Source organism: Lycium ferocissimum, chromosome 3, assembly GCF_029784015.1.
Source record: "Lycium ferocissimum isolate CSIRO_LF1 chromosome 3, AGI_CSIRO_Lferr_CH_V1, whole genome shotgun sequence".
Taxonomy (NCBI): domain Eukaryota; kingdom Viridiplantae; phylum Streptophyta; class Magnoliopsida; order Solanales; family Solanaceae; genus Lycium; species Lycium ferocissimum.
Genome location: NC_081344.1, coordinates 28,279,371 through 28,343,902, shown reverse-complemented (window position 1 = coordinate 28,343,902; position 64,532 = coordinate 28,279,371). Strand labels below are relative to the sequence as shown.

General features: G+C 37.5%; 1 protein-coding gene across 3 annotated transcripts; it reads left to right on the top strand.

The window, feature by feature from the left end:
* The first annotated feature begins 21,992 nt into the window (after positions 1-21,992).
* Positions 21,993-29,413, top strand: LOC132050149 (lipase-like PAD4). 3 transcript variants are annotated; one of them, XM_059441226.1, is made up of 5 exons: positions 21,993-22,168; positions 22,256-22,322; positions 22,900-23,148; positions 27,401-28,057; positions 28,379-29,413. In XM_059441226.1, the coding sequence occupies exons 1-5, from the start codon at positions 22,149-22,151 to the stop codon at positions 29,180-29,182; spliced, it is 1,797 nt and encodes a 598-aa protein (XP_059297209.1). In that variant the 5' UTR covers positions 21,993-22,148; the 3' UTR covers positions 29,183-29,413. The 3 variants fall into 3 exon arrangements, with proteins under 3 accessions (XP_059297209.1, XP_059297210.1, XP_059297211.1); XM_059441227.1 differs by having other exon boundaries at positions 22,008-22,172; XM_059441228.1 differs by lacking the exons at positions 21,993-22,168; positions 22,256-22,322; positions 22,900-23,148 and adding an exon at positions 25,941-26,570.
* The last annotated feature ends 35,119 nt before the right edge of the window (positions 29,414-64,532 follow it).

Sequence of the window (64,532 nt, the reverse complement as noted above, 5' to 3'; positions counted from 1 at the left end):
CTATGAAATTTCAAAAAGTTTCCCCCCAAAAAAAGTTACCACCCCCCGAGAATCTAACTCAACAGATCAACAACAACCAAACCAACAAACATTATAACAATATCAATATTCAATCCCAAATGCATTCTAACATTAATAATCCCTTTCTACATACACCGCAATATTCATTTATATTCAATTCAACTTCATATCCAAACTAATATCAACAATCGCATGTTCAAATAACAATCCAAAACCTTTCAAACACATTTCAAGAACACTTGCAACAATCCGCACAATATTCCAACCAAGCCAATCCAATGCCCAACCTTACCCGAAATCATTTCAATCCAACAAGAATATCACCAACACAATTCTTTCTTCTTAGTTCATAACTATGTCAACAATACATTCGTTAGCAACTTCATTTTCATAGATTCAAGAAATCATATTAATATCACATCATCGTCCAATTCAGCCCGCACAATTATAACTACAACTTGGACCATTAAAACTTCATTTTTTTACATCATAGAATTCCGCAACGACGACAACCAAAATACTACATCACATTAGTCCCACATACTTGCCCCAAATCAGCCCATTTTTCTACCAACACAACACACACATTGCATAATTTTTCATCCATTTCCACATACTAAAAACAACATGCAATCATGCTAAACACACTTAATTCTTCACTACTACACAACCACACACACACGGCCTCAACACACTACACACGGCCCAACTTCAACCCAACATATTTCATGAGTTTTCATTCATTTCTACACACCACAACATAAACAAATCTTTCATAACATATAAAAGAGGATGAAATCTTACCTTTTCCTTCAACTTCCTTCACTTAACTCAAGTGTTGAATTGATGAAACAAGGACTCAATCTTTCCAAAACAACTACGCCAAGTCGTAAAGGGGCCTTGAATTAGTATGAATACCACAAGAAAAATTTTTGAAGAAAGATTTCAAAGGGACAAATTAGAGGACATGGCCGAATGCCATGTCCCCTTGGTTCTTCATCTTGTTTTCCTCTTCTTCTAATTTCTTGAAACTTCTACATGCTAAGCCTCTTATATAATTAATCACATGGAAAATTAAGTATCCACGCTTCAGCTATTGCATGGCCGGCCACCCCTCACTCTTTTGGGCCTCATTTTTCCTTTATTTTTTGAGCCCAATTGGCTAGAAATCTGTTTTGAAATTCCCAAAACTAATTTTCAAAAATCTAATTTTGCCCTCGGCCTTCTCACTATTTCACATTCATATTTTTCAAGAACAACAACATACATATTGACCAACATCAAAATATTGCCCCATTTTCTAACTAATCACAATTATTTCAAATTTTTCCGAATGTGCGAAACACGGGATATAACAGTTCTAACATGCATAAGGGTTTCATTATTTACACATTCAGTAGATATACAATATATATACATGCCAGGTATATATGAAGTAGAGAAGAGAAGAAAGTAAATTTTTAATTGATAGGCCTACCAAGCCCATTAGTGCCATTTTCACCAATGACTGGGCCTTCAACATATTAGCTTTCATTTCTCCTCCTTCGGACTCGATCAAGAAAGGGGATTGGGCCGCTGACCCAATAGGTTTAATGCAAGGGTGGCCCGAATGGCCCCAAGTTGAATTCCTAATGGACCACCAAAGGTTAAAGATTAGTATCTACTCTAAGTGCTCAAATAACATGTAACTAGATAAAATAAAACATATGAACCCAGCAAACATGTAGGTGAATAAGTGACATAAAACAAACAAGCTTCTTGTCACATAAAGCAAATCCAGGCCCAAATAAGCTATCAAAGGCTAAAACAAATAGATTAGGCCAAACACATGTCAGATTTAATGCGAAGGCCCAAACAAGTATAAGAGATGAATCAAGCTTTCAAAATAAGGAAAATACTCAGCAGCAGTCCATATTAATAAGGTGATATATGTCATGCACACCAAATATACTAACTCATACATACTGGGTGAATACAGAGTTGAATATACTCTGTATATTTAAGCATATCCCCTTTTGTATACCCAGAAATCCAATTATACAAATGAAGAGACTAAGGTATTCAACACTTGGAGAATTCCATGTAGGCATCAGCAAATAGGATCAGAGCAACAACAAACAATATACAAGCCTAATATGCATGATATACAGGTTTCTAAATTCAGTAGAAGTAGTTATATGGGACATTAACTTTAAACCAAATAAAGAAAGCTCAACATTCAATATACCAACTTCATTTGTTCATTTACTTATTTAGGAAGGTCTGATAAGACATGGATTCATATAAGGGAACACCAAAAACTTAGGGGGAGGGATTTGAACTGAGTTAGCTTGAAACTCCAAGTCCTTCTCCCTTCCCTTTGGTCCTAGGTAAGTCACACTCATGCTTATCCATCTCCTAAGGGACACCTCTCTAATCTAGTCTTTCAAACTTACAATGATATGCTAACTGTGCATCATACTTGGATCCATATTTTTTGCAACCAGTTTCTAGATGACAAACATACACATAGAGGAACAGATTCAAGGGTCACATATGAGGACATGGACAAGCACATAGAAAGCCTCAAGATCATTCTAAGATCATTTAAGATACACCTGTTCTTAACTGCTACAAATACAGACATGTATCACATAGGTCTTACTCTCAACATGACTTATAAGACACTTTTAGGTAAGGAAGCAGACAAGGTTCAGATAGGGATGACATAGCATGTATTTGGTACATTTTGTCAATCATTCAATGTGGACTTCATAGAATACCCACATGAGTCATAGATGTTGCAATCTGAGTTTCAAAATCCCTTAAAACTCCCTTTGGACACATTCTGAGACTTAGTGTACTAAATCAATCAAAGCACATAGCATAAACTCCACAATAGGGTGAATGGGGGGAGGGAGGGGGCATACAAAGGTCATGGTCATTTATCAAGCCAAGTGGTCTGTCATAGACCCAAGCACAGACCTTATATTCTTGAAACGGGATCATACAAGGACACATGAAATTTTAATCACTTTTCAAAAAAAAATGTCATTTTAATTTAACAGACTCAGTCTTAGATTTCATAGGCAATAGGGTTCCATCTTCATCATTCATGGAACATTGTGAGGACATGATTGAACTTAAACAACTTATCATAGTGGAGATAATCATGTTATATCAAAGTGGAGTTTCTAAATGACTTCAAACACATTTGAACAAAACACAAGCATGCTCTCAGTATCATATTAATATTTTATGCTAACACAAATCAGAACAGAGGTGTTTAGAGGTACTAGTCATGGTGTCAAATTAAAGGAAACTCATAGGATGCTCAATATGCATTTAGATCAGGCTGGACTATGGACAAACATTTAACACAGACAATCATAAAGTTATCCAACTATATGCAATTTGGTCAAATCATCATGCTAACGGGTTTTTAGACTAAAACAAGATACATTCATGTGGTCACATGTCACAAAAATGAACCAAGAAGGACAAAATTTAACAATATACAAGAGCCAAATATGATTCCTTAGGAACAGTGCATAGGATCAGATCACATAGGCATAGCATGAGCATGTCCTTATTAAACATTAACAATAGGGATTCAGCTAACAGGATAGGGAATAGCAGGTTAATAGTTTAAGCATGATCAGATCTAATAGAAACAGACAATATGAACCAAACAGGCTGAGTATTTTGTCATTTAGGCATTCAAACCCTTTCTAGTGTTATCTTTCATCTTACCACACTATAAGAACACATTTGACACAATAAATAAACCAACAATAACATAAATAGGACTATCTCACATGCTTGGGAAGAAAAATAGGAAGAAACTGTAAACATAGGCACAAACTGTACTAACATATACTTTATAGCATGATTTAAAGCTAATAACACCTATGATCCTACCACATAATGACTAGACTAACCAAAAACTTTACTAAGACAAAGACATTAGCATGCTTAACTAGAATAAACCAGGCTATGCAATACATAAAACACATTTAACCAAAACAGATGAAGCCAAGCTAATACATAACATCATGCTTAACTAAACAGACTAAACCATAAAACATACTTAACTAAACAGACTAGGCTAAGTTGACATACAAGATATGATTATCTAAAGAAACAAAGCTAAAACTAATACACAAAACATATTTAACTAGGCTAAACTAATACATAATCAAACACATAAATTAGAAAAAATTTACTAAAAATAAAAGGAGAGGGGATTACCTTTCTAATGCGCAGCCGAATCTCGAGAATGGACTTGGAGATTCGCTTTTCCTCCTTACATATATATACACGAATATACATGTGTATACATGTATATCCGTGTATATATGTGTATACACGAGAATTTGACACTTACTTAATAAATGACCATAATTAAGAAAATCAATTACTTTAAACCCTTAATCATGGTCAAGCATGACTAATTAACTAATTAAAGCTAACTTGCAAAAAATGACCTTAGTTAAACTTAAGCCATGAGTTAGGCTATTTCAATTAAGGCCACAATTGACATAATCAAACAAATCAGAGGCTAATGACCTTAGTTAACTTATGCCAATGAATTTGGCTATTTCAATTAAGGCCACAATTGAACTAACAATTAGTTATATCAATTGTAGCCATTATTTGCCACATAGTGAACAATTTATAGAAATAATCACAATTAAATACTCAATTAATTATGATAAAATTCTAATAAATTGAATATGTAAAAATTGAGAATTGAGGAGTAGAATGATTATTTCGTTTAATTAACCAAGTTCCTTGAATTAAACAGAGTAAAATACTTGCTAATTGACAATTTAATAATTTACACTATTAAATAATTGTTGTAAATTGCTTTTCTCTTGGTTAAATTCAGCAAATATATCATAATTATTGCAATAATATGTAAAAATATGTAAATTGATTCCTAAATGATTTATAATTTTATAGAAATTATTTTACCAAATAAGAATGGTAAAATATTATCTAAATAATTTTTATAAAATCATTTTGACTTCTAAAAATACATATTTCACTTTGTTTAATATCCAAGGACTCTGGGTAATTAAAATAAGTTATGAGAGGTCAAAAATTAGGTGTCAACAGTACCAGTACAAACACTATGTACCGGTAGGTTTCATAGACCGACAACAGTTAGCTAACATATATAAAGGAGGAAACTGAAGAATAGACATGGTCACAATCAGATACAAACACAACACAATCCAAGAACAATAACTCAAGAATAGTAATATCAGGTCATAGTCTAGGTGAAAGTCTCTGATCCTCGAGTCCATTAAGTCTCTAAGTAAACACTTCACGCAACAACTCAATGAATCATCAACCAAGAAATCAAGGGTAAATTTACCATACAATGATAAGAAATGCAATGCAAGTGAAATGTGATGATATGCAATGTACTGGCCAAATGTAATCTCCGTACATACATCGTTGCCAATACCTTCACATCTTCGTAGTCATCCCATCCGCGAAGTCCATGTACCGGTCACACAAATTGTGAATAACTCCACAACACCAACCACACCGCTAGCCATTCCGTACACAGCTCAGAGATGGCTACGCTATCAAATATGTCCCAAAAATCACGGATTTTTCCCTCTCACTTATCATCATCAACGCTAATCACAGGTAATATCAATGTATCATGGAAATAAGGATGAACGCAATGCAAAATAAGAATATCAAGTGTATCATATCAATCCCAATCGTGCCGCGCATGGGCGCGTAGTATCAAGTCATCATTTTCATCCATGATAATGTCAAGTTAAGTGAGAGACAACCGTATCATAATAACAATATGACAACTAAACTTACATGTCCAATATCACACACATGGCGACAAGCCAAAAAATCATAAAGAGGCGACAAGCCCACAAATCAGTCAACAATACCAAACCTAAGTAATCCATCCCAAATTCATCCGAAGGCCTAACATGCTTTTTTCGAGAATCGCTATCAAATATGTCCGCTAATCGTAGTCAACCGGATTTTTCCCTCTCACTTCAAACCTCATCATCAACGCTAATCACTAAGTTAATAATGAGAAGAAAATAATATTACTATACTGTATCATGGAAATAAGGTAAAACGGGCATGAACGCAATGGGTAACAAAATAAGTTCAATATCTAAATTAACTCAAGAATAGGTCATTTCATCATTTAAGTCAAAACCCCAGATCCCAACTTTCAATCTTTCAATTCATCAACTATAATAGAAAAGTCAAGCCTATTAGTCATTAAATTATCAAATTCCATGCTTAGATTAGTCAAATCTATCAACAAATCTCATATTGAAAGACTAAATATCAAATAATGAAGTAAGTGTCAAAACCCATCTTTTTCCTTTAAGTTTCTATAGATTTTCTATCATGAATTCATGCTTAAGAAAGGTAAATGAATGAGACAAGATTAGAGAACTTACCTTCAAGAGAAATCTGCTTAGAACCTCTTCAATTCACCTCAAAAACACTTAGGAACAATAAATACGGGGATAGGAAATGAATGGTTTTACTTAGCATTAAATAGGGTTTTGGTCCAAGTCACCCGCGACGATGGGCAGGTTCGCTATGTCGCAATATCACACTTACTACATTCCACACATCTCGCCATAAAGCCGACAAGCCAAGACCCCCAAAGGGCACCGAATAAAAAAATACTGACTAACTCGCCAAAATCCGACAATCACCCGAGGCCTCCCAGATACAAACCAGACATGCAACCATACATAAAAATGCACTACGGACTCCCTCGTGGTCTTGAAATTCCCAAGGAGGTCTATTTGACCGGATCAACACCCAATAGCCAAAGACCAACTTTTCAACCATTAACCCAAAATCGCTCCCAGTGCCGGGAACCGAGCGAATCCCAGCGACCACAACCTCTTGGAATCAACAATTTGTTTACCAAAAGTCCTAAGTAATCTCATTTCACCAAGTCTCATAAAATCCATTCGACTACCTCGAGAATCGTGTCACCCATCCCAGGTCAAAATGTCACAAGATGGCCTAGACATGTTTTTTTTTTTCAAATCTCTGAATCGAATAATCTCGAAATGCATAATGAAGCTTGTAAAGTCGAGAATCAAGATTTACTACATAACACAAATCAACATGCATATCATACCCGCGTATAATCGTAAAGTCTCTAACCGGAAGGTCATAGTCGACTCGGCGATAACCCACCGTACGTAACATCTTCTATAGTAACTTCGAGCTAGAGAGCCACTAACAATCAAACCTTTGCCTTGCCTTTCCGGAGAGCCTCCAAGTACTCAAAGTCTCTCCATTATCGAATTCTAAGTTAATAAAAAGAGAAGAAAATACCCATATTACTATACTATCGTTTTGAATCAAAAGCAAAATACGGCAACGCACGGGTTGTCACGGGGAGAAACGAGTCCACATATATCGGACGGAATGCGGAAACGGGCATTTCAAAGTTGGAATGGGTAACCCAACATTCTATGACATTGTTCAAAAACGTGTTACTTCGCAATTGCTAAATTAACTCGAAGAATAGGTCAATTTCATCATTTAAGTCAAAACCCCCGATGTCCGTACCTGCTGCGATATAAACCCTAACTTTCAACATCTTTCAATTCATCAACTATAATAGAAAAGTCAAGCCTATTAGTCATTAAATTATCAAATTCCATGCTTAGATTATATTAAGTCAAATCTATCAACAAATCGGACTCGATGAATACATTTCGGAGGCTCGAAAATTGACACTAAATATCAAATAATTTGAAATACGGAGTGTCAAAACCCATCTTTTCCTTTAAGTTTCTATAGATTTTCTATCATCCAAATAATTCATGCTTAAGAAAGGTAAATGATATCGAGACAAGATTAGATCGATACTTACCTATCAAGAGAAATTTATTCTCAAATACTTATACCGAACACTTGTATTAGAATATTTCCATCGGAATGTTTATATCAAATATTCAAGTCGGATCTCAAAAACACTTAGGAACAATAAATACTTATAACAAACTCGGAACATTAGCCAAAATTTTCCATTAATCATCGTACGAAATAAGGCTAATAGAACAATATACAAAGAATGGTCACGTTGGCGTACCCAATTTTACGTATTTTACATTCATAATATCATTCGTAATAGTTTTAAGATAGTCCTCGTTTGTTCAAGTTCTGGGTGTTTAGACATCTTTTCCAACCATTAGCAACATAAGTGATTCAATTCTACCGAAAGAAAAAGGTTTCGGACGTGGATTCAGAAGAGTAGAGTTGCCCGGGTCCAAATTCAAGCCTAGTATATCCGGACATGCCAAGAGAAAGAAAGGGTAAGCCTTACATGTTCCGCTTCTTAAGCTTTTCCAAATTCGAATTCGCGGTCAGTTTACCAAATGTTAATCTTTAAGAATTCAATCTTAATCTTTCAAATAAATCCACTTATATTCGCCATAAAGGATTTCGGTAAATGCACCATCCCCGAGATTCTATCTCGGCCAACAATAATTACAGAAAATCCGGGAACTCGACAACAAATCAACAACGACAATACCAACAATTATTCCAACAATACTTACAATATTCATAATGATCCCATACCACCCGAATCCTCCAACTTCAACAAACAATATCACTAACACATTTTTATCCTCCAAATTCATTTCAACAATACACACATTAGCAACATTATGCTCATAAATCAGAGACGACACTAACATTATATTCCCCAAATCAGCCTCAATTCCAACATCAATTTAAGCCATCAAATTCTCATTTGCATCATAAAATACATATCAACAACAATTAAATTATTACATAAAACTTGATTCATATTTCATACCACACACACACACATTCGGACTTTCCAACACCCACCAATTCGTCACCAAACTTCCAATTCCAATATAAATTCCATAACAACAACAACTAAAATGCTACATAAAAATTAACTAATCTTGCCTCCACACACATGCATACAACACCCTCCCATAGCAATCTCAAATTACGGGAACCAACTTTAGTACGAACCATTAACCACACGTGCAAGTTTCCATCCATTCCTTCATACTACAATATAAACAAGCTTTCATAACATCATAAAAAGAGATAAAATCTTACCTTTTCCTTCAACTTCCTCACTTGAATTGAATACGGAAACGACGAAACATGACCCATCTTCAACTAATTATCGACCATCGTAGAGGACCCTCGAATTAGTGGGAATACATGAAGAAAATAATTTTTGGGACAAGATTTCCCAATTTTTCTTCACCATGGCCGAATAGGCCTATGGTTTCTCCTCCTTCTTTCTCTTTTTTTTTTTTTTGCTTTGTCTTCAATTAAAAGATGAACAAATATATATACACATCCATATTGCATGTGAGTGGGCACATGCCCCTCTTTCTAGATTTTTCTTTCTTTTTCCTTTTCATTTTCTAGAGTTTTCTTTCTTTTATTCATTATTTTTTTAAAAGATGACTTATTATTTTAGTCATCCTTTTTCCATTCTTTTTCTTCACATGGCCAATATGGCCCTTTTTGGAGAATTCCCTGAAATGACCATTTTGCCCCTAGCCTTTTAAATATTTCCATGAACCATTTTGCGACCTTTTTCGCCCTCAACCTCTCACAATATTCCCATACTAATAATAGTCATAAATTATATTTATAACAACTCGACATCAAAATGATTTTTGAAAATGATCACCCATCCCAAACGCAGTCAAAATCACACTAATAGGGCTCAGGAATGAGTCAACGGGGTAAATGCGTCAAAAGCACTATAATGACCAAACGGATCGTTGCACTTAGCTTTTATACCCAAGTCTCCATCGCAAATGCAGATGACGCTCCGTAAAATGCAAGCCTTGCATGATCCTGAGCTTTTGCAGAAGCGGTCAGACATAAGCAAATGCGACTACCACAGTTGCGATGCTAGAGTCACAAAAGCGAACCCAACCCAACCAAGGGACTGCTAATGCAAACCCGGTGTCCGCATTTGCAGCGCACTAGGTTAGTTCTGCACCATCTATGACTTAAGCCCAAAAACATATCGGTATACCATGGAGCTCTCGGATTTCAATCCAAATCATACGAACAAGTTCCAAAATATACAAACAACTTATATAAGCCCTTAAAACATAAAATGTGATGCTAACACTCGAAACGAGAGGTTGGGTTGTTAGATTATTGCCTCTTAAACAAACGTTAGTCCTCCAGCAGATTTAAAAGTGTACAACAGTACTGCGGAGCTATCTCTTTTGCCTTAGCTTTCAGATATACATGTCCACAAAAGCTAACTCCTCATCCTCATAGTCAAGTTCTTGTACCATATCCGACTACACCATATGAGACTTATCTTCAATATACTTCTGACATGGATTTATGAAATATGAGATATACTCATGTCAAACCACCTCTCCAACTTGCTCCAAAACCTTAAATGACCAAATGAACCTTGGACTTTTCTTTCCCTTCTTGTTGATCAACCGCATCACACCCTTCATAGAGGATACCTTTAAAAGTACCTTATCACCCTCTATGGACACTAAATAATTACCAACTTTCCACCCAAAGATAACCTTTTTTCCTACTCTAAGTTGTACAAAGTTGCTCCTGAATCGTCTTGACCTTTTCCAACACATGCTTTACCATATCTATGCCCAATAACTTGCCCTCATTGAGCTTAACCCAACCAACGGGGGAGCGACACTTCCTACTATATAAAGCATCGTACGACTCCATTTGAATGTTGGATTGGGAACTATTATTATCAGCAAACTCTGCAAAAAGCCAAGAGTTAATCTCAATAACCTCCAAAGTTAGTAATATATTCCCTCAACATATCCTCAAAGATCTGAATAGCCTTCTTAGACTGACAATCAGTTTGTGGGTGAAAAGTTGTGGTAAACTCAACTTGTGTACCCAACTCTCGCTACACAGACCATTAGAAGTGAGCTGTGAACTATGTTTCCTTATCTGAAATGATAGAGATGGACACCCTGCGCAAGTGAGCTACCTCCTGGATATAAATCTAAGCAAGCTTCTCCAAAGAGTAAGTGGTCTGATCGAAATGAAGTGCGTTGACTTCTTCAACTTATCAACAATGACCCAGACTGTGTCAAACTTCCTCAAGGTACATGGTAAGTCTACCACTACGGATACGCTCCCACTTTCACTCGGGAATAACCATCTTCTGAGTCAAATCACTGGATTTCTGGTGTTTATTGTTGGCTCGTTGGTAATTCAAAGGCATCCGCCACAACATTGCCTTAATTGGATGATAAATGAATAGTGATGTCATGGTCTTTAAGGATCTCAAGCCACTTACATTTTATCAAATCAAGTACTTCTGATTAAATATGTACTATAAATTGTGATGGTCAGTATAAATCTCACAAGATACCCCATACAAGTAACGTCTCCAAATCTGAAGTGCAAATACCACCGCCGCCAACACTAATTCTCCCATTTTCTTCTTCTTCATCTTCCAACATATAAGTTCTCTCATATCCATCTCAATGACCGATATAATCAAGATGTTTCTCTAAAATAAAGAGTGAGTAGCGTTTGATTCGGACGTGTCACACCCTTAATCCGATAGGGTGTGATGGGCACCCGACCCTTACCTAGGGCCGAGTGAACTCGCTGACTCTCGTGACACTCATAATCATATTGGGCCCTCATAGCATAACATAAGTAAATAATGGAAGATTTTCAGAAAATAATATGCTTTTTACCTTTCTCGAATCAAATAAAATCTGTAACATATAAAACTTATAATACAATGTGTAATAATACATCGGCTTACATAGCCGTTTACATAATCGACATCTTATACTCACGACAACGTACGCAAAGTCTCTAACCGGAACATGAAACCATAACATAATACTCGACTCGGCAAAGCACTCGAGAAAATGGAGCTCGCCAATCCCGCTGGAACATCTTCTGCTAATATCCTCAACTCATCTGGGTGTACCTGCGCGGCATGAAACGCAGCCCCCGAAGAAAGGGGGTCAGTACGGAACATGTACTGAGTATGTAAAGCATGAAATGTAGTAAGCGGGATCACACTGAAGTAAAGAGTACAGAAAATCGGAAGACTTGCCTTTTGAAAACATATATCATGCATATCAATGTCATAAAATCATCGTAAAAACATATAGCGTGTCCCGGCCCTCTATTGAGGGACTCGGTGCGTAAAATCATAAGATACATATATAAAGTGTACATATAACGTGCCCCGGCCCTCTAATGAGGGACGCGGTAAGTAAAATCATATCATCATCATATATATATATATATATATATATATATATATATATATATATACGTACCCGGCCCTCTAGTGAGGGACTCGGTGAATAGGCGTGTCCCGCCCCGCTAGCAAGGGACTCGGTATGCCATCCCGGCCGCCATCCCCATCATCACATATATATATATATATATATAACGTATATATATATATATATATATATATATATATATATATATAACTAGTGAGGGACGCGGTGAATAATGCAATGGAATGTGCACGAATACATGCCTGCTCGGCCCGGACGCGGTGAAAGACATATTGAGGCCGGCACGAGCGTAGTAGTGAGAAACCAAATGCAATTAAAACATTTCAAAGACTCAATGAAGTAGTCTAAACGGAATCGTCATTTGAAAATCGGACAACAGTTATATCAAATATCTTTCGACGTTATTCGGAAACATAGCATACATCATAAACGTATTAACAAAACCATCACAGTCATATTCAAACCATAGGGACCATAGTCTTACGCCAAACCAATCCGAGTCCGCCTCGGAAAGGTTACAAACATTATTCACTTTAGAACTTCCACGAACATATCGAAGCGATCCGAGCCCTTTCCGTGAAAGTTACGACGTTCGTAGTTACGGAATCGTTTAAGAACAAAACTCTTTTGAAAACAAAACCTTTATGCAACTTTTGAAATTTAATTATACAAAAACATAAGGACCATGATTTGACCACATTAAGAATACGAATATCAAGAAACCAATAAGAATCATAAACATGCTCGGATTGCAAGAATAGAGTTACCTCGAAACTCGTGTCATAACTTACTTTCAACTAAGACATGCCAAAGAAAGAAAGGTTGAGCTTTACATACCTTAGCCGCCTCTTAAGCTAATCCGAACTTACGTCTCGACTTCTCACGATCTACAATAATGTCATTAGGTATCAACCATTAGCCATAACACTTAAGAATCCGATTCCAAATTAACACTTTGTCTACAAAAATTTCGGCAGCATTTCCCCTATAACTTCAACATCCCCGAGAATTCAACTCGCCAAATCAACAACAACCAAACCAACAACCATACTAACAATATCCATAAGTGATTCAAAACGCATTCTAACATTAATAATTCCTTTCTACACAATTCGACAACATTTCATTTATATTCAAATAAACTACATACGATCATTTCAATACCGATGCTCACATATTCGGTTACTAATCCGCAACCATCCACACATGATTTAAGAACATTCCAAGCAATCCATACAATATTCAAAACAACCCAAACAATAGGCCATTCCACCCGAAATCTTCCAACTACATTAGGAACATCGATAACACATTTTCTTCTTCCAAATTCATAAACTATATCAACAATTCCATACGTTAGCATTATCATTTTCATCAATACAAGAAATCATGTTACAATCACCTTAGCTTCCAAAACAGCCCACACGATTTACAACTCCATTTAAATCATTAAACCTTCATTTTACATCATAGAATCCATCACAACAACAACCAAAATACTAGGTAAATTTGATTCATTCTTCCTACACCAAAGCAACCCACTCACGGCCACACACCCACACACAACATTTCATGATTTTCATCCATTTCCATACGCTACAACACGTCCAAAACATCCATAAAACATGTAAAGGAGGATAGAACCTTACCTTCTTCCACTTGACTTCACAACTCTCTTTCTCGGCCAAGGTTCCTCTTGCAAGAACGGATGGTTTTCTTGTTCCAACAACTACTCCACGTTAACGAGGGCCTTCCAATTAGTAGAGAGACAAGAAGAAAATAATTTTTCTCATCCATTCCCAAGGGCATCCATTCGGCCAGCCATGGCCGAACGCTCTTCTCCTCTTTTGCCTCTCTCTTGAATTTTCTAGAGTTGTGGAAAAATGAAGAATGGTCTTGCCTTGTCCTTACTTATATATATATATATATATATATATATATATATATATAATTGCATGCACATGGCCGGTCATGTGCAAGCTTCTCCTCTTTTTTTTTCTCCAATTTTCTCAAATTTTCTAGATTTTTCTTTAAGTGGAAAAAGATGACTAATTCCTTGACTTGGTCATCCTTTGCCTACATATTTATATATCTTGCAATATAAGATGAACACATATCCCCTTTAATGGCTTGAATTAATTGGCCAACCATGGGTGGGACCCATGTCCACCTCACGGCCACATGGCCCCTTTGGCCACTTCATGAAATAATTTTTTTTCAACTCTTAGCCCTTAATTTCCTTATTCCAAATTTACCCTTAATGCTCCATACCAATAAAAATGAATATGCAACTTATGCGTTCTTAAAAAAAAAAATATAACCTTGTCCCTAACTTTCCGCCATTACTCGAAATATCCAAATGTACAAAATACGAGGATATAACATCCTTCCCCCTTTAGAACATTCGTCCTCGAATGTTCAACTAGTCTCGTAAGGTCTTCTAAGGATCTTGGGGGGGGGGGGTTCCCTTTATCACCGCGGCATACGATCTCATCTATCGATTACGTTCCTTCCTCATTCTTACTTAATCCCTTTATTGCCTGCAATGCACTTTTTCCACCTCTCAGCCCTCGAGTATTTGACCGGAATTTAGCTAGTATCTCCCTCTTATTCAAATCTTTATCTTCATTATTGTAGTCTTGGATATCCTTTCGTCAGTCCTTATTCCTTGTTAGCTTTCCGATGCAGACTTTTTATTATCATAGTTGGGTACAGCTTCACGTTGATGCTTCATGTGATTCCATAGCGTGTGCTCTCATGTTTAGATTACTAGTGGTCTATAAACCTCCTTCTAACACCCGGTGGACTCCTTTATTCCCATTCGTGGGGGCAGCATTCTCTCTTTCCCCCAAAATCTTTCCAACTACTAATCGTTGTTCTTTTACTACAACTGCCACTGTCATTCCAAGAGCCCTCTTGGGTTCGCTATCTTTGCTAGCACCCTTTTGTACCTTTAGCTCGAAGATCTCTCTCGCGCTTTACTCTCCTGTCACACATTGTGTTGCAATCTCCGTAAGAATATGCGAAGGTGTTCAGATTAGCCCAAGAAATACCTCGGCGCCGCTTTACTAATCCTCATGTCCTACCTTGTTTTCCCTTCTCTTATCTTACTTCTGGTATCGAGACAGATCCTTAGTTCAACCATAGCCGTGCCTCGTCCGTCCTCCGCACTAATGCTATTTTAGTGATTGGCTTAATCCATCGTTACATTTTTCTGTAGTGTCCCCGAAATATCACAACTGCATTGTCCTTGCTAAACCTTCGCTCTTCTTACCAAATACTTACTTAGTCTTATTCTTAGCATACCAATACTTACAGGTGGCATCACTGTCCTTGTACAACTTACATACGACGTTCAATCTTAGACATGGTTCTTTCGTCCTGCGCTGCATTTCTTGTTCATACTAATTCCCGCTCGTCCTATTTTGTCATATTTCTTTCCCTTCCTTTGGTCACTCTTAACTTCCTCACTTCCTACCGTAAGGGTTTCCTACTCCCTCTTCTTATCACTTACAAGTTGCAATAGCATTAGCGAACAACTTTATAGCCAACATCTTGGCCCTTAATCTAGTATGGCATCGCTATCCTTCATACTATCTCTTAAGTTATTCAATACCATCCTCTTGTCATACTCTTTCCCTCCTACACGTCCACTTCCTAGCGTCCTGTCATTCAAAGTCTCTGCAAAAACTTCTCACACTGCCTTAAATACCATCCTAACTTTCATCCACTTATTGCTGGTTTTCCGATCTCACTAACTTATTTCAGTAAGGGGGTCTCATTGTAGCTCAGACATCCGTATCAAACACATTACCGTGTCAATTATTCCTATTTCATCCTTGCATTTCCTCTCACCCGCTTCCCCCCTTTAGGGGTGTACTTATATCATTATCTAATTATACTTGCCTCATGTCCTTACTTCCGATCCCAATTAGGCAATACCCTTATTCCGACAATAAGTATCCAAAGGTCTCTCGGAATATTATCTTTATCCCGGCATACCTTGGTGCTTTCTTTGGCATCCCCTTGTCGTTTCTTCCGTTTATGTCTGTCTTTTATTCTACACACGAGGAATCTTATGCTATCTCTGTGTCTCTCAGAACACACTACTCCTGCATAATCCTTCTCTCACTTTCAAAACGTATTCTATTCACCCACGTTTATCCGTAACACGCCAGTCATTTTCGACATTTATTCTATCTTGTTTCTCATCTTCCTATAACTTGGCCTTCCGCCGTCCCGACACTTATGGCACTCGTATCCTCCGTTATACACGTTATAACCTATTACTACACTATTGTCTCGCTTCCTTCTTATTCCTTCCTTCCATTAACTCCCTCTTTTCACCGACCTAATCCACCCCGTCCTACTCGACCTCTTAAGGTTTCTGCCCACTCCGCAGACTCTAATTTTCCTTAGATTAATCTAGCTTCTCATTTGCCTCTTACGTCTGAATTTGTAAGACTTTCAAAAAACTTCCCAGGGGGGTCACCCATCCCAAAATTTCTCTCACTCCAGCACGCTTAACTTTAAAACTTTGATGAAATACGACGCTTTAACGCCTTATGATCGCGTCCACCTCACCGCATAACCTTCGTCACATAATCTAGGGTAATTGAGATCTTAACATATTCAAACGTCCTCACAACGCGTTTCCCCGTTGTTTTAGCCATACATTCCTATCCGTCACAATTCCTTTCCTTCATACTCTCGTCTTAATCGTATCATTATTTTCTTTAAATATAATCTCATCATATTTTTCTTCTACTTATCGACTCGCCGATGCCTTAACATATTACTCTATCCGAACCTAAATGATCTCTTCCAAGTCTTTTGGTATCCACATCCCCAATCCGTTCCAAATTCCTTGTTACCATATCTTCATCGACCTCCTATTTACTATTATCACAAATTTCGCGGTTAACTTATTCTTAAAGGCAGCCATACTTCACGGCTCAGTCAACTTCCATCAAAACATATTCCAAACTTACATCCCATTCTTATATTATTCCCAGAAAAATTTTGGCAGAGTTTCCTCTGTATTCCTTACTATCCCAAAACCTGCACGCAGGAAATACCAACAATGCCTCACAGGGCCATCACATATATGTATATATCATATCATATCACGGCCACACAGGGCTCCCAATATTCGCAATAGTATGAAGACAATTAACTTACCTCGTACGTCCAACTTCAACTACACCTGTTACACTTTCCTTCCTACTTCCCTTTTCACTTCCCAACCTTACATTTCAATCGCACGTCAATGCCTTACTCGGCATATATCTTTCGTACCCTTGCTTACCTGCGTGCTTTGTAACTTCCAATACCGTTAGTCGCCTTCTTCTGTCAACGCCATTCTTCTGCTAAAATCAAAAGTTAGTAACAAGAATCTCATCTCCTATGACTTGGCTCTATGGCACGATCTAAGAGGTGAAAGAAGAGTAACCACCCTAGATGCCCCGTAGCCTCCTGTTTATAAATGTGGCCGGCTTCACACCATAACTAGGACTCTACGGACACGACTTTTTGCATAACAACCCTAGGACGAACGCTCGATACCAATTTGTCACACCCTTAATCCGATAGGCGTGATGGGCACCCGACCCTTACCTAGGGCCGAGCGAACCCGCCGACTCTCGTGACACTCATAATCATATTGGCCCTCAAGATCATAACATAAATACATAATGAAAGATTTTTCAAAACAATATGCTTTTCATACTTTTTCAAATCAAAAAAATAATCGTATATATAAAACTTATAATAAATGCGTAATAATACATCGGCTTATAGCCGCTCATAACCGACATACTATACACACGACAACGTTCGCAAAGTCTCTAACATGGAACATGAAACCATAACATAATACTCGACTCGGCAAAGACTCCGAGAAAATGGAGCTCGCCAATCCCGCCGGAACATCTTCTACTAATATCTTCACTCATCGGGTGTACCGCGCTGCAAGATGAAAACGCGGCCCCGAAGAAAGGGGTTAGTACGGAATATGTACCGAGTATGTAAAGCATGAAATGTAGTAAGCGGGATCATACCGAAGTAAAGAGTACAAAAAATCATAAGACTTGCCTTTTGAAAACATATATCATGCATGTCAATGTCATAAAATCATCGTAAAAACATATAGCGTGTCCCGGCCTCTAACGAGGGACTCGGTGCGTAAAATCATGATATACATATATAAAGTGTACATATAACGTGCCCCGGCCCTCTAATGAGGGACGCGGTAAATAAAATCATATCATCATCATGCATATATATATATATATATATATATATATATATATATATATATATATATATATACCCCTCTAGTGAGGGACTCGGTGAATAGCGTGTCCCGGCCCCGCTAGCAAGGGACTCGGTATGCCATCCCGGCCGCCATCCCCATCATCATCATCATATATATATATAATATATATATATATATATATAACGTGCCCGGCCTCTAGTGAGGGACGCGGTGAATAATGCAATGGAATGTGCACGAATACGTGTCCCGGCCCGGACGCGGTGAAAGACATATTGAGGGCTTGCACGAGCAAGAGTAGTGAGAAACCATATGCAATTAAAACATCTCAAAGACTCAATGAAGTAGTCTAAACGAATATCATTTGAAAGTCGGACAATAGTTATATCAAATATCTTTCGGACGTTATTCGGAAACATAGCATACATCATAAACGTATTAACAAAACCAATCAGGATCATAGTCATATTCAAACCATAATCATGTTATCATAGTCTTACGCCAAACCAATCCGAGGGCCGCCTCGGAAGGTTACAAACATTATTCACTTTAGACTTTCCACGAACAAATCGAAGCGATCCGAGCCTTTCGTGAAAGTTACGACGTTCGTAGTTTCGGAATCATTTAAGAACAAAACTCTTTTGAAAACAAAACCTTTATACAACTTTTGAAATTTAATTATACAAAAACATAAGGACCATGGTTTGACCACATTAAGAATACGAATATCAAGAAATAAATAAGAATCATAAACATGCTCGGATCACCAGAATAGAATTACCTCGAGATTCGTGTCATAACTTACTTTCAACTAAGACATGCCAAAGAAAGAAAGGTTGAGCTTTACATACCTTAGCCGCCTCCTAAGCTAATCCGAACTTACGTCTCGACTTCTCACGATCTACAATAATGTCATTAGGTATCAACCATTAGTCATAACACTTAAGAATCCGATTCCAAATTAACACTTTGTCTACAAAAATTTCGGCGGATTTCCCCTATAACTTCAACATCCCCGAGAATTCAACTCGGCCAAATCAACAACAACCAAACCAACAACCATACTAACAATATCCATAAGTGATTCAAAACGCATTCTAACATTAATAATTCCTTTCTACACAATTCGACAACATTTCATTTATATTCAAATAAACTACATACGATCATTTCAATACCGATGCTCACATATTCGGTTACTAATCCGCAACCATCCACACATGATTTAAGAACATTCCAAGCAATCCATACAATATTCAAAACAACCCAAACAATAGGCCATTCCACCCGAAATCTTCCAACTACATTAGGAACATCGATAACACATTTTCTTCTTCCAAATTCATAAACTATATCAACAATTCCATACGTTAGCATTATCATTTTCATCAATACAAGAAATCATGTTACAATCACCTTAGCTTCCAAAACAGCCCACACGATTTACAACTCCATTTAAATCATTAAACCTTCATTTTACATCATAGAATCCATCACAACAACAACCAAAATACTAGGTAAATTTGATTCATTCTTCCTACACCAAAGCGACCACTCACGGCCACACACCCACACACAACATTTCATGATTTTCATCCGTTTCCATACGCTACAACACGTCCAAAACATCCATAAAACATGTAAAGGAGGATAGAACCTTACCTTCTTCCACTTGACTTCACAACTCTCTTTCTCGGCCAAGGTTCCTCTCTGCAAGAACGGATGGTTTTCTTGTTCCAACAACTACTCCACGTTAACGAGGGCCTTCCAATTAGTAGAGAGACAAGAAGAAAATAATTTTTCTCATCCATTCCCAAGGGCATCCATTCGGCCAGCCATGGCCGAATGCCTTCTCCCCTTTTGCCTCTCTCTTGAGTTTTCTAGAGTTGTGGAAAAATGAAGAATGGTCTTCCCTTGTCCTATTGCATGCACATGGCCGGTCATGTGCAAGCTTCTCCTCTTTTTTTTTTTTTTGCTCCAATTTTCTCAAATTTTCTAGATTTTTCTTTAAGTGGAAAAAGATGACTAATTCCTTGACTTGGTCATCCTTTGCCTACATATTTATATATCTTGCAATATAAGATGAACACATATCCCCTTTAATGGCTTGAATTAATTGGCCAACCATGGGTGGGACCCATGTCCACCTCACGGCCACATGGCCCCTTTGGCCACTTCATGAAATAATTTTTTCAACTCTTAGCCCTTAATTTCCTTATTCCAAATTTACCCTTAACGCTCCATACCAATAAAAGACGAACATGCAACTCATGCATTCTTAACAAACCGAAAAATATAACCTTGTCCTTAACTTTCCGCAATTAACTCGGAATATCCCAACGTACAAAATACGGGATATAACAGGACGAGGTGAAACAATAATTACTTTCTCAATTTTGATTCATGTAAACCTGTTTCCTTTTTATTCCACTTAAAAAGGAATGATCCTATTTAACATTTGGTAACAATTTAGTTCAAAATTCAAATTTTATTCTTAATGAATTTTTTTATAACAATATAAATACTATCACGTATTTGATACCGCAAATTTTAAAATACTTCATTTCTTTATTAGGTTTCGTGCACAATTAAATAAGTTCATATAAACTGAAACACATGAAATATACAAATAAGCTATTGGTAGATGTGACGAGGGGTGGCAAATGGGTCGTTTGGGCTAAAGTTGAGCGGGTTAAGATGGGCTAAATCAATAGATGGTCAATGCCCGACCCTGCCCAAGGCTTGCTTGGGCTAAGATGGGTTAGGTCAAGATGGACTAAATGATGGTTATAACCTAGCACGCCCAACTTAACCCACTTTTAAAACATTTTGAGAAACTAAAAATATTGATATTCTTTGATTGCAATTATTCTCTCGCTTATGTTTTTCCAAATAAACGGTGTTTTGAAAATCAAATCTAAATACTTTTTGGAAATAGTGAAATAAAAAAATTAAATTAAAAGAAAAAATAAAAATTATTAGAAAAAATAATTTTAAAAGAAAATTTTAATTTTTTCTTAAAAACTAAAAACAAAATTGTAAAAAAAAAGTTAATCATATTTTATAGCTTTTATACTTTTGAACGGAGGGTAGTTGATGGGTTAGTTTGGACTAATGATTTGTGAGGGAGTACAATATGAAATTTGAAGCTTAAATTCTTCAAAATCTTGAAATGTCATTTCAAACTCATTAAAGCTTGGATGGGTCAAATGCGTTTGGATTAGTTTTGTCACCCCTAAATGTGACTTGCTGAAGAGAATATTTATTTAATTAGAAAAAAAGAGTTATAATTTGAGAATAGTTTGCAAATAGGCCAAAGTTGATGCGTAACTTACACTTCAGGATGTCAAGTTAAAAGAATAATTCACTCATTTTCCCCCCTTCTCTTATGGTGGGACGTACTGATTGCGCGACAGCACGCGCAGAGTAATATATACGCACACATGTCAATTCTCAAAGGCTTATTAAACAGTAACTTTTACTTTTATTCCTCAAATCTTTTCAGTTAGCAACTTCTCCCTCAAACTCTTTTTCTCACAAAAACTTGGAAAACTATGGAATCGGAAGCTTCATCGTGAGTAAACACCAACTTTTCCACTAACCCCATAGCTTTATTAGAAGTTTTTTTCAAACAATTAAAGAGAACTTATGATGGGTGCAGGTTCGAGTCTAGCGAGACGTTGGCAGCTCTGGTGGCGTCGACACCATTGCTGGAGGAGTCGTGGAAGGTTTGTTAAAATAATTCTTTTAAACTGCGGTAGCTTTAGTTTTTTGAATAATTCCTAGTTAATTCTTCCTCCGTCTCAATTTATGTGATACTTTTCAATTGTCAAGATTCAAATTGTACGAGCTTTTACCAATATTTTTACGGTGTATATTTTTTCACCAAATTGGTATGACCAAATTGATATGAGAAAAGTTATAATTTACAGTATTTTTTTCATGTAATTTTCAAATATATAAATTTTAATCTTAAAATATTGAGTTTATCTAATTCAATTTAATTTCAAAGTTTAGTTAAATTTTGATTTTTGAAAAGCAAAAATATCACATTACTTGGGATAAATTTAGCTTCAAAATTTAGTCAAATTGACTATAGAAAAGCGAAAAGTGTCACATAAATTGGGATAGAGAGCGTAGTAGTTTGTTAGCTAGTTATCCCTAACTTCTTTTGATTTTTTAGTTGAAGATATGATTTTGTAGAGATTTTCTAAGATAGGATATGATTTGTGTGCATTGCAGTATAATTTTCTCTGAGTATTTTTCTCTGTTATTTTCCTAATTTCTTTGTTAAAAACCAACAAGGTTTGTGGCGTGGCTGATGCATCGGAGGTTAGCCACTTCGCCGTGATTCGAGTTGGTGGGACAGCATATGTGGGCTTCTCCGGCGTTAAATTGGCTGCCGGAGTTGATCAGAGTTGCCGGAATTTAGTGCCGCTTCCTAATGAACTTTTCTCTGCTTTGTGCCTGGATGGACCGGATCCGCCCATGGTCCATGCTCGATTGTTGCATCTTTTTCTTTCAGTCCACAAGGACAATGTGTTCCGTGATCAGGTTAGTTTACTTACTATTTTCATTGACGCATATTTCTACTCTACGTGGTCGTTTGGTGTATGGCCAAAATTATCCCGGGATTATAATCTCGGGATTAATTTATCCCGTATTTTGGGACTATTTTATACCATTTAGGAGATGGTATAAAATAATCCCAGGATAAGTGGTATAAGAAGGTATATCCCAGCTTATACCATGGGATACATTTTATACTTTGTTTGGTACAAGGTATAAATTTATGCGGGGATAAATTTATACCTTCTACCAAATATGGTATAAAAAATTAGTGTTGGGATATCCCAGCTTATACCATGCACCAAACGACGTAGTAATACAAAACTCTCCTTTGGTATTAAACTATTACTCCCTCCATTCCAATTTAAGTGTCTTTTACTTCCCTTTTTTGTTATACTCTTATATATTTAGTAAGTTGACAATTCAAACATCCTATATGATAAGTTTATAACTATAAAATTTAAATGACATTTTAGTACATTATATACATTCTTAATTTAGAATCACAAGATTCAAAAATTTATCTTTATTTTTAACTCCATGCATAGTTAAACTAATAAACTTAAATTGGGAAGGAGAGAGTATTAATAGTACAATTATGAAATCTTCAAAAAAAAAAAAAAATCTTCAATAAAGGAGCGTTTTATTCCCTGACCTCTTCACTCTCTGTTTATTCTGTCTCAAAATTGAACTCCATTAAAGAAAATAATTCCTACCACATAATGCTCACAAAAAGTTCGAAATATCTAACCATTTTCTACTTTATTCTCGAAAAGGAAAAAAAAAAAAGAATTATCATGTGACTCCGCATATTCCCCACAAATAAATTAACGCAAAACTTCGACCTTCCTTATATTTCCTTATATTATACGGTTCGTTTTGTTCATGGATAATGTGGGATATCTCATTATTAAGTTTGACATTAATTTAAATTTTGTTTGGTCGAAGATATAAGTTATAATTAATTTCAGAATAAATTTATACCTTGACCAAACAAATCATAAATTTAACCTCAAATTTAATCCTCAGCTATCCCCTTATCCCATCAAATTTGACGTTATTTTATCTCACTTGGAAGGTGAAACGTGCAATAATAAGTTCAAGAATTATATACCACGACTATAATTCAGGATAGCTTAGTCAGCGATTCAAACGACCCATAAAGGGTTGACAATGCCCCTGAACTATTTAAAATAAAGTAATTGTATCCTACTTTTAATTTTCTGGTACAAAATTGCTCTTATCATTATCCATGTGAGCAAATATACCCCTACTCTATTGAAGGTAAAACAATCATGTCATATATTTGTCTTTTGGCACAAAATTGCTCTTACGTTAGTCAAGTGGAGTAGATATGCCCTCTCTACTAGAATCATCAAATACTTTAACATATAATAATATTTCTTTTGCTAAGTTGAAAATCAGGCTGGAAAGAAATTCTCTCAATTACTATATAACACATTTAATGAATTAAATCAAAATAATTATCTGACAAATAATAAAACACAATTTGTCAATTAAAATTAAAATCATCCATAAGTGGATGTCTTATTCTGTTGCAATGAAGAAAATCAATTCAAAGTTTTAGTTTTTAGGATGAACTCGTTTAGATAGACAGAAGATCAATCCAAAATTTTAATTTTTCAGTTGAACTCTTTAATTCAAAGATCTAATTTTTCAACTCAACTTTTAGTTTTTAGGATGAACGCGTTTAGATAGACAGAAGATCAATCCAAAATTTTAATTTTTCAGTTGAACTCTTTAATTCAAAGATCTAATTTTTCAACTCAACCCATTGCAGTTAGTATTTTTTTTTCTTTTCTGATATTGTAACTTATTTCAACTAATTGTGTTATATTGTTACTGAGATTATTATTTTATAAATTGGATTTTCAACTCTGCAAAAAAAATTAAAAAAAAAAATCATGCTAAAAAACATTTTATGTCAAGTCTGTCAATAGAGAGGGGCATATTTGCTCCACTTAGCTAACAGTAACGTATTATGTGCCAAAAAAGCAAACAGAGAGCATAATTGCTCTATTTTCAATAGCTCGGGGGCAAATATGTTCCACTTGGCTAGCGATAAAAAATTTGTATTTCAACAAGAGTTGGAAATAATATGATCTCAGCATTCTCATATTTGTTCTTAATTACCTGTTCAAAGCCACTTGAATTTTGATATAAAAGTTTCTTTTTATAAAGATAGAAAATAGAAAAATATGTGAAACTCTTATTATTGCTCATTGAATTATCGATGGTAAATGTAATGTTGGTATTTTGTATATAGTAATTTATGTGTCAAATTTTTTCTTTATTTTATAAATTTCGTTTGCAATCAAACATCTTCCCATAAAATGAGATAGAGAGAGTACGAATTTGAAGAAAAGAAATTTAATTAACGTGAAATCTAAGAACAATTAACAAGCGGACACGTTGACCGTAAAGGTAGAAATTTCAGCTTAGGTGAAAAGAGCAACGTTACCTTTCTTTTTGACCAAAGTTAACTTTTTAGTTCCATACATATCCATCTCACTAGTCAATGTGCATCGTCGATGACTATTGACTCTTGACTTTTGACAAGGAGGTAGATGTTTAAAGATTTCAAACACTTAATTTTATTTTATTTACAATTTTTTAAAAAATTTATTACTCCCTCCGTTTACTTTTACTTATCATGTTTCGCTTCTAAAAAGTCAAATTATATGAATTTTAACCAATATTTTAAGATGTATATTTCATCATATTAATATGATAAGGAATTTCAACTTATTAGTATTTTTTGTATAATTTTCGATCACCTAAATTTTAATTCTAAAGTATTAAATTGATCTAAATCAGTTTAGCTACAAAGATTAATCAAATTAATTCTCAAAAAGTGAAACGTGACAAATAAAAGTGAACGGAGGGAGTAGAAGCAAAGTGCGTTTTTCTCCGGGGAAAAAAAACAAAAAATAGTAGCTTTCATGTTTGGAAAACTTTACTTCTAATTTGATTATTTATTTATTATCTTTCAGAAGTTTATGAAATTGACAAAGAAGTCTGAGCTGTTCAACACTAACTTTTATGTCGGCCAAAGTTGATTCCATATTTCCATTGTGCGTTATTTGGTTAATGTTTATATTCTTAACCTATTGGTGTTTCTCTTCTAAACCTCCTACTTCTACTAGCCATATAATTTTTGTGGCCCATATAATTTTGGATCTAGAGAAAACGTCCATAAACCAGTTGACTAACAAACAATTACCAGTTCGTCATTTAACATATCTGTGAAGTTTAAAAAATAAAAATGTTGAAAAACAGAATTCCTTGCAATTAATGAAGTTAGTTTTTACCTACTTAACCACCAAACAATTATTTTCAGGAAATTATTGGAGTGTATTGATTATTATTAGAGCAAAGTTTTGGAGGTAAACCATGCATAGCATTTATGGTTGTCAAATTTATTAAATTTATTTAGGCATGTTTTGATCATACTATAATGTTATAACTTGCTATCATCATTCAAGATTCCTGACTTATCTCTTTTAAGTAACTGTTCATTTGCAAATATGAAAATAGCGTAGAAGTATAAAAAAGATGTCCAATTAGCTAGTCTCATTCAGTTCTCCAAATACATAACTTCAGTCGACAGTAAAATGTGTGTTCGAACTTGTGCTTTCACCAAACCAATAGATACATATGTGTTTGTATATAAACGTCTATCTCTTAATCATGAGTAGTTATTAATTTATTAGGTATTCCACCTCCTTTGATCATATTACTGTTAATGAATATGAATAGAATGACGCCTTTCATTTAATTAAATTCGCTATTCATTAACCATGTAGGTTAGATATAATTTGGTGTAAACATTGGGTGCAAATATTTGTCCTGAGAGAGATCATTTTAAATGGTACTAAAACTCAAAGTTTGTTCTTAAAATATCTTTTAATGATCAATTGAAAATTGAAAAAAGAATAAAAGAGAGAGTAATCATTTTTCAAAGGTTGATTTTACGAAATTTATGAATTTCTGAAGAGAAGAACTTAAGATATACCTCAAACATTCTTTTTGCCAATAAGTATTGATAAGTTATTTGTGCATTTTGCCAAGTGACCTGAACACAATACAAGATTTAAAAACTAAGACTGTTTTGCCCGAATTATCTTAACAAAAATTCCTTCTCTTTTTCGTTTCTGTTCCTTGAATTTCCCCTCAAAGATATTCTGTGACCATTTCTTTTCTTGAAAATGTGCAGATGGTAGAAATAATGAACACAACCAAGTCAATAGTCATAACAGGACATTCAGTTGGAGGAGCAATTGCTTCCCTTTTAGCTCTTTGGCTTCTCTGCCACCTGCAAACTATTTGCTCTGTGATTTGCATTACTTTTGGCTCTCCAATGCTTGGCAATGAGTCCTTTTCCCGAGCCATTCTTCAAGAAAGATGGGCTGGACATTTTTGCCATTTGGTTTCACAGCATGATATAGTCCCAAGACTGCTCTTTGCCCCATCTATCCCACTGGCTTCTTCATCATGTTCTTCCCAGTTTATTTCTCACTTATCTGAGGATAACAAGACTCAGCTGTTCCGCATTGTGTTGTCTTCTCTTGGAGTTCTATCAAAAGGTGAATGTAAGAGTTCATTTTGGCCATTTGGGAGCTTCTTGTTCTGCACCAACACCGGTGCAGTTTGTGTAGATAACGGGATGCTTGTCATTAAGTTGCTTTACTTGACTTTACTGAATGGCTCACTAAGTTCTAGCCTCGAGGATCATTTTGGTTATGCTGATTTCATTCAGAAACTTCATTGGCAATTTATAGAGAATAGAAGCTTCATGGGAGGCAATCTACCTGAGGCAAGCTATGAAGCAGGGATAACATTAGCACTGGAGTCACTGGGAATAGCTTCTCATGTAATGTCAAGCATTCTTATTAACTACTTCCATTACTGTATTGCTCGACATACACCCGTCAGCATTTTTGAAGAGTCTGAGCAACATAGCTTTCATATACCTAGTAATGTTGTAGAGCAATTTTCATCAAGAAAGAGCAATGTATGCTCTATTGGTACTATATTACATGTATTGATACTCATAGCTTGCTCCAAAGGGATGAAAATTGCTCTGGCATTGTTGATTTTAGTTTTGTCGTGGTTCGTGTCTCTATGTTTGTTCTCATTCTCTGATACCTGTGGAAGAGCTAGGCTAATGATTTTACTTCTACTTGACAAACAGGAATTGAATTCAGAAGATGCTAGGGAGGCCCTGAAAAAGGCAAAAAAGTTGGGTCGAACTCGCAACCTCAACAGCGCTAACCTTGCAATTGGTCTATCCAAGATCAATCCACTCAGATCACAGATAGAGTGGTATAAAGCATCCTGCGATAATTCTGGTGATCAAATGGGATATTACGATTCATTCAAGCAAAGAGGTGCCTCGAAACGAGACTTTAAGGTCAATATGAACAGGATCAAACTTGCTAAGTTTTGGGATTCTGTGATTGACAAGTTGGAAGCTAATGAACTTCCCTATGATTTTCATAAGCGTGCAAAGTGGAGAAATGCTTCTCAGTACTACAAACTTCTCGTTGAGCCACTTGATATTGCGGAGTATTACAGGAGTGAAATGCATCATGCGAAAGGACACTACATGCAGCACGGAAGGGACAAAAGGTACAAGATTTTCGATAAGTGGTGGAGTGACCAAAATGGCACTGATGATCATCCTACTGCAAGAAGCCGGTTCGCAAGTTCGACACAAGATTCATGCTTTTGGGCTCGAGTTGAGGAGGCAAGAGACAGGCTTATTAAGGTTAGAGCTGAGGCTGACGCAAGAAATTTTATCAAGATGTTGGAAGATATCACTAAGTTTGATCAATATGCTAGGAGCTTGATTGAAAATAAGGAGGTTTCAGTTGATGTTTTTGCCAAAAACTCAAGCTACACTTTGTTTATAGAGGAATGGAAGAAATTCCAATCTCAGTTACAGCTGTTCCAACCACAGTTTCCTGGAATTCTGGAAGGTAGAACATTTCCTTAGATGAAAAATAGGTTGAGGATTTTTGGTCTAGTTAGGGCATCACTTCCACCTTATCTCTCTCTATATAGCAATAAAGAAGTTCAACTGGAAAAGAATGTTCTAAATCTTATCTCCAATCTTGTTGTACACAGATATCAGCGTTAGCAAAAATGGAGCCTGAATTATATATATAAGAGAATTTATTTTTTCTAGAAAAACATATATGAATTATAACCGGATGATCTACGCCAAGGAGCTGTCAATAATCAATGGAATGAAATAGAACTTCTATATATTTCAAATAAGTGTATACTTCTATATATTTCAAATAAGTGTATTCTTTGAGTTTTAAGGAATGAAATAGAACTTTTATATATTTCAAATAAGTGTATTCTTTGACTTATAAAATGCACATATTCTGAAAACAAATGGTATATATGCTGCTAATTATACTAATGCTATTGTATGTATACATCTCCCAAAGTGAACTTATATAAAGTAATACTTCTATGGCAGTATTTTGCAATAGGAGGAGCTAAAGTACTCAAGTCACCTAAAAGGCATGTGCCGCTAGTATTTTTGTTGATAAAAAAAGGTGAACTACCAACCGAAAACAGAAGCAATAAAGATCTTATTGTATACGGGCAAAACCGAGGGCAAGGGTATCCTCGATTTCCCGTCAAGAAACTTAAGATTATGATGGTCATTACTGGATCGGATGAGTCCCAATCGGGGTCAAGATCAAGCGATGGATCGTAGCAAGACCGAGCACATCTGATCCCGGGTCACTGAGTTCGGTAGGACGAGAAGGCGGTTAACAATGATAAACGAGGGTCCGAAATATCCGCTATCAGCCGGATATGGCGGCGCCGATTTCGCTTATCAGTAACTGAAGATTTTGTACCTTATTTAGACTTGTACTAGGGTTAGGACTCCTCAACTATATAAAGAGGAGGCCCCCTTTTACTTTTGGCTGGTTCTTTTACACACACAAACATACTAAGCAATACAATTTGATTCTAAGTGTTCTATAATTGTTCATTCATTCACCACTGTGACACAAGCTCGGTTCCGAAGACCCGAGCCAACCGGTCGGTCGAGTCTAAGGATCAATCGTTGTTATATCTTGGTTTGACTGTTCTTATTTGCCTTTACACTATTATTTATTGCTCTGTAATCATTCGTATTAAATTAAACCGCATATCCTTTGAACCGCGTACAAATTTAATTGTTATCCAATTTTTAGGGTAAATAGTTTGGCACCCACCCTGGGGCCTAGGATAATAGTGGTGGTTTTATACGAATTTCGATAACGCACATTATTTTACGCTTGCTCTTTGAAGTTTGATTTCAGGACTATTTAATATGTCGGACTCTCACTCGGTTAACTTTCATGCTGAGTCAAGCCAGCACGAGGAAAACGACAACGGGGTACCTAACAACAATGTACCCCCAGTTGATCCAAATGAGGCCGATCCTCACTCTTAAAATGCACACCGACCGGTCATCGGTGCGTGACGCGCACGCAGATAGGGGCAACGGGGCCAGATTGCAACAGCTCAGGAATCAATTAGAGATGGCTATGGCACAATTGCAGGCCCAACAAGCGGTTATAGCTCAATTACAAAACCAGAATCGAGCACCCAACGCTGTTCAGTCCGAACAGACCGAGGAAACCGCCCCGAGAGAGGAAAGGACCATTGTTAAGAACCACGGGAACGGCTCGGGCAAATCGCTGAACTGATGAGAATGCTCGAAGAACTGACAAAGCGAGTAGAGGCAAATGATAAGAAAGTGGAAACTTATAATTCGAGGGTCGATCAAATTCCAGGAGCACCCCCATTATTGAAGGGTCCGGATTCCAAGAAATTTATTCAGATGCCTTTCCCTCCAAGTACTGCACCGAAGCCGATCCCGAAGGGATTTCGAATGCCCGATATTCCCAAATACAACGGGACCATCGACCCGAACGAGCATGTAATCGTGCACACATGCGCCGTCAAAGGTAATGACCTCGCAAAGGACTAGATAGAGTCGATGCTGCTCAAGAAATTCGGGGAGACCCTATCAAAGGGAGCAATTGTATGGTATCACAATTTACCCGAACATTCTATTGATTCGTTTGCTATGCTTGCAAATACCTTTGTCAAAGCTCATGCTGGAGCCATAAAAATGGAAACGAGGAAATCGGACCTGTTCAATGTCAAACAGCAAGAGAGCGAGACACTCCGAGAGTTTGTGGCCCGGTTTCAAATGGAACGTATGGACCTACCACCAGTCCAAGATGATTGGGCCGTTCAAGCGTTTACTCAGGGACTCAACCCAAGAAGCTCGATCACATCTCTAGAATTAAAGCAAAATTTGGTGGAGTACCCAGCAGTCGCCTGGGCCGATGTACACAACAGATATCAGTCAAAGATCAGGGTCGAGGAGGATCAATTTTTGAGGAATGCATCGAGATCGTTACGTCTAAACAAAGAGAATGATCGATCGAGGAGGGAGACAGATCGAGAATCAAGGCAATCTCGTGATAGGTATCAACCTTACCCACCCGATCGAAGAGGCAACGAGCGTAATTACGACTTCACCAGGAATGATAGAAGGAACGAACGCGATCCGAGCAATCGAGGACTGATGAATAAGAATGGTTCCGACAAACCGTCGAGGTATAAAGATGCCCCGAGAATATCAGAATACAGTTTCAATGTGGATGTAGCAGGCATAACAGCAGCTCTCGATCGCATTGGAGAGACAAGGTGGCCGAGGCCTCTCCAGTCCGACCCGAATCGAAGAGATAAAAGCTTGATTTGCAAGTTCCATGGTACTCACGGGCACAGAACGAGGATTGTTGGCAACTAAGGGAGGAAGTCACTCGGTTATTTAATTTGGGGCATCTTCGAGAATTCCTCAGTGAACGAGCTAAGACTCACTTCAAAAACAGGGATTCCAGCAAGCCGGTCGAACAGGAAGAACCTCAACATGTGATCAACATGATCATTGGGGGAGTAGACATTCCCCAAGGACCGATACTGAAGCGCACCAAAGTCTCCATCACAAGAGAAAAGCAAACTCGGAATTATGATCCCGAGGGTGTTATCCCGTTTGACAACGAAGACATAGAAGGCATCGTTCAGCCTTACAACGATGCACTGGTAATATCTGTACTTGTCAATAAATTTTGAATTAAACGTGTATTAGTTGATCCAGGCAGTTCAGCTAATATCATTCGATGGAGAGTCGTTGAGCAGCTGGGATTATTAGACCAGATCGTTCTAGTAGTCCGAGTACTTAATGGGTTCAACTTGGCATGCGAAACGACAAAAGGGGAAATCACCCTGCCGGTCAACACGTCGGGAACCACACAGTAGACTAAGTTCTATGTGATCAAAGGTGACATGGGATACAACGCCTTGTTTGGAAGACCGTGGATACATAACATAAGGGCAGTGCCCTTAAATTTGCACCAAGTGCTGAAATTCCCGACCCCAGAGGGAATTAAGACAGTCTGTGGTGAGCAGCAAGCTGCAAAAGAAATGTTCGCGGTCGAGGAAGTGATCCCGGCCACTAAACCTCCAAAAGATCTTGAAGGATGGGAAGCCGACCAAGGAAGAAGACGCTAAATAACAATCACGGTGCCCCGTCCCGATAGCCCCGAAGATTGGGAGGAGTACGGCACGCAGAGACCGACTATAGGGTCCCGGGATCCTTTGTGGCACCCGATGATCCGGACGCTACTAAGTCAACGATCGAGGAGCTGGAACAAGTCATATTATTCATACATCTATCGGAGAGGAAGGCATACCTGGGCACGGGGTTAACCTCCCAGCTCAGGGAAAAATTCATTAAATTCCTTAAAACTAACGCCGATTGCTTTGCTTGGTCCCATTTAGATATGACAGGTATTCCACCGGAGGTGACAACTCACAGGCTGAGCTTGGATCCAAATTGTCACCGGTTAAGCAAAAAAGGAGGCCGCAATCCTAGATCGAACATGCTTTCATCAAGGACGAGGTATCTAAACTCTTAAAAATATGGTCCATCCGGGAAGTTAAATATCCGGATTGGTTAGCCAACGTAGTGGTCGTGCCTAAAAAAGGAAATAAGTTCAGAATGTGTATAGACTATAAGGATTTGAATAAGGCGTGCCCAAAGGATTTATTTCCTTTGCCTAACATTGACCGAATGGTCGACGCAATGGCAGTGCACGACATGCTAAGTTTTCTCGTTGCTTACTCCGGGTACAATCAAATACACATGAACTCGGAGGATAAGAGAAAACCTCTTTCATAACCAGGTTCGGTACGTAGAACCTGGAGGATCAAGAGAAAACCTCTTTCATAACCAGGTTCGGTACGTACTGTTAAAATGTAATGCCTTTTAGATTAAAAAATGCTGGTGCTACATATCAACACCTAGTTAATCGTATGTTCGAACACCAAATAGGGAAAACAATGGAGGTTTATATTGATGACATGTTAGTTAAGTCCCTGCGAGCAGAGGACCATTTAAAGCATTTGCAGGAAACTTTCGATATACTGAGGAAGTACAACATGAAGTTGAACCCGAAAAAATGCGCCTTCGGTGTCGGCTCGGGGAAATTTCTCGGTTTCATGGTATCCAACCGAGGAATAGAGATCAATCCGGACAAGATAAAGGCAATAGAGGATATCACCGTAGTAGACGACATAAAGGCAGTGCAAAGATTGACCGGACGAATAGCCACACCGGGCTGCTTCATCTCTAGATCGTCAAACAAGAGCCACCGATTCTTCTCGCTATTGAAGAAGAAAACCGACTTCGCCTGGACCCCCGAATGTCAAAAGGCTTTGGAGGGACTCAAGAAGTATTTATCGAGCCCTCCGTTGCTGCATACGCCAAAAGCGAACGAGCAGTTATACCTTTACTTGGCAAAGATCCGAGATAGCGATAAGTGGAGTCCTAGTTCGAGAAGAAGCAGGTACGCAATTTCCCATTTATTATGTGAGTAGAACCTTAGGCGATGCTGAAACAAGGTATCCACACTTAGAGAAATTAGCACTTGCCTTACTGAGTGCATCTAGGAAGCTGAAACCTTACTTTCAATGTCATCTTATATGTGTTGTAACGTCGTACCCATTAAGGAATGTCATGCATAAACCCAAGCTCTCAGGTCGATTAGCAAAATGAGTCGTGGAGATCAGCGGGTATAACATTGAATATAAGCCCCGAACAGCTATCAAGTCCCAAATACTGGCAGATTTCGTGGCCGACTTTACGTCGACCATGGTTCCTGAGGTTGATAAAGAATTATTGCTCGCCTCGGGGACTAGCTCGGGAGTCTAGACCTTGTTAAAAGATGGTGCCACCAACATGAAAGGGTCTGGGCTAGGGATCGTTCTTAAACCCCCTACTGGCGACGTAATAAGACAATCGAATAATTCTGTTAAATACTAACAATGAAGCCGAGTACGAGGCTATGATTGCAGGTCTAGAACTGGCTAAAAGCTTGGGAGCTAAGATCATTGAGGCCAAGTGTGATTCCCTCCTAGTGGTCAATCAAGTAAATGGAACATTCAAAGTCAAGGATGATCGGATGCGGAGATACTTAGAAAAGTTACAAGTGGTACTGCATCGATTCAAAGAGTGGATGCTAGAGCACATACCTCGGGATTAGAAAAATAAGGCCGCCGTGGAAAACTTAGGCTCGTCGGTAGAATCTGAAAGATTCAGTTCCGGGGCAGTGGTGCAGTTGATGAGTTCGGTAATAGAAACTGGCCACGCTGAAGTAAACTCGACCGGCTTAACTTGGGTTTGGAGAAACAAATACATGGATTACCTCGAATTGGGGAAATTTCCTTTCGACCCTAAAGAATCGAGGGCCCTTCGAACCAAGGCAGCAAGATTTTATTTGATTGATGGCCAGTTGTACCGAAGATCATTCTAAGGCCCCTTGGCAAGATGCTTAGACCTCGGTGAAACCGACAATGTGAAAGAGAGAAATCCACGAGGGGACTTGTGGAAACCATTCAGGTGCAAAATCGTTAGTACGAAAGCTTATCAGGTTCGGGTATTACTGGAATGGGATGGAGAAAGATGCGAAGGACTTCGTTCAAAAATGCAATGAATGTCAAAGGCATGCCACTTTGATACATCAACCTGGTGAATTACTTCATCCGGTTCTTTCCCCTTGGCCATTCATGAAATGGGGGATGGATATAGTAGGGTCTTTACCTTAGGCTCCGGGCAAGGCTCAGTACATTTTGCCTATGGCGGACTACTTCTCTAAATGGGTTGAAGCGCAGGCGTTGGAGAAAGTTAGAGAAAAGGAAGTTATTGACATTATTTGGGACGATATAGTTTGTCTATTCGAGATGCCAGCAGAAATCACGTGTGATAACGGGAAATAATTCATAGGCAGCAAAGTTAGTAAGTTCTTGCAGCAGAACAAAATCAAAAAGATATTGTCAACTCCATATCACCCAAGTGTGAACAGTCAAGCGGAGTCAATAAATAAAACCATATTACAGAACCTAAAGAAAAGGTTGTCCGATTCAAAACACATGTGGAAAGAGATTCTGCTCGAGGTCTTGTAGGCATATTGAACAACTGTAAGATCTAGCACCGGGGAAATCCCGTTCTCCCTGGTATATGGAGCCGAGGAATTGATACCTGTTGTTATATCCCGTATTTTGTACAACGGGACGTTCCGAGTGAATTGCGGAAAGTTAAGGACAAGGATATATATATATATTTTTCGGTTTTGTTAAGAATGCATAAGTTGCATATTCATCTTTTATTGGTATGAAGCGTTAAGGGTAAATTTGGAATAAGGAGAAATTAGGGGCTAAAAGTTGGAAAATTATTTCATGAAATAGCCATGAATGGCCATGTGGCCGTGGGGCCCACACATGGCTAGCCAATTGTTTCAAGCCATCAAGGGGGGCTATGTGTCCATCTCATATTTTGTAAGGGTTATATATATATATATATATATAAACAAAGGTGATCATGCAAGACTAGGATTCATCTTTGACCACCTAAGAAAATTCTAGAAAATTTGAGAAAAAAAGAGGGGGTGTGACCGGCCATGTGTATATTTATATATATATATATATATATATATATATATATATATATATATATAAGTGAGGCCAACACAAGGCACAACTCATCATTTTAGACTTTGGAAAATTCAAGAAAGATGAAGAAAAGAGAGAAGAGAGACTTTCGGCCAAGGGCTGGCCGAAAGTGGTGTTCCCTAATTTTGATCAAGAAAATTATTTTCTTCTAGCCTTCCCACTAATTGGAAGGTCCTCTACAACGTGGAGAAGTTGTTGGAACAAACGAAGCGTCTATTCTTGTGAAGTGTATCCTAGCCGAGAAAGAGAGGTTGAACGAGAAAGGTGAGGTTCAATCTTCTTTACATGTTTTGTAGGTGTTTATGCATGTTGTGATATGTAGAAATGAATGAAGTTCATGAAATTATGGTGTTGTGTTGTGTGGCCGTGTATATGTAGTATGGTATAGAAGTGAAGAACTAAATTCGTTTGGTATGTTTTGGTCGTTGTTGTTATGGAATATGTGATGAAAATGAAGGTTTGATGACTCAAATTGAAGTTGTAATTGGTTGTGGGCTGATTTAGAACCTAAAGTGATTCTAATATAGTTTCTTGAATTTATGAAAATAATGTTATAAATGTGTGGATTATTGGTGTCATTGATGAATTTGGAAGAAAGGAAGGTATTGTTGTTGTCCCCTGAGGTTGGTGGTTTCGGGTTCTATGGAATGTTGGATGGATTGTCTTGAATATTTTGTGAATTGTCCGAAGCGTTCTTAAATCTTGTTCGAATGATCTTGGGTTAGTCTTTGAATATGTGAGCATTGGTGTTGACTTGAATTTATGTAGTTGAATTGAATATAAATGAAATGTTGTCGAATTGTGTAGAGAGGAATTATTAACGTTAGAATGCATTTTGAATCACTTATGGATGTTGTTAGTATGGTTGTTGGTGTGGTTGTTGTTAATTTGGCCGAGTTGAATTCTCGGGGTTGTTGGATGTATAGGGGAGATGCTGCCCAAATTTCTGTAAATAAGTGGTGGCTTGGAATTGAGTTCTTCGGTGCTTATGACTAATGGTTGATGCCTAATGACGTTGTTGTAGATTGTTGGAAGCCCGAGACTTAAGCTTGACTAGCGTAGGAAGCGAACGAGGTATGTAAAGCTCAACCTTTCTTTCTTTTGCATGTCTTAGTTAAAAGTAAGTTATGACACGAGCCTCGAGGTAACTCTATTCTTGCGATCCGAGCATGTCTATGATTCTTATTTGTTTCTTGATATTCGCATTCTTAATGTAGTCAAATTATGGTTCTTATGTTTTTGTATGACTAAATTTCAAAAGTTGCATAAAAGTTTTGTTTTCGAAAGAGTTTTGTTTTTGAATGATTCCGTAACTACGAATGATCGTAACTTTCACAGAAGGGCTCGGATTGCTTCGATATGTTTGTAGAAAGTCCTTAAGTGAATAACACCCGTAACTTCCCGAGGCGGGCTCGGATTGGCTTGACATATGACTATGATCCCTACGGTTCTTTAATATGTTATTATGTTTGATATGTTCCCGAGTAACGTCCGAAAGGTATTTGATATAAATATGGTCCCGATTTTCAAATAACGATTCGTTTAGATTACTCCATTGAGTCTATAATGATGTTTTATGTGCATATGGTTTCTCACTACTCTGCTCGTGCCAGCCTCAATATGTCTTTCACTGCATCCCGGGCCAGGGCATGTATTCGTGCAATGTCCTTGCATTGTTCACCGCGTCCCTCACTAGAGGGCGGGGCATCGCAGATATGCGTCCCTCACTAGAGGGCGGGCACGTTATATGATACGATGATATGGGGGAGGCGGCGAGTGATGGCATATGATGACTTCATTCACCGAGTCCCTCACTGAGTAGGCCGGCACGGTATATATATATATATATATATATATATATATATATATATATATATATATATATGTATATGCATGCATACATGATGATGATATGATTTTATTTACCGCGTCCCTCATTAGAGGGCCGGGGCACGTTATATGTACACTTTATATATGTATATCATGATTTTACTCACCGAGTCCCTCGCTAGAGGGCCGGGACACGCTATATGTTTTTATGATGATTTTATGACATTGACATGCATGATATATGTTTTCAAAGGCAAGTCTTATGATTTTCCATACTCTTTACTTCGGTAAGATGATCCCGCTTTACCGTGGTTCATGCTTTACATACTCAAGACATATTCATCGACGACCCCTTCTTCTGGGGTCGCGTTTCATGCCACGCAGTGCACCCAAACGAGTCAAGATATTAGTGAAGATGTTCCGGCGGGATTGGCGAGCTCCACTTTCTCCGGAGTGCCGCCGAGTCGCCGTATTACGTTATGGTACCATGTTCCATGTTAGAGACTTTGCAGCAGTCATGTGTATAGTATGTCGGGGTTGTAAGCCCCATAAGCCGATGTATTGTTACGCATTATTTTCAGATTTTATATGATTATAGACTTCATTTGATTTGAAGAAGTATGAAAAGCATAATTGATTTCCGAAAACCTTTCATGATTGTATTTATGTTATGATTTAAGGGCCCATATGATTTAAGTATCCCGAGAGTCACGGTTCGTCGACCCTAGGTAAGGGTCGGGTGCCCATCACACCCTATTGGTGTGTGACACTGTCGGCTTCTGCGAACCGAGCTCGATTCGCACGCTACGGAGGCTTCGAATAATGAGGCAATGACTGCCAGTCTAAATTTAGTGGATGAAAGACGACAGGCTGCCTTGGTCCGATTAGCAGCTCAAAGCAAAGGATGAGAAGCTACTACAATCGAAGGGCTAACCTCAGACATTTTCGGGTCGGGGACTTGGTCATGCGAAAAGTCACGCTCCATACCAAGAACCCTAACGAGGGAAAATTGCCCCGAATTGGGAAGGACCATACCGAATCACCGGGAAGGGTTCCTACCAGATCGAGTCCGAAGACTGAAAGCAGCCACAGAACAACTGGAACGTTGCCCATCTGAAACGATACTACTGTTGAGATATGAATTGTTCTTTACATTTCAAGTTTTTTAGGCTAACCCTTGCAGGTATACAACAAGGATGGACATCTAGAACAGCACATTGGAAGACGAGAGGCCATAGAGCTCGGACTGAAAGCACGTGCTGCACTCTTTTTCCCTATGTCCGATTTTGTCCCAAAGTGGGTTTTCCGATGAGGTTTTTAATGAGGCAGCGCCGTACAGCGTGCTACTTAAAGTTAGAGAGATCGGTCAATAGTACTCGAGCCCTCATACTTCGGCCTCTAGTACTCAGGGACTATCATACCTTGGGTAAAATGCACAACCTCCAAGGCAACCATGCCCAGTACCTATTCAAAGCCAAGGCTTGAACGGTACGATCCATTGTAAGGTCCAAACGATCGATTGAATCGTGCCCGCTTAGTCTGTTCTTGCCATGGAAACTATTGTAGACATGAATATAATCGTTCGCCCCCGATACGATCAAGAAACTTAGAAATTTACTCAAAAGTATCATTCTTGTATGACCATTTCTTTTACATTGATATATTCAGTCACCATGATGCATCTGGAGGGTACCGGGCCCCAAAAGTCTGAAGTATAAAAATCGAAGGCCAAAGACCAAATTATTAAAAACTACGGTCTAAATTATTAAAGACTACGGTCTAAATTATTAAAGACTATGGTCTAAATTGTTAAAGACTAAGGTCAAAATTGTTAAACGTAGCGATAACGGTCGAACGAGATCCGAGGCCATAGAGACTTCGATCTAAACACATAATACAACTCAGAGACGTCTGAGTATGCAAATAGGAAAGTAAGGCTCTTACATATTCGATAAACTGCCACCGGTCAGAACTAAAAGACTCCCGGTCTCAGAATTATTTCTAAAACTTTTTGCCAAGGCAATATTACACGTCGGTCTAGATCAAGACCGAATGACTGATTGTCCTAAATTCTAAGCAGAAAGGTAAACGAATATCAAACAATGAGAGATATCGCATAAAGCCGAACATAAACTATTGTATATATTTCCAAAATATTTACAAAGGCTTGAAAAACGGCCTCGAGCTTAAAAAAGCACAAAAATTACATATAGACAAAAACAATCTAAGGCTTTTAAGCCTGTTCTTCATCCGAGCCACCGGAACCTCCATCCGAGTCAGCATCACTGTCCGACTCCTCGGGCTGATACTTAGCCTTCACCTCTGCCTCGAGCTTCTTGGCCTCCTCGATCATGGATGATACGTCTACTCCCCCGGCTTAGACTTCTTCTAGTGTCTCCCTCCGAGATAAGCACCGCATATATTCAGCCTTGATGCTGCTCCGAGCCTCGGCCGATTCAACATCGGCATTGTACTGAGCCAATATCTCATCAATATCAAAGAGTTTCTCTGAGGCCTTGTCAAATCTGAGCTTCAGCTCGGTATTTTCGCGGCCAAGAGTATCACGCTCCATCTCAGCCGAGGTAAGTTGAGCCCGGAGTTCTTCGTTAAGCCTAGACCACTTAGTGGCTTTATCCTCCACTACCTGAAGCTTCTCTTTGGACGATACCAAATCCTCCTTAAGGGCGTCTCTTTTCGAGGCAAGGCCGTTTATCTTGCTTTTGAAGGCTCCAAGTTCAGCCTTGAGTCCGTCAAGCTCGGACCGGAGCTGGTCGATCAGGGTTACTCCCTCATAGGCCTAAGAAGTAACGGCATTAGCATCGGCTATTAACTGATTATTGTAAGCTTCAAAAATCCTTACCTTCTCGGCAAGGAGGTACGTTCTTCTCGAGCCTTCTCCAAATCTAATTGAAGGGTGAAGGGTTCGGGCATACCCCTGATGTACTCCTCTCATTGATCACAGAGCCGTTTGTACGACTCTGTCTGTTGGGCTTGCTCCTTAAGTCTATCCCCGAGACGGTCCACCTCCATCCTTAACCGGAGAAAGCTCTCGTGATGAAGCACGGAAGCCTAAGGCAGAAGGGAAAGTTGATTATCACAATAAGAGGAAGAAATAAAAACGTAATACAAAAAGTAAAATAAGGCATACTCGGTTTAAGGCCTGCTGGGCCTCGTTAAAAAGGCATGATTGGTCGACCCTATTCATCATCTGCAGGTCCTCCTCGGTGGCCAAAGGACGCAGATAGCTGGCCACCCCGATCGGACCGGACAGTATACTCACATCTGCCGGCACCAAAAATGTAACCTTTTTCAGACGGTTTGGATCTTTGCTCGGGGCAGGGTGGAAAATAGCCAAACCCGGAGTAGTCCTCTACCAATCCGACCTCCCTATCATCGAACAACTGGTCGATGGTTTGGTCGAAGGACCGAGATGGATTCGTCAGTTTCTCTTCTGCACCAACGTCCTCGGGATGGGCAGGTGTTTATCGAGAAGACTACTCTGGTTCGTATGTGATGGCCTCGTCTAGTATAGATACATCCTTGATTAGGAGCAGTAAGTCTTCCTTGTGAGAAGATTGGGTCGGGGAAGAAAAAGCTCCTTGAATGGCAAAAATGACAGGAGACCTTTCTTTGGGCCCCGAGGGAGAGCACGAAAATAGTGTCCTCTGGGATTCCCATTTCTTGGTCAGCAGTCTCCAGAACTACCAAAGATGGGGCAGTATCCTTCGAGCTTTTCAACTCTTGGTTGGTGTTTTCCAAGTCCCAAATGTTACACCTCCCCATTTGTCGCAAGAAAGCCTTTGGCTTATTGGTGGTTTATACCCTTAGTATGGAGACCCGTACCCGAGCTTTTGGAATATGACGTGCCTTACCTCGTGTGTACCAAAGTATAAGTATGCGTTCCTTGCAATACGATGGGATTAGAAGCTAAACAAATCGAATCGTCGCGAGCCGGAACGACTCAGGGAACTGGCAGGAAACCAGTCCCCTTTGATGGACTGTCGACGTATGGCGTCAATCCAGGCCATCGACATGTCGCCATCTCTGATTTTCCAGGTGGAAGATTGACAAAGGCAAGTCGACAGCCGTCGATGTGTCGACGGGCTGTCGACTCGCTCATCAAACCGCACCTCTGGAACTTTCTAGTTCCATCTATATATTTGGCCCTCACATTTTATCCTCATTATTTTCACTCTCCAAACCATAGAAAGCCCTAATATATTTACCCTCAACATTTTCCATCAAATTGGAGGAGTTTTAGTAAGATCCGAACCCATAAAACCCTAGCTAGTGAAGAAGAAGCTTGCTCCTAGGGTTTCATTGAAGTTGTGAAGCTCGGAAGTTGGAGTTAAAGTTGACTCTTGGTATTATATCCCCCCCCCCCCCCCATGTTTATGCTTCCTACCTTTATGTTTGAGTTAAGTATCAAGAATTTTAATGGTTTTAAGTAAGGAAACATAGTTATGAAAGTAGTAAGTTGAATAAGGGCCAAGTTGAAACAACGGGCTGTTTTGGGAGAAGATTTGGAGTAGAATTGATTATATTGTGATAAGTAAGAATTGATATTGTTATTGTTGATGTTATTGTTGATGTTTGGGTTGAATTGGAATTGAAGGATTATTAAGCTTACAAAGGAGATGCTACCCGAATTTCGTTAAGTCGTAAACTGGATTAAGGTGGGTATATGAGTACGTTCTAGTCTAATAATTGATAATTGGTCTTGTGTGTAGATTTGGCAAGCTCGGGATAGTAGCATAGCTAGCTTGAAAAAGCGAATAAGGTATGTTAAGGTTATCCTTTCTTTCATTTTGGCATGATCTTATGATATGAGCGAACCAACGTGTAAACGAGCTTCCATATTACTCTACTCTTAAAAGCACTAGGAGTACCTTCATCTTTGATGATCCTATACTCCTTGTTATGATTGTTCCTTCTATTCTTGGGTCTCGAGATTACTTATATTGATGATGTTAGCCCAAAAGATATCTATCGGAGGTAGTACGAGCTTATGTCACTCCGAGAGTTCTAGTTACTCATTATGTTTATGCATTGCATTCATTATACATATGTATATTGACCCCTGACCAGAAGGCGTTATATATGCATATATTATATTATATTATATTATATTATATTATATTATATTATATTATATTATATTATATTATATTATATTATATTATATTATATTATATTATATTATATTATATTATATTATATTATGTTATATATGGATTGGACCGTACTTTCCTCAGCACTATTATATATGGATCGGGCCGTATGTTCCTCGGCACTATTATATTATATATGGATCGAGCCGTACGTTCCTCGGCACTATTACATAATATATGGATCGGGTTGTACGTTCCTCAAAGACTATTACATGATATATGGATCGGGCTGTACATTCCAAAAAGACAATCGTATATATTATGACCTATGCATATTATACGCCCTTAGAGGCGCTTCGCTATACAAAGTTATGCAGATACTCCCAGATGTTTAGCACAGATGCATTCAGACACTGAGATTAGCTTTCATGTTTCAGATGTCTCTCCTGACTTCTATGTACTTGTTAATCTTGTGCCTTACATAATCAGTACATTATTCGTATTGACTCCCTTATTGTTTCGGGGCCGTTGCTCATGCCCGCGTGCACGGTGCAGACGTACGACGGCCTAGCTTTCGCAGTAGACCTACATTCGGCTATATTCGCCGCACTCCACTTGGTTCGGAGTTGCAGTTCGTTTTGGTATGCCATTTTTGAGATGTATATGCACATATGGGTATGGTGAGGCCCTGTCCCATCCTTTCTACAGTTTTCTATTTCATTAGAGGTCTGTAGACAGTTGTATCTAGTTGACACGTGATGTAGCCTTGTCCGTTCCCATTTTTTTGTTGTACAAAGATATGTAGCGCCTTGTTGGCTTACCATTAATCGTTCTTTTCAGTATATATATATATATATGCACAGATGGTTGATAGTTCTTGATGTTGTTCTTGTATGAGTCAGCATGGTTCAGTTATAAGTCATATGGGCCACCCGCTTATTCAGGATGTTCGTGTATGAGTATAGGAGTGCTTTGGTCATTACATCAGCACTCGTCCACAACTCAACGGCCGGGGTAGTGACACCGGTGCCCGGTAGGTATCTTCCGAGATCCGGGGCCGGACCACGCAGGTTAACATCACATCCTCGTCCTCAGAACGGTCTTTGAGCCTGCCCTCGATGGTCTTTTGAAAGACGCTGCTTTTGACCTTAATCACCATCCTCCTTTTCTTCTTAGCCTTAGCAGGATCATCGTAAGGATCGGGAGACCGTCTTTTTCTCTTTACGAGTTTCTCCTCCTTTGCAGTGGCTTGGCCCTGAGCCCGATGCATCAGCATTTGCACTTCTCCGAAGTATGGTGGTCTTCGGTAGGCCTGCAAAACAAAAGAAAAAAGGGGGTCGTTTAATACCGACGTATTGGGCGAGGAAATAAGGGATATATTGGCCTAAGGTACTCACCATGATGAAAAGCCTCCCATCTGTTTTTTTAAAGTAGCCGCCACTTGCGCTCAAAGATGGGGAGCTGGCTACATATTCTCTAGATCCAAGGGTTCCATTTTGGAACCACATTGAGAACTTGAGGAGTGGCTGCAAATAAAAGCGGAGTTCACGGTCTTAAAAAAACGGTACTAGAAAGATTACTTGAAGGGAGATGCACTTAGGCTTTAGGTTTCACTTCTCGGGAAATGGAAGTTGATCAGAGGGGATGAGGTCCTCGGTCTTTACTCGGACGAACCTGCCCTGCCATTCTCGATCCCTATCCTCGTTGATGCACGAGAAAGGGGCCTTCTTAGCTAGTCGGGTGAGCTTAATTAAACCACCCCGGAATACTCGGGGACTGTATAACCGGACGAGGTGGTCAACGGTGAAAGGCTGCTTCGCCGTGGCCGTGAAGTAATGGAGGAGCGTTACAATTCTCCAAAAGGAGGGGTGAATCTGACCGAGGCAGAGGTCATACCTCTTGCAAAATTCTACGACCACCAAATCAAGGGGGCCAAACGTGAAAGGATAAGTGTAAACACTTAGATATCCTTTCACGTACATCGTGATATCCTCCTCAGGGCAGGAATGACAATGTCTTTCCCTTTCCAGTCTTCCCGGACCCTTTCGATTTTGTCCGGGGTAATGGTGTATTTCCACGCATCTTCACCCCGATCTCCTTGCGTCGAGGGTTTTTTGACCTTAAAATCATTATCTGATGAATAGTTGTTGGGAATAAAATCCGACATGGGTGGGGGTTTAGTTTTTGAAGTCTTCGCCATTTTTCTAAAAATAACAAGGATTGGAGATTGGAAGATGAAGATATGAAGATCTGGGGAAGACTTGATGAAGATATAAAGAAGATCTGGGCGAAGAGAATGAATGTATGAAGGTATGAAGACTTGAAGGTTTTTGGAATGGATTGAAAAATGATGGTAAATTGGAAGAGCTTGAGATCAATAGTGAAAAGGTGGAAGTGAAAATTTCAAACTTTTATACAGTAGAACTGAGACGGTTCACATTTAGTAATCGTCGAGGTAACCTATCAGAGTTTGACGCGCGTCCAAAGGTCAGAACGATGTGACTGATGTGATGTTTGGACTTATCAACTTGCGTAAAAACTTGCTGCAGGAAGGAACCGACCGGCCAATAGTAATCGAGCCCTCATACTTCGGCCTCCAGTACTAGGGGACTATCTGTATTCGGGCAAAATCGAGGGCAAGTGTATCCTCGATTTCCCGTCAAGAAACTTAAGATTATTGGTCGTTATTGGATCGGACGAGTCCCAATCGGGATCAAGATCAATCGATGGATCGTAGCAAGATCAAGCACATCTGATCCCGGGTCACTGAGTTTGGTTGGAACTAGATACTGAGATAGGACGGAAGGCAGTTAACAATGATAAACAAGGGTCCGAAATATCTGCTATCAGCCAGATATGGCGGCGCCGATTTCGCTTATCAGTAACTGAAGATTTTGTACCTTATTTAGATTTGTACTAGGGTTAGGACTTGCTAATTACATAAAGAGTGAGGCCCCTTTTTTACTTTTGGTCGGTTCTTTTTACACGCACAAACATACTAAGCAATACAATTTGATTCTAAGTGTTTATCAATCTCTCTAAGTGTTCTATAATTGCTCATTCATTCACCACTGTGACACAAGCCAGGTTCCAAAGACCCGAGCCAACCGGTCGGTCGAGTCTAAGGATCAATTGTTGTTATATCTTGTTTTGACTGTTCTTATTCGCCTTTACACTATTATTTATTGCTCTGTAATCATTCGTATTAAATTAAACCGCATATCCTTTGAACCGCGTACAAATTTAATTGTTATCTAATTTTTAGGGTAAACACTTATAAGTGTTAAAAATCTATTGTGTACATCCAAGAATACAAATAAATCCTGTAAACAAAGTTTTTTTTTTTTTTTTTTTTACTACAACACTAATTCTAAACAAAATTTGGCAAACTGCACTAAATAGTTATGCATGAAATCAACATCCAAAGTACTGTCCGCCCAATCCCAGGGATTGACATACGCATATGCTTATAACTCAAATCTATGCCATAAAGAATTTTCTGAATTACCAAATTTCACTTGAGAAGTTTGAACATCCATTCTGAAATCTTCTCCTTCAACTCATCTGGCAAACCAATTTGCAGTATTGGCTCAATCTTACTCCTCTTTTTCTCCCTATCTTCCCACTTACTCTGTTCTTCATCCAACAATCTTTGTTCCCTCTTTTTGTCCATCTTCCCATTTACTATCAATTTTCTTTTTCTCCATCAACGCTTTTTCGTCTCCCCGTTCATCAACTATTTCAATTCTTTTATGTTTTAAGTGAAATTCGAATTTTCAAACTCTTTTTCTCTGATGTCGATTGACACACAATAGGACGTTTCTTTCTGAAAGATTGGCTTCTTTTAGCCCTTGGCAAAAGAAAGTAGTTGTGATCAACAAAATGTTCACATATAAAAGGATTCTTTCTAAACACTTCATCTTTCTCATGCTCTTCAACAAATATGAGATCATCATTTCTATTTCGCCTACTGCTCCAACATTAAGACTTCCAGCCACTGATGAGAAATCTGTAATGCACGAATCGTCGTTCGACTCACCATCATCATCATTAATCGGAAAATTTATCACACAGACTTCTTTTAGCATTCCCATATTATTAACCCACTGGAAAAAGAAAATTTTCAAGAAAGGTACGTAGAGAGAAATAAGTAGATGTTGATGGATGAATTGTTGAGGTAGTAACACAGATGTTCACCCAATTATGGGCAATGATCTCTCAAGGTCATGTTTTTTTGTTTTGTAACAATAAGGTCGAGCCCGGAATCAAAATGACCCAAAAAAAAGACCTTTTGAACCAAAATATCCCAACAAAAAAAAAATGGTTACCATAGTACCTTTAACGCAGTAATTTACTGTGTTTAAGGACTTAATCATAGCGTTACGGTTAAGTCCTTTAACACAGAAAATTACTGCGTTAAAGAAGTCTCCTTTTTTTTTTTTTCTTTTGTTTCTTTTACATTTTCACTATTTTTACGTACTTTAGCCATAAATTAATCATGCGTCGGAACTCCGAAACTTGAATATTTTATATAGAACCCTACTTATTTTTATGCGATTAATAAGGTAGGCTCAATACATCAAGGATAAGCTAAACTTCGGATCGTCGTTTTAGTGAAAAGTGCTCGAAGTCTATTTTTGTTTGAAGACTTATTGTCATTAGCTTTAAGTTATTTATATTTTAGGGTTTCGATTTAAGCATGTTATTTTTTAGTCAAAATTGCATCATTCATACCAATCTCAAAATAATTGAATTGCATCATTCTTAACAATATCAAAATAATTGAATTGCATCATTCTTAACAATATGAAAATACTTAAACTTGTTCATTAATTTGGAACCCAAACTTGTTAAAATACAATCATCAAAGAAAGAAAAAACTTAAAATACATGAGCCTACACATGCCATTGAGTTGATCTTCCGCCACCACCACTAGATCTGCCACCACCACGAAAGTTTCCTCCGCCATGAGAGGTACTTCCACCTCGAGATGTATTTTGACCACCATGCCGTAAGGGACACTTGCGTTTATCATGACCAACATAATTGCAAAATGAGCATTTTCGAATGTATCTCCCTAGTGAACATCCATTTCAATAGGAACACGGGAGTATGCTTTCTTTTTGAATTTACGGATAAATGCTTTATTTACAACCACAGAAAAATGACTCCAGTAGCCAATAACTCTCACTACCAAGTGGGTAGAACCTTCCAGCATACGTTTTTGCATAATTTTCAAGTGTATATTCCTTAGCCACGTACGTGGAGGCATTCTTTTCTATTGTGATAAAACACTTGAACGCATGAGAACATGGCATGTGATATGATTGTCACTTGCCACATGTGCATGTTCTTGGAATGTCACAAATTGTGTGGATGTTACCTCCTTTACCTTGGTACACACTTGTTGTGAGTTCAAATATATGCTTTGCATAGTTGTACTCCATCCGGTCGTGTTGCTGAGCCTTAAATTTGTGATACTCGAACAATTATGACGGCTTTGGCATCCATTTTAGACCGTCGCCGCAAGTCCTTTGGCCCGTTTGATCTAGTAACGAACGCTTCCACAACCCGCTTAAAAAGTCATTCTCACCATTGCGGTGACGGGTAGTCCCCGTGCAGATTTCAACAAGTCATTGAATGACTAAGAGATGTTTGTTGTCAGCATCCCTCACCTTCATCCTGGTGTAATGTCCATTTGTCTTTATTAATTTTATTCAACCAGTGGAAGGCTTCCTCATCCTCCCGCCTAATAATTTCCATTTACAAGTGAAGCTTCTTCTCCTGATGCTCTGTTGCAGCCGCCCACATCCAATTGCAAAGTGTTGGGCTTCGATATGCCTTTCGGAAGTTTTCCTTCAAATTCTTTAAACAATAACGATCGTAGGCAAAGGGTGGCTGTCACCCATGCAAATTAAACATAGTGCTCAATATGCCAAGATTTTTGTCTGATATAACACATGTGCCCTTACAATCCTTAATAACGTGTTGCCTCAAGTAGTTCAAAAGCATATCCCACGTATTAGTGCTCTCATTAGCTACAATTGCAAAAGCTAGAGGGAATATAGATCCATTTGCATCAATTCCAATGACAATTAGCAGCTTTATGTCATATACCCCGTACACATGTATTTCATCTATTGATATTACTGGCCAACAATGAGCAAAACCATCAATGCATGGTTTGAATGCCCAAAACACAAACTCAAAAATATTACTAGGCACACCAGGCTTCGATTTGAGCATCCATTGATCAACAGTATCAGGATTGAAGTGTTGTAGAGCCATCATGTATCTCGGCAACGTCTTGAAAAAGCCCTCTCAATTGCCGTGGACTATCTCATGTGCACGCCTATGCCCAAGATAAGTATCTCATCAACGTCTTGAAAGAGTCTTCCCAATCGCACAAAAATAAGTAGGGTTTTATATATACTATTCAAGTTTCGGAGTCCAGAAGCATGATTAATCTAAGGCTAAAGTACGTAAAAAAATATGTGAAAATGTAAAAGAAACAAAAGAAAAAGAAAAAAGGAGACTCCTTTTACGCAGTAAATTACTGTGTTAAAGGTACTATGGTAACAATTTTTTTTGTTGGGTATTTTGGTTCAAAAGGTCTTTTTTTGGGTCATTTTCGTTCCGGACTCCAACAAGGCCGCCCAACTTTTCCTACATCACATCAAAAGTCACCCAATATATATTTGGCCAATAAAATATGACATGACATTTAATTTAGTCCACATGAATTTTTTTTTTCCTCTCAGTCCACATGCAAAGAAAACTTGACCCGACTCAAACCCAAAACCCTTATTATCCCTGTTCTCATTTAATTAAAATAGAGTTTCACTCTCGTTGAAACAAATTGGCCCATCATTTTATTAAAATTGTGTCGTCTTCTTTTTCCTTTCTCTCAGGCGAAGTTCATAAGGATTTTTTGAACAACATAAGAGAATAGTCAACTATGAAGAGAATAGTTGCAAACTGTCTGTTATTTTGTTATGGAAGGTATATGAGAAACCTTATTTTGTTACTGGTTTCTTTGTTTATATCTTAGTATATCCTTATTTCGTTATGTCCTTAAAAAAATCCTTATGGACTTCGCTTGAGAGAAGTAAAAAGAAGACAACGCGATTTTAATAAAATGATGGGCCAATTTTTTTCAGAGAGTGAAACTCTACTTTAATTAAGAGAGAATAAAACCTAATTTGGATTTGGGTAAGGTTGGGTCTTTTTGCTATGTGGATTGAGAAAAAAAGGAAAAGTCCATGTGGACTGAATTAAATGACATGTCATATTTTATTGGCCAAATATTTATTGGGTGACTTTTGATGTGATATAGGGAAAGTTGGGTGACCTTGTTGTTACAAAACAAAGAAACATGACCTTGAGAGATCATTACCATAGTTGAGTGACCTTCTGTGTTACTACCTCATGAATTGTTTGTTAGAATAATAACTTTGATGAATGGAATTAAGAAACTATATGGAGTCCGCAACTTAAATAATCCCAAAAGTGGATTTTCATCTAAAATAACCCACAAAAGAAAAGTGACAAAAAATATTTACAAGATTAAAATTAGTCGCAAAAGGACTTAACTGCGGACCGTCACCGTTAAGTCCTATTGCGCACTAATTTTGTGCACAAAAGATACTAGTTTTATTTTCTCACACTTTGTATAATTTCAAAGTTTTGAAATTCACGTTTTTTTCATACTTTGACCAAAGATTAGTCATGTTTCAAAACTCCGGAATATCAATATTTTATATAGAACTTGATATCTATTTTTGCAAACAATAATGTAGTCTCAATACATCAAGCACACCTAAACGTTTGGATTGTCATTTTAGGGGTTGTAAAGTGCCCCGAAGTAAGTTTTGTTTGAAAACTTGTTATCGTTAGGTTTAAGTATTTTATTTTATAAGGATTTGATTTAAGTGTTTTATTATTTAGTCAAAACATTACATTATTAAGGATATGTCAATATTTTTTTATTTATTTTTTTCCGTTCATAATTCAAGACAATTCGAATACACCAAGAAGAATTAAAATATATTGATAATTCAAGGCAATTCCAATACATCAAGAAGGATTAAAATACATTCATAATTCAAGACAATCTTCAACCAGGAGAAGCTCTTCCACTATGAGAGGTTCTTCCACTACGAGAGATATTTGCACCACCACGGACCCGTTGGTTACACAAACGGACATCATGGTCAAACTCCTTACATGTTGAGCACCTTCGAGAGTATGTCCTATCTGAAACATCCATTTGATTGGAAATCCGAGTTCGTGCGTTAACTTGCATTTTATGGATATACTCATTGTTAGCAATTGTTGAAAATGGCTCGTTTGGCCAATAAGATTGATCACCAAGTGTAGAAACCGCATATGCTTAAAGATAACTTTTGACCTTGTATTCGATGCGCATAAGTTAATACCTTTTTTTCCATTGCGTCGACACACTTCACCTCCTCCATTTTCACTCTTTCAACATACTTTACCCCCCCCCCCCCCCCTCCGGTCTCAAAGCTTCGAAATATCAAACTTTGCTATAGAACCTGATATTTGTGAATGCGGTTATTATTGTAAGCTAAAAACATCAAAGACCTAAGATAATCTAGGTAGTCGTTTTTGGCGTTGTAAATCGCCTAAAGTAAGTGTTTTTTATAAGTTTTTAGGTTTAATTTTTTTATTTCACATTATCTATATTTTACTTTGAAAACCGATCTTCTTGTAATGTTTATATGATATGAATGGTTGCAAATATTTTCGATGGGAAGATAGCATTCCCGGAGATAAAACGGTGGCGGCGAAGTTTAAAAAGCCTCTTGTTGATAGAGATACCGTGACTTCACGTATCATTAGAGATTCCGTGAAGTTTGACTTGCGCTTAAGCGTATGGAAGCTCAAGAAAAAATTGGCCTTTTGGAGGTCTTGCTAAAAGAATCTACGTAAAAATAAAAAAAATTCAAGGCTAACTTTAGAAACACTCAACACGAGAAAAATGCTTTGAAAGAAAAACTGAAATTTTGAAAGATTATTTGTGCTATCTTGTTATTATTTATTATTTCTATGTATTTTATTTTTTAAGTTTATTACTTCTATGTATTTTTTTTGTTACTTTTATGTATTTTGTTTTTACTTAGTTGTACGTATTCATGCATTATGTAATCGGATCTTTTATGTACTAATTTGTTTGTATTTTCTTTAAAATTGTGAATTGTTGAACTTTTTATGTATTATTTGTTGCACCCTATTTTTACCAAGGTTAAATAAAGCACAACTTATGGAGCTCAAAAAGGATTAATTATGTACAGAGTCGCGACCTAGCATTTAAGGTATACTAGGGAACCTATAAATTATTAATGTATGCAGCTTAAAACCGATCTGCGAAAATAAGTGATTTTCTAGGTAAGGGTTCAAATTATTCCGAAGGGAAGGTGTTAAGCATCCTTCAGAATCCACAAATGTGGTTTCCGGCTGGACCTAATTTTGTTACATGAGGGACTGTACAAAAAGCGTTTGACCATTAATTACAAAAAATATTAAAGAATATGAATAAAAGAACGACTAACATGAATATTTTTATGCAATAAAAATGTGAAGGTTTGTACATATATATAAATAAGAATAGACGTCATAAAATAAAATAAAATGTGGAAAATGATATGTTTGTGAACAAGTGTGTAAAGAATACACATTAATTACTAAAAATAAAAGAGACCCAATTCTTAAAGAGACAGGAGAATTTTACTTTATGATTAACAAAGTATCCAGAGAAACGGCTTGGTTAAAATGAAAAAAAAAAAAAAAAAAAACCGAATAATTTTGACATATATATAATTAACAAAAGAATGAAGTAAAGGATAAATTTTTTAAAACAATTATTTTCCAATGAATAGTAACTTTTGTTTAAAAGAATTCTTTTGATGAATATGAAAGTACTTTTGGAGATGGATGAATGAACATAAGGGTTTTGCTTTTGAATGAAAGAACGAGATCAAAGAATGTATATGTGGTATCTAATTGATCAAAATTATCTATAACTTAATTAGCTCAAATGTATAACAAGAAGTAAATGTACGAAGAGTATAACCTACACATGAAATTTACTACGTCCAATTATATTCAACTTAAAGTGAGTTAACTTATTTAATTAGCTACCATTTTACACCTAATTAACTAACTAATTATGAGATCACATTCTAAAGTTTAAATATCGAGCTAAACTATCCTAATTATTTACTAAAGTGTGCTAAGTAATCAAAATCAAAACTCTAGCTAAACGTAGCAACTATAAAAATATCACCGACGACAAGTGAATAAATAATATCCACCCGACACCCCAAAAGTAAAGTTTTTTACTATGTTTTAGGCTTATACAATTTAAGAACGTAAAAATAAGTACAAACAGAGAATCCGAGAAGATCTTTGAGCTTCTTTCAAGCATATTCTTCTAAGAATCATGGATACCTGCATAAGACTTAGTAAAAATGTTAGTAGTGGAATAAATATTTATCAAAACGAATTATGAAATGATAATAAATAAATGTTGCAATTAAGATAAAAATCCGTCTTATGTGGGAGGTCTCGAAAATCGATTTAAAATTTCGACAGCGAGTAGATTTGCTTGAATAAGTTGAAATATCCAAAAGGCAATAAAAATAACAGTAGCGAAAACAGATATAACAAAGCAACAAAGATTGCCGGAGTTTGCTAATTGCAATAACCAATGGTCGGAGGAAGATGGCAGTTAACAAATAAAACACCAGATCCGAAAAAACTCCCCTGATGGTGAGAGTAAAATTAATGGAAGAAGTGTGGTGCTAGAAAAGAATAAATGAGATGGTAAAAGACACATAAAGATGGGAATGGAGCTTTGGTTGAAGTTTTTGTTTTTTTAGGGATATGAAGAAAAGGAGAGGTAAGAGCCAGAAGGTTGGAGTTAGAAAGAGTATATAAGGAAAAAAAAAAAAAAAGAGTAGAGAAAGGTTGGCAAAATTTTTAGAACAAAAAGTCCAAGACGGGGGGCCTTTCGGAGATGAACGTGAGAGAGGTAAAAAGAAGATGTGCATTAAATTGAAGTTCTGAAGAAGGGGAAACAAATCCCTTGAAATCTGCCCTCTCCCCAAAATGTCAAAAGAAATGTACTCTCTCCGTTTTAATTTATTTGAACCTATTTTTCTTTTTAGTATAAAACGAATGACTTCTTTCTTAATTAAAACAAATTTACTTTATAAATGATTTTACAATACACAAATTTTCAAGGCTTATTTTGAACCACAAGTTTAAAAGCTCTTCCTTTTTCTTAAACGTCATAAGGTTAACAAAATATGCTCAAAATAAATCAAACAAAGTGAGCAAGAATTTAGAAAATAGATAGGAAAAGTCAAAAAAAGAAAAGGAGTCGGGCTGCGGAAGAAAAAGAGGGAACAGAAAGAATGGGATAGGTAATAATTTGACTGTACACATAGCAATATTTGGATAATTTGTGCATGGTGAATTTTGAAATATCAGCTAAAGTAATTTTGAACTATACATGTGAGTTCCCTTCGCCTAGGTTGATGACGTGGCATCAAGAGATTCTACTCAGAGTTATTTTAGACCTTTTGACATAATTTGATCCGTGCTTGAAATAATTCCTTCTGACCTTCATGTATTGGTATATAAGGCTAAAATATTATATATAAAATATTTACAGCTTAAAATAGATAAAGTAATAACAATACCGATATAAATATGAAAAAAAAATGTCCAATATAATAGTATTGTATAAAATTAAAATAATTTAATATATTTACTAAATGACAATAAATTGATAAAAATCTCGGTATTTACAAAAATGGAAATAAATTGCTTCAAGTTTTTTAAAAAATGTGTAAAAATAGTGCATTGCGTTATCAATGACTTTGAATCACACAGTGGTTAATTTTTAAGCACGGGTGAGCCAAAATTGGGTGTGAACATTATTAACTCTAAGAAGCTTATATAAATTAATAATAGACTAGCAATTAAAGCAAATTAAAAACATACTAAATTTGTTCAAATTGGTGATTTCATAATAAATTAAAAATACCAATTAAATCATGAGTCCGAAACTAGAATGACCCAAAAACTAAGATAGTGAACCAAAATAACTCCTAATCATCATCAGAATAGAAGTCCTCAAAATCGTCCTCTAAAATGTTTTGGGTTTCTTAAGACATATCTTCTTTCTGTAGATGTTAGCTTTTTTACTTGTTGATGATGTTTGTTTTTCGCCAACTTTTAGCATGTAAAATTTACGCCTTGCTAGCATTCTCGTTGCTTCTTTTCTAATCTTTTTCGTACGCAACTCGCAAGAATGTGGATCGATTCGAGGATGATCATTGAGAACCTTGTTGGGATTTGAGCGTTGAGATTTTTCAAGTCACGAACAAGACGTTCGACTCGGTATGCGATATGTCCATTCTCGGCATAACCCGTAATAATATTCTCATGGATCCGAATTTTTTCACATTACAAAAATCATCATTACGCTCTATAAGAAGGTGGGGCTTCAAATCGTCTATCTTGAATTCATTGTTATCAAGAAAACTTGATTCATAGGAATAGCTGCTATGATTTGAGCTATCATCATCACTGTTATTCGAATCATTTGGAGGGAATACCGACCAATCTATATTTTTACTACTCGACATTGAATATGTTGTAGTTTAATAATAACATATTAAAAATAGGTAACTGTCCCATTACAATTAACTCTTTTAGCGCAGGAATTTACTGCGCAAAAGGTAGTTTTGTCACTTTTTGTTTAGTGGGTATTTATCTTTCAATTAAGTTGCGACTCGTACTATACGTACATTTAACAAGAAGAACTGCAAATGAGTTATGAAACAGAGAGAAAAGTATTTGTAAAATGCTCTGATCTGATGTAGTAAGTGGTCGTTTGGTTCATGGTATAAGAGAAGTTATCCCGTATTTATACCACGTTTGGTATAAGGTATAAAATAATCCCGAATAAATTTATACCTTGCACCAAACGTGGTATAAAAATTAGCGCCGAATAGCCCACCTTATACCTTCTTAACCCATTTTATATCGGGATTATTTTATACCATCTTTTAGATGGTATAAAATAATCCCATCGTATGGATAAATTAGTCCCGGATTATAATCCCGTGACTATTTCGACCAAAGAACCAAACGACCACTAATAGTATACGGTAATAGTGGAATAGAAGTGAGGTGAATATATAGAGTGTTTTGCTTGTCCCAAGGGGGCTTGTTGTTGTCTAATCAAAATTTACGAGGGCTTAAGAAACAGGGATTTTTTTAACGTTGGGGTTTCAAGAAAGTGTTTCTTGATTTCTTGGACTTAAATTAGCATTTAGCCCGGTGGTGGACTGGTGGTAATGTGTACAGTATATCCAAATGTGGAAATAAGATATATTAAAAAATAAATTAAAATTATACATTTTTTTATGTATTTATTTTGTATAAAAGTTTAGAAAGAGGAAAAATATTTTTGTTGAAAATTTTTATTCACGCCTTTTGATTAAAAAAGAGTACAAATATTTTCTGGATAATACATCTTTGAAACACTAGGAATTGGAATTGGTGTAATTATTACTAGGTAGTAATTACACACTCAAGAATTACGACGCGACTGTTTGTTTGTCATAACTTAATTAATTGTAATTATAAACCTATTATTTGGTTGCACAAGTATAATTTTGGGCTGATCTTAGCCCAATCCATTTATTGATTCAATCCATTTTAACTTGCCTAATCTCAGCTCAACCCACCCATTTGACACCCCTACTATTACGAATAAGAGCTTATATTTAAGTCCTCAAATTTGCATTATTAGCTATAGCCACTACAATATTTCCAGTGAAACTTCAAATGCAGAGTAGCACTATGCTGCCAGAAGCATTACTAATCAGCAACACATTGTGCTTGGATTTAATGAAGAAGGCATGAACATTCTTGTCTCCAAATTGCATTTAAATCAATTTCTTCCCGCTATGAAATGTTGCCAATTCATATTGATGTTATCACTTGAGAGAGAAACGGATACAAAAGTTTCCCTTGTATTAAATTTGAAGGAGACGTCTGATATTTCCCTTGAATTAAAGCTCAATGGCCGTTAAAAGTTATCGTTAAGAATCAATTTTAAAGGATTTTAAGAACAGATAATTCAAACGACTTCAAACATCTGTTTAAAAACAAAAGATTCAAGGACAACGTGACTACAATGCGAACAATGTGGGTTTCTACAGACACTTGTAAAAGTCGACAAAAAGTTATTTTGATTAGCTAAAGGGGATTACAAAAGTGTTATAATAACCAAGAAAAAATCACTTAATTTTGAATGCTAACCTAATAGAAAATGCAGCAATCAAATAATACAATCCTCATTAAAATTATCATTAGTTTAACCGAAATAAAAAAAAAGCTTATTATTAGTTCGAAATGATACATAAATAACGAAGAATTCCAAATTCGAAAAGAGCAAAAAAAGGGGTCAAAATCAGACCTTGTACTATATTCAAAATCAACATTTTTGTTCCCGTTAAACTTTTGGTATAATATTATTCGTTGTCCCAAAAAAAAATCTTGTACACCTTCCATTTTAAAATATATGAATTTCTGAGATGTGGTACAACCTTTAAAAAAGTTAATAATGAAATTAATCAAAGGATTATTTGTCAATTTTACCCTTTTACATTTCCCAAACTTTTCTTAAAAGTAAGTTGATAAAACGAGGCCTTTTGTCCTTGGAAGGGTAATAGCGATTGTATACGGTAAAATGCGGTCTCAAGAGTTGGGCGATTTAGGAAGGGACACGTGGCAAGGATGGTCAGTCAGTGGTGACTCAACCTTGATGACACCGGATACAAACCTGTGGCCGGTTAAGAAGCAGTTCAAGATGTGACCGTTATAGAAACGTTACAAAAGACTCCAAGATTCCTCCAGCCTTTATTAGCTTTTATTAGGCTTTATTACCCTTTATTATCCGCAATCACATTTTAATCACCTTTTATTGCAGCATTAATATTGGTAATTAAGGGGGCATGATATGTGGATCATGCACCCCGTAGCTCTAGTATAAGTAGAGGTTCTCATTCTATTGTAAGACATCAGAAATCCTATAGCAATACAACATACTTACTTTGTTCTCTATTTTCTTTTGTTCCGGATTTGAAGTGTTCCTAAAGGTAGAGTGTTCAACAAGGTATCCTCGTTGAGAGATTCCTTCGAGTTCCAAAGGCCCTGGACTTATTTTATTATATTCTTGCTTTATATTTACTTAATTTCATTACTAATTGCTACTCCCTCCGTTCCAAAAAGATTATCTTGGTTTGACTTGGCACAAAGTTTAAGAAACAAAGGAAGAATTTTGAAATGTATGGTCCAAAACAAGCCTTAGTTATTTGTGTAGCTGTAAATCATCTCATAAAGTTAAATTGTTTCTAAATATAGAAAGGTGCCAATCTTTTTAGGACAGACTAAAAAGGAAAGAAAGACAATCTTTTTGGGACGGAGGGAGTATTGTGTTCTACTTACTTATAACAAATTAATTCACGTATCCTTTAAACCACTAACAAATTCAATTGTACCTTTTTTGGGGTAAACAGTTTGGCGTCCACTTAGCTGGGGTTATGGATAATTGTGATATTATTTTGTTGCTCTAATCACCTTACTAATCACTCGTAAATTCGTGAAATCAGGTAATTTGAAATTATAGCAGACATTGGAAATCAAACCAACACTGCTAACAAAGAGTTGTTGAACAACACATCTGCTCCAATGGTGTCACGACCCGACTAGGGGGCCGCGACGAGCACCCGGTGCTATCCCACCCGGGTACCCCTTATCATATAATCACATGACATCTAGGTGAGCCACGATCGTTTCATGCATTACAATTATACACCGTAATAGTCCCGCTGGACAACAATCATCATATATCATATCACGGGCATCTGTGCCACAACAACGTACATGGGCCGACGAGGCCAGCAAAATGATATACAAAAACATAGGCCGACAAGGCCAGACATGTCTATCCACATACACGTGACTACGAGCCTCTAAGAATATGACATACCATATGAGCGGGACAGGACCCCGCTATGCCCATAATTATGTACACAAAAGAATAAGTACCCAAAAGCTATGGCTCCGAATGAGATGGAGCTCGCTTATGAAATCTCTCGAACAAGCGACCTATGAGTCCAATCTGTCTCCCTGTGCACTCGCGGGCATGCGCGGCGTCCACATAACAAAAGGACGTCGCACGAAGAATGTCCGCAGTATGTAAAGCATGATCAACATCAATATAGCAACATAATAGGCAACGTACGAAATGGCATATGAGGGAGACAATAACATCATCGTCATATCACTTACCCGCACACATCGTCTTCCGTATCCCATAATGGTAACCGTGCCCCTTTTGTGTTCGTTCTCATACATGCACTCATCTACATTCCTTTACAAAGTTTTGCACATTCGCATTCATATCACATACATAATCATATCATATACATCGCGTTTACATAGCCCTTACTTAGCACCTACATAGCCTTAACATATTCGTACTCTAATTGATGTCATATACTTATAGCTTATTCTTACTCATATAGATATCGATATATAGTTTTCATATAGCGTGCCATCACTTAAGGTTCGGTGTTTTCATATCTACTTGGCCAACCAAGGCTCGAGTGTGTATCTCATGACTACTGGGGGCTTCGGGGTTGTATCTACACAGCCTTACCAGCTTCGTGGTTGTCCATACCATACGCGAGAGGCGTGCGTGCGTTTCGCAATCGTATACATACTAGACATATATTCATATACATATATTCTTATACATATGCTCTTATACACATATTTCTCACTCCGCACGCGAGCTCGGGGACTCGACATAGCCCTTCAGGCACCCATACATATAATAGCTCGTAGGCATCTTTGACATCATTCTTCCTTTGTCATTATACTAACATCAACACTACGGGTACGTCACCATTATAGACTTGCTAGTCATGAGGAACTTCGGTAAGTAATAGTACATATGGGGATCGTGAGCTTATGAGCTCGGAATGTCAACAAGTAGGCACAAACATACTCATATAGAGGAATTAGGAATTTGGCCAAGAACCATGCCTTATGAAAGAAGGGTTAGCCTTTGCCTTTTTGTCGCACATATTCTATGCTCGTGCGACTCCTTCGATGATAAACGTTTTAAACATACATTTAATATCTCCATAACAATGGCCATTAGTCATACACATTATGCTCTCTATCTAGGTTTCTCAATGTGCTTCTAATCTGCCCGTAATCATGGTCCTAATACCCAGACTTCATCCATTCGTCTAAAGTGTTTTTGGTTCATTTCTTAACACCATTTTATAACACGTTTATATCACAACTTACAACGTTAGGATTCGATTCCAACTATGCCTCCAAAAATGTCACTGTTCGACCATTACGCATTTTGCTATTCTCTTATATAATGACAAGTATTTCACTCTGGAAATACCTTAAGCAACATATAAATATCATGAATCTTACCTTAGATGCTTTAGGAATAGCCTTGGTTGCTAATATATTCTTTGAGCAAAACCTAGTTTTCTCCATTTGGATTTCTTGTGCTTGGATGATCTTTGATGATTTCCTTTACTCTTGATCCCTTATTTAGTGTTGATCCTCAAATATCCTTGAAAACTTGTGTAATAAATGTAGAGAGAGATTCTAGAGAGAAGTAGTGAGATGATGAAAATGAAATAAACAAGTCTTGGTCCTTATATTTAATGACTTGAAAATACGTAACGGGGAACGGTGGTCGTCCATGGAGGGGTTTACGGTAGTATTCCACTTTACGGACCGTCCCTCGTGGTCGTCTTTAAGCTTCTGAAAAGCAAAACGAAGCAACGCATGGTGATTTACGACCATGGTTTACGGGCGTAAATCACTTGCGGCTCCGTCCGCACCGTGTCGTATTTAACCATTTCTCGGTAGGCGAGAAAGTTAAAGTTTTTCATGGCGATTTCGACCTCCCGATTTACGGACCGTATACAGTTTACGGTCGTGTTGCACTACGACCTTTGGGGATTTCAAACACCAACTTTTTCGTATTTCTAAGACTTTTCGTTCTAATCGTCCTCGTCACGTTTTCATGCATCACTAGCTCGTTTATTACATTTTGCCCGCTGAAACATTATACCTCGCACTCCTCGCACTCATCACTAGCTCGTCCGTTTGCGTACCAACGGGAAATTTTCCGGTGTAACAAATGGTTAATTAAAATTACGGGGGAAATTGGGTACGATAGGTGAATCTATGATTTCGACTCGGTATTAGCGCATCGGGATGATTTGACCTTAAATGATGATGGTGATGTTTGAAGGCGAAATAAGGGTCGCCGGGTCAGATTTGATGAAAATCTTGGATTTGTTGCCAAAAAAAAAAACAGAAGGAAATTGCGGATTTGCAAAAGAAATGTGGAATCGGTGCCTAGAGGCTTGGCTTTAGTAACTGTGACGATCGAGGCCAGAGGATCGAGAGAAGGTGCGGAAGTGGTTCCGGTAACAATGAAGGACCGAAATCATGAAGTATCTTCAAGCTTTATCTAGTCGGTTGGAAAAAAAAAAATAAAAAGGACTTAACTTGTAAGACTAGATCGCGACGAAAGAATTAAACGTTCCAATGCCTAAGATAGACCAAATCCGGGGCTACTTTAGTGCTAAAGGACCGGACTCAAAAAGGATACGTCCGGATACCGTCCCCGCCGAAGTGCAGCGCCGAGGTGATCCCAAAGGGTTGAAAATACCGGATCTACCCAAATATGATGGAACCACGGATCCCCGGGGAGAGCATGTGACGCCGATAACATGCTTCTTTTGACGCGAAGAGCGATGACATGCTGATCGAATGAGAATTGAATCGGTTCTACTTAAAAAGTTCGACGAAACATTGTCCAAAGAGGCAATGACTTGGTATCATTTACTTCCTGAACATTCTAAAAACTCTTTTGAAATGCTGGCAGATGTTTTTATCCGGCACGCGCCGAGTGAAAAAGGTGTCAACAAGAAAAGCGGCTATCTTCAAAATAGCTCAGGAAGACACGGAGTTGTTGCGGGAATTTGTGATAAGATTCCAAAAGGAATGCATGATGTTTCCCTCAGTATCGGATGAATGGGCAGTAGGGAAACTTTCTTTCGAGGGTTTGAACCCGAAAAGCTGAAATCTTCTTGAAATTAAAGGAAACCTTGTTGGGGTTTCCTACTGCGACAACTTGGATGGATGTTCATAATAGGTAAGAGTTAAAGATTCGCTTAGAAGATGATCGGTAGATATATCGGCATCCTTTACAATCCGGAATCAAGATCGGTGGAAATTTGATCGAAAGCGTTCTAGACACGGTTGAACCGTACCGAAATCGGGGCCAAGCGGACGACGGGAGCGAAAATGTTTCGAAGTGAGTCGCCGGAAAACAACTTAGATGGAAAACAATTATGTCTGAACAACACAGGCTGACTTACATCAAAGTAAGTGAAACCATAACAATAAGTACGGGAACGTACGAAGATGGCTCGAACGGAATTAAAGGAAGACATTATGCAGATAAAATCATCACTAATTCATGCTCGAAAAGATGCGAGAAGATAGCTCGGAATAAGGCGGGAATGCCCGGAAAACCGGTCCGGGGGCGAAAAAATATAGAAGGACTTAGAATCAAGATCCGGCTAGACCCAATAGATGTCAGCACAGACGCAATTCTCTTGCAATGTATTTTTGTTCATTTCTCATAAGCGCATCGTATATACGAAGTTGTAAACACTTGTGTACGTTCAAGGAATGTAATGAAGCAAACCTACACCTTCTAAACATTTTTGTATATGTTAAGAATGAACAAAATCATTCTTATAATTGCTCGCGATTAGAAGCGAATAAACGTACGAATCCGAACAATTGTGCCCGGATGAGCAGAACGTCCTATTCATAAGCACCATAAACATAGGAGAGCCTCTCTTATAAAGCCATCCAATTAAATGTCTAAAAGTAGGATGCTTTCTTTCCGTCGTAAGTTAACGAGGTAAGATATTCCCGGACTTCTGATAACAAGAAGTTGAAAATTCCCGATCATAAACATCCCCGATCTATGAGGGCATGAGGTTATAAAAGTTTCGAGTAGAACTAAAAACCCAAGAGTTAGAACTCAAAGAAAAGTTTTTGGTACAACTAAAAAATTCAAGAGTTAGAATCCAAAGGGTTTCGGGTTCAACTAAAAATCCTAGACTACTAAACTCTAAAATTGTAAGTTTCGGGTACAACACGAGAGTCAATATTATAGTTTTTTGAGCTTCAAAACTAGAATCAAGACCAAAGTTTAAAAGTTTTTTGGGAAAACTAAGAAACCCAATAGTCAAATCTCGACGATTAAAAGTTAAAATTGTGAACACTAAAAACACGATATCAAGCTTTATGTAGTGGTGGTGCTTTTAGCACCGACCGGAAGGTGATGGTAGAAAACTAGTAGGGAGTTGTCGTGAATCCCAAAGTCACGCTTTTCCTTGGCCCGAGTTTTTGTCCCAATTGTGTTTTTCCGATAAGTTTTTAATATGAGAAATGAGGGTGATTACATGACTTTATAAAAAAGAAAAAGAAGATCTTCCACTTCCCGGTCACGTCTCGGTCGATAGCAGGAAAGTGGGAGACTATCTGTATACGGTAAAATTCGATCTTAAGAAGTTGGCGATTTAGGAAGCGACATGTGGCAAGGATGGCCGATTCTTGGTGACTTAACCTTGATGACAGGATACGAACTGTGGCTAGATAAAGCAGTTCAAGTGACCGTTATAGAAACGTTACAAAAGACTCCGAATTCCTCGACCTTTATTAGGCTTTATTACCCTTTATTATCTTGTAATCACATTTTAATTACCTTTTATTAGGCATTAATATTGGTAATTAAGGGGGCATGATTTATAGATGCTGTAAACACGATAACTCTAGTATAAGTAGAAGGACATCTTGGAATGGTCAATCCTAACGAAGGTGTGTACATAACCAAGCCAATTTTAGCGCTTGACTTTATGATAATGAGACCACTTCTCATTCTATTGTAAGACATCGAGAAATCATTTAGCAATACAACATACTTACTTAGTTCTCTATATTCTTTTGTTCCGGATTCGAAATGTTCTTAAAGGCAGAGTGTTCAACCGGAGTCATCCTCATTGAGAGATTCCTCACGGGTTCCAAAAACTTCTAAAGGGCTTATTTTATTATATTCTTTTTTTTTTTACTTGATTTAA

Coding starts and splice junctions, on each gene's coding strand:
- LOC132050149 (XM_059441226.1), top strand. CDS start 22,149: ATGGAATCGGAAGCTTCATC. Junction 22,169..22,255: donor ATGGAATCGGAAGCTTCATC/GTGAGTAAACAC, acceptor TGATGGGTGCAG/GTTCGAGTCTAGCGAGACGT. Junction 28,058..28,378: donor CACTGGGAATAGCTTCTCAT/GTAATGTCAAGC, acceptor CTTGACAAACAG/GAATTGAATTCAGAAGATGC.